The sequence below is a fragment of the Rhinolophus hipposideros genome (assembly GCF_964194185.1).
Source record: "Rhinolophus hipposideros genome assembly, chromosome: 20".
NCBI lineage: Eukaryota > Metazoa > Chordata > Mammalia > Chiroptera > Rhinolophidae > Rhinolophus > Rhinolophus hipposideros.
This window is the reverse complement of record NC_138066.1, coordinates 19,684,628-19,736,697: the sequence shown is the minus strand read 5'-3', so window position 1 is coordinate 19,736,697 and position 52,070 is coordinate 19,684,628. Positions and strand designations below refer to the sequence as shown.

Here is a 52,070-nt window from a genome sequence, read left to right as displayed (position 1 = left end):
GACCCTGCTCGCTGCGCCATTTGTCGTGCAGGGTCTCAGCTCCCACTCCCCGCCCAAGAACGCAGGACACGGTAAGGCCAAACAGGAACACCCACGGAGCCATAGATAGGGGAGTCAAACCAATATATTCTCGCTGGAGGCTTGGCTGGAGACACAGGAAGCAGGATCTACATAATCTGCCTAACAGCAGTCCGCGCTTGCCAGCCACCATCTTCTTGCTAGCCCCCATTCCTTTTCTGCTAGCGTAGCCACAGCCGTTATATTAGTGGCCAATGGCCTACGGGTTACAGCTGACGGCCAACTAGCCACAGCTGCTGGCATCTGATCACAGTTGATGGCCATTTACTACCCGAGCCAGCACCTTTCTATGTGAGGCCGAGAGCCTGGAAACTGTTTTTTGGGGTTTTGTCCCCACACTCCACCCCTACAGGGTCTCGCCTCACAATCTACGCGACAAGCGTCTTCTGCGAGGGGCCCTATGCAAGGAGCCTGGAGGTGAATGCACTATCCTGAACACAGCCAGGCTCTCTGGGCACAGCCAGGGTTTCTCAGGGCACCACCAGTACTTCTGGGCACAGCCAGACATCCTGGGCTTCTTAGGGTACCACCTGTTTCCCTGGGCACAGCCAGGTTTTCTCAGGGGACCACCACAGTACTTCTGGTCACAGCCAGACTTCCTGGGCTTCTTAGGGTACCACCTGTCTCCCCGGGCACAGCCAGCTTTTCTCAGGGCACCACCACAGTACTTCTGGTCACAGCCAGACTTCCTGGGCTTCTTAGGGTACCACCTGTCTCCCCGGGCACAGCCAGAGTTTCTCAGGGCACGGCCACTCTCTCTGGACGCAGCCAGACTTCCTGGACTCAGCCAGGGCCTCTCAGGGCATTGCCACTCTCTCTGGACACAGCCAGACTTCCTGGACACAGCCAGGGCTCACAGGGCACTGCCACTCTCTCTGGGCACAGCCAACTTCCTGGACACAGCCAGGGCCTCAGGGCACTGCCACTCTCTCTGGACACAGCCAGACTTCCTGGACACAGCCAGGGCTCTCAGGGCACTGCCACTCTCTCTCTGGGCCTCTCGGGGTACTGTGCTGGAACAACAGCGGCTCACATCAAGGTGCTTACATATTATCAATGGCGGCCAGTCAAGACACAAAAGCAAACATCAAACCAGTCCCACTACATGGTGGTATGTTCCCAAACAGTCAAGCGTCCAATAAATTAGGGATGGAAGGCAATTCCCCATAGTCCATAGTCATTCGCCAGGGCTGTCCTGGGGGTGAGGGATAACCTTGACCTCACCCTCATCTCCCACGGAGGACTCAGCAAGCGTTTCCTCCTGGGACAAATCCCGCATCTGGGCTTCCTCAGCAAGCAGTTCCCAGCCCACAGGGCGGCAACAACCTTCGCTTTCTCCGCTTTCTCCGGCCTCTGCTGGTTGGGGAACCATCCACATTTTTCCACCCCTCCACGGGGATCGAGCTCTCCGGCAGCTGCACCTCCTGGTCTTCCTCAGACTGAGCTTTCATACGCACAAACTGCTCCACTGCCCTTCGGAGAGCTTTGGCTGGCACTGTATCCTGCCGACTACGCCATGTGTCACGCAGGGGACCCTGCTCGCTGCGCCATTTGTCGTGCAGGGTCTCAGCTCCCACTCCCCGCCCAAGAACGCAGGACACGGTAAGGCCAAACAGGAACACCCACGGAGCCATAGATAGGGGAGTCAAACCAATATATTCTCGCTGGAGGCTTGGCTGGAGACACAGGAAGCAGGATCTACATAATCTGCCTAACAGCAGTCCGCGCTTGCCAGCCACCATCTTCTTGCTAGCCCCCATTCCTTTTCTGCTAGCGTAGCCACAGCCGTTATATTAGTGGCCAATGGCCTACGGGTTACAGCTGACGGCCAACTAGCCACAGCTGCTGGCATCTGATCACAGTTGATGGCCATTTACTACCCGAGCCAGCACCTTTCTATGTGAGGCCGAGAGCCTGGAAACTGTTTTTTGGGGTTTTGTCCCCACAGTACTCGATGCCAGTAAACTATACACTTAAAACAGTTGAAGGGTTCAATTTTATGCTATGTAGGTCTTCCTGCAATTTTTAACATTTAAATTAAAAACGGAAAAAAAGAAAGAATGTAAGACCATTATAATTCGCAGCCTCATATAAAGACAGGTGGCGGCCAGATTTGACCTATGGGCCATAATTACTAACCCGGCTCTAATGAACCTTTCTCACATGTGCCCTCAGGAGGTAAGTACCGGAGTTCATCACACCACTGCCTGGGTAATAAGAAAGAAAAAAAGGAAATAACCTAAATATTCATTAAGAGGAAGGTGGAGAAATACATTGTGGTAGAATTATTCAGTGGGCTACCCAATGATAAGTGGAGTATGCTACAATTTATATTTAAAATGTAAAACCCTACTGAATAATGCCATATTGTATTAATGGATACATAAATATGTAATAAAAGCGTACACACACACATAAGGAATGATAACCACTGGATTCATGGTAATAGTTACCTCTGAGGAGGAGGGAGAAGAATGGGGATGGGAGTGAAATACACGGGGAGCTTCAGTCTTATCAGCAGTGCTTTATGTCTTTAAATGAGATCTGGTGCATATATGACATAATGTTAAGATTGGATAAAGCTTATGGTGGGTACATAGGTATTCATTATGCTCCTTTCTATTCTTCTCTCATCTTTGAAATATTTCACGATGAAAAATTAATTTAAAAGGGGGAGAAAGCAAAGGGAGGGACACATTTTTGAAGAAAAACAATAAGTCATCAATTTCAAAACATGCCAGTAGCGGAAGCAAGAATAGCAGAAGAGCTAATCAGTCCATCTCACCGATCCTCTGCACTTTCTCAGGCTTCTTCAGCTCACTGGCTTAGAACTCAGAGGGCAACCTGATGCAGAGACCCGCGTTCAGAACCAAAGAATGGCTCTGAGCGTGGGTTGGTTCCCCTGTGGCTGGAGAAGGAAGGGTGACAGCGCCCAGACCGCCATACCCGAGAACCAAGTTCCAGCCACAACCCACCTTCCAGAGGCAAGCCTGCCTACACCCATAGGCACAAAAAGTCATTTCAGGACTTCAAGATGTTTTGTGAAAACTCCAGGTTCTTTCATCAAGACCTGGAGAGAGGAAAAAAAGACAAGCCAGGCTTCTCTTGGGGACTCACTGTCAATTCAACAAATATTTATTGACCTTAGTTCTAGTCCGTATTTAATGCTGTCAATTAGGATTAGATTAGACTGAAAGTAACAGGAAACCCAAATAAGAGCGGCTTAAACAAGACAGAAGTTTATTTCTGTCTCATGTGAAATAAATCCAGAAGTAGATAACTCAGGGGAAAACGAAGGCTCTGTCATTCCTAGGATGTGACTTATTCTCCTGTACCAAGATGACAGCTGAAGCACCAGTTATCAGATCTGCCTTCTAAGCAGCAAGATAGAAGAAAGGTAGAAGGAGGACCAGATTCCTCTCTTTTAAAAAAAGCATCCCATGATTTTCACTGGCATAGGCCAGAACACATAGTCAAATGCCGACACTTACTCCAAGGAAAGCTAGGAAATGCCGTCCTTTTTTGAGAAGCCCGAACTTAGCTAAGAAAAAACAGGGATTCTATTACTAAGGAAGAAGGGGAGAAGAGCTATTACAGAAGGCAACTTGCAAACTGTTACAGTCACCCATGTACTGTGTCACCTTGAGCAGGTGATGTCACTTCCTCACCCTTCAGTCAATGCATTGCCCTAAGTCATAGCTAAGCTCTTTCCCAGACCTGACATCCTATTCTACGCTAAAGTTTTATATTTATGTAATTCCTTCACTCCAATGTGCACAGGAACCGGTATTTAGTCCTTAGTCATGAACGAGCAACACTTTCACTGTTTATCGCTTTTAAACCTCAGAAGCCACTATATGATGTTGGATGTGTACACCCTTTTCAAGAGGAGAAAATTGAGGCTCCGATAGGCTAAACCACCTCCCAGGCTCACACAACTTGAAGCGGTGAGACCAGGATTTGAACCCAATCCGTGCTCCTTCCCTCTACCAAGCTGCCAATTTCTGTATCTGGAAATAGACCCAAATGCAATCCCAGGCTTCCGCTTACTAGCAGTGTAACCTTAGACACGTTACTCAACCTCTCTGTGCCTCATTTTACTCATCTGCAAAATGTGACTAATAATGACACCTGTGTTATAGGGTTGTTGAGAAGATAAAAGGAATGAATAAACATAAAATACTTGAAACAGTGCCTGGCAGGTAAATTCCTAAGCATGGAAAGACTATGAGACATGAATCTCGAATTTTACCTAGAAGGGAAGGGAAAACTGACACATCCTAACTCCCAACTGCAAGCCCTCCACGGCACTAGGAGCGTCAAAAAGGAGGCAGCCTAACATCCAGAGGGAAGTACACGAACTTGGCTCCTGGCTCGATCCTAGCCTTTATCACGCCATGTTCCCGGTGTTCTAGGGTGTTATTCCCAGCTGGCAACCCGCCAGTGCTGCAGCACCCAGCCCCACCTGCTGAACTTTATCCCCAATCAGGAAAACTTTCTCCTCTGTGTACTTAAGAAAGGGACAACGACACAGGGTCACACCCAAGGGTCCATCTGGCCAGGGCGCTGCCGCCAACAGGAGGCCTAAGGGACAGGGTGTCCTCCCTAATGCCAACCCCTCCCAGGGACAATGTGCAGATTCAACCTTAATACAACTGTGCAAATCATGATATGGAGGCAAGCACCACAAAAACGGGACTTGGAGGCCAGCGTTTTCCTCCCAAATCTGCCGTTAAAGTCATTCCGCGACCTTCAGCCAGTGCCTCGACCTCTCTGAGCCTTGGGTTGGTGGGAATAGACATATCCATCTCATAAGGTTGTTGTTTGCTGTGAAGAGGAAATGAAATAATGCATGTAAGGTGTTAAAACAGCTTCCAACATGCAGTAGGACCCCAGTCCGTGCGAGGTTCCTTGTATCTTAAGGTTCTCTCAGCGTTCGCATTCTCCAGAGCTGTGATAAGAGTCCCATAGCTGGTTAGATGACTTTTCTCTTTCTATTTTAATCCTAAGCATATCTTGTGCTTCTGAACTGACTGAGTTTACCTTTGACCTTTTCCCTACTATTTGTGCTTTTATGACTTTTTAAAGATTTTTATTAAAATATAGCTAACGTACACTATTGTATTAGTTTCAGGGGTATACAAGATTTAACATTTCCATACCTAAAGCAGTGATCGCCATAAGTCCAGCACCCATCTGACACTGTACCATGCTATCACAATATTATTGACTATATTCCCCATGCTGGGCATTACATCCCCATGACTTATTTGTTTGTTTTTTTGTGTGTGTTTTTATTTTAAGATTTTTTTTATTGGGAAAGGAGAACAGGACTTTATTGGGGAAGAGTGTGTATTTCCAGGACATTTTTTTTCCTAGTCAAGTTGTTGTCCTTTCAATCTTAGTTGTGGAGGGTGCCGTTCAACTTCAAGTTGTTGTTCTTTCGGTCTTAGTTGTGGAGGGCGCAGCTCAGCTCCAGGTCCAGTTGCCGTTGCTAGTTGCAGGGGGCACAGCCCACCATCCCTTGCGGGAGTCGAGGAATTGAACTGGCAACCTTGTGGTTGAGAGACTGTGCTCCAACCAACTGAGCCATCCAGGAGACAGCTCAGCTCAAGGTGCCGTGTTCAATCTTAGTTGCAGGGGGCAGAGCCCACCATCCCTTGTGGGATTCAAGGAGTTGAACTGGCAACCTTGTGGTTGAGAGCCCACTGGCCCATGTGGGAATGGAACCGGCAGCCTTCGGCGTTAGAAGCACAGAGCTCCAACTGCTGAACCACCGGGGCCGGCCCACTTATTTGTTTTATACCTAGAAATTTGGACCTCTTTTTCCCCTTCACCCTTTTCTCCCCCTTTTTAATTTTTCAATTACAGTTGGCATTCAATATTTTTCATATTAATTTCAGGTGTACAGCATAGTGGTCAAGTGGCTAGACATTTATAAATTTACAAAGGGATCCCCCTGATTAGTCTAGTACCCACCTGGCACTACATATAGTCATTACCATATCATTGACTGTATTCCCTATGCTGTACTTTACAACCCCATGACTACTTTGTAATTACCAATCTGTATTTCTTAATCCCTTCACCTTTTTCATTCTGCCTCCAACCCCCTCCCATCTATCACCCCAATAAATCTAGTACCCATCTCACACCACACATAGTTATTACGATATTATTGACTATATTCCTTATGCTATACCCTACATCCCCATGAGTACTTTGTAACAACCAATTTGTACTTCTTAATCCCTTCCTCTTTTACACCCATCCCCCCAAACCCCCGTCCTAACTAGCAACCATGAAAATGTTCTCTGTATCTATGAGTTTGTTTCTGTTTTGTTTGTTTGGCTTCTGTCCCCAGCACTGGAACCCTGAGCTAGGGAGCCTGGTGTGGGCCTGGGACCTGTAGTTCCTCTGGGGGAAACCTCTGCAGCCAAGATATCCCTTCCAAATTTTAACGGTCACACGTGACAGTGGGACCAGCCTGTTCCACATCTCTGTCCCTCCTACCAGTCTCCAGGTAGCTTCTGTATGTCCTCAGTTGTAGGACTTCAGTTAAGCTAGATGTCAGGCTACTCTCAGTGATGGTTGTTCTGCAACTTAGTTGTAATTTTGATGTGGTTGTGGGAGGAGGCACGCACAACAACTTTCACATGATGAGAAAGTTCGGGGCCCCAGGTGCCATGCTCCCCTTCTCTCCTCTAAGCTCCAATGAAATCAAATTAATGACATGGGTACACAAAGATCATAAGCCAAATAGCAAGTTTGTTCATCTACTCTGGTACATTCCAGCTCTCGAACCACAGGCTTTCCTATAATTTGTGTTGGAGAATTCAGATCAAGGCCAAGGGTATAAGTGGGACTCCCTAACTCATAAATCTAGATATTAGAACACATACCCAGAAGCTCCCCAAAGCTTGCCTGCAGAGGTGTGACCAGGCCTACCGAGGCAGCTCAGTCCCACTATACAGACAAGGAAGCAAGCCTTCTAGAACGTGGCCCTGAGCCTGAGCTAAATGTGCTCCACACCGAGACAGTAAGAGAAGGAGGGTTCTCCGGGGAAGGTGGAAAGTCAGAGAGGAAGTGGCTGACCTGGTTCCTGGTTCTAAGTCACAGCAGCCCTACACACTCCTAAAAGATGGTTCGGTGAATATCAACCTCTGTCCAGTCAGTCTAGACATTCCTCTTCCTGAGCAAGAGCGAAGAAGCATACAGAGAGATACTACACATGCGCTAACTCACCTCCCTCATGGGAAGAGAAAGTTTGAGTGGAATTTCTAAAGAAAGGTAAGAAAGAGGAGAAACGGTGCTTCTTGCCCAACAACATAGACCTCCTCATTTTAATCTTGGCTTAAGCAACAGGAAACCCTACCCCCGAACATGCATAATACACACACACACATACACACACACACACACACAGACACACACACCACCTAATGCAACCTGTGCAGAAAGCACAGGGTTGAAGTTGAGAGGAATGATGGAGTTTGGCCTCATAGCTGGACTTCTCATCCATTTGACTAAAGGCAAGTCTGAACCAGAAAACCATTGGAAAGAGACAGCATGCCTTGTATCCAGTGTACTAGGGACAATGCTGCTGAGTCTTGTTCCCAGAGACCCTGTGGCTGACACCTTAAAAATAAATAGAAACATGATGCATCTGCCATTCTGGGACGTTAACCCACCAGACCAGTGGATCGGGTCCTAGGCTGACTCCAAAAGAGGTTTGAGGTAAGTTAAGTTCCTGAGAGCAGGATCCAGAGCTCACCCGTACACTAGCAGACTGACAAGTGTCACTTGCAGGGTGGAGCACTGGGTGAGCAATGACCTGGGAATTCCTTGGCATGCATTCTCTTCCCAGTTCTTCCTTTGAGCTTGGACAGTCAGTGCCCCTTTTTAGGTCTCAGTTTCCTCCATGCTAAGTCTCGCTTTCCTGATTTCAAAACAGGAATAATAGTCATTACCCTTACGGATGTCCTGGGCATATTTTGAGGAGCCCATGGGCTCCAGCAAGGTGGGTGTCGGATGTGCTCTCCTGGGGAGAGGGCATGGGGGTACACGAAGTCCCATCAAGTCAGCAGGAAATTACCAGTCCAGCAACAACAATGATCAAGGCAAAGGAAGTCTGGCTCAGGTTCACCTTTCACAAACCAAATGGGGCTGGGTCATCTGGAAAGACAATCTGAGAAAACCTCTCATAGGAAAGAATAAAGCCAGAAGTGGAAAGGAGCAAAATTCCACTTGTAGAAGTGAATGATGAAGAGCAGAGAGAGAAATGATGAAGGTAATGGATTGGAACAGAAGTCACTAAAAACAAAAAATTCAAAGAACCAAGGTGAGAAGTCGGTATAAACAGGATTTTGGTAATCAGGAGAGAAGGACAGAGTAGCAGGCAAGAGTAGGAGGTAAGAGTAGGGGACATTCCTCAGAAACACAAGGAGATCAAAAGGCTACTGTGTGGCTGGAAGAAAAGAGACAGAGAAAGGTGGTGCCCAGTGCGAAAGTATCAACAACAGAGCAGTATTTAGAGTTCTGTTTCAGGAGCACAGGACGGCTCAGAGAGAGTAGGGGTCAGGCCGTGGAGGGAGAATGCAGTTTCTCAGCTAACATAATTCCACACCTGGCCAAGCTATAAAACCAAGAGAGTGCCCCCAGGGGCCTGAGGTCTGGCTATCGAGTTTTCTGAAGGACCTCAAGACTGAGCCGACCTTGGACTGCTGTCCCAGGGAAAGAAAGGACAGGGCTAGCCAAGGAAACAACAGTACATTTCGAAAGAGCAGTGGGCAGCTCTGACGAGCTGGAGCCCACTCCTGTGGCTACATCCCACCGCAAGTAACATCTCGCCTTCTGTGCTAAGGCTGGCAGGAGGGAGGCGCACGAGCAGGCAAGGCTGGGGGGCCACACTGGATGCTAGCGAACCATCCGGCCCTCCTAAGGGAAAGCACAGCGGGGCCAACACAGGACAGTGTGGGGGAGTCACCATGTTCAGATCCACAATAAGCTTAAGACCAGGAGAAATGTTGGCAGGAACTTTGGAGGTGACGAAAACGCCAAGCAAGTGGGGAAGTAGAAAGAAAGAACCTGGAGAGGAGAGTGTACATGGGGGCTGAGGTTCAGCTATCAGCCTTTGGAAACACAAGGTGGACCAAGTAAAGTGTGTCCCTCTCCAGCAGGAGTAGACGAGTAGGGCAAACGTGGACCGTCCTTTGAGTACTTGCTGCTGGAAGAGGAATCACTGAGCCTCATCAGTGCCTGTAGGGTACTTCAGAGTGTACACCCCTACAATTTTCTGAGCACCTACTGGGTGTAAGGCAGTGGGCTAGGCATTAGCTCCCTCGATTCACACAGATGCAGCCACACGTAATTGACAAGAACAGGAAGATTTAAGAATGGTTAGGCAGTTTGCCTCAGGTGACACAGTTAGTCCGTGGCAGAGCTGGGATTTGGATCCAGTTCCACCTAACCCCGAGGCCCAGGCTCAGAACTGCTCTTCTGTTCTTTAAAAAGACAAAAGGCCAGGCTACTTTAAGAGAGGTGTTCGTTTCTCCTGTCTTACTGGAAATGGAAGGATGTTGGTGCTCTGAGAAAAGGTTCTCTAGAATGGATGGGGTGGGGCCCTGAGTCCTCCGCTGAGCTGAATGAGGGGCTTTTCTTTCCCCTCCAGGACCCATGCTTACTTCTGCCTTCATATTCTATTAAAATTATTTGTGTACACATAAGCCTCCTTCATTCGACCAATGAATCAGTGGTTCTTATCCCTGGCTGCACATTAGAATCTTTTTTTAAAAACTAACAATGCCTGGGTTCCACCCAAGACCAAATAAATCAGAATCTCAAAAGCTAGGACTTCAGCGTTCTTCTTCTTCTTTTTTTTTTTTTAACTCCTCTGATGATGATTCAAATGTGCCATCAGGTTTGAGACCCACTGTTGCAGACTGTGGGTACGTCAAGGTCAGAACGAGGTCGTAGCTGTTGGGATCCCCAGAGCCCAGAAGTTTCTGGTTCATATTAGGTGCTTGACACATTTCCTGCGAGGATGAACACGGACAGCGGAAGGTGAAGATGGAGAATATAGAAAGGAAAATCAGGGAACTATCATGCTGAGGGGATGGGAGGAAGGCGTGATTTGAGACTGAGGAGAGACTCTCACAGCCGCCAGGGACCAAGGAAGAACCTGGATGAGTCTGCAGGATCGCGAGGTTGCCTTGCATAACAAATCTCTAGTTAAAGCTAATATGACGCTTCAATGCAGCACCTGCTGCCGAGAGAAATGAGGTGAAGAGGGGTCAAAAACGTGAGTGTTTGAATGTGCCGGAGCAATCAATGGCCTTTGGGGACCAGAACCCTCGGTGTTGATGAGAGAAGATGAAGAGGGCAAGTGCCAAAAAGGAAGAGAAAGAACAGAATTGTGATCCTGAGAATCACTGAAACGTGGGGGGGAAAAGATGACCAGGAAGATAAAATTCATGATTTAAAAATAAAATGGGAAAACAAGAGAAAGCAAGCTTAAGAATAAGAGTGGAGTGAATTCGTAAGTCATCCATATGCATGTTTGCTCAGAATGCTGCTGTTTTAGCAGTGGGGAAAAAGATTAGAGGTAAATAAAATATGCAAATGCATTTCATAATGAAAAAAAATCCTGTGATGAACAACTGAGATAATCATTGTGAAAATTCTCTGAAAAAATACAAAATGTTCTAGAAATGCGAGGTGGCATGATTATCATTCTAAGGTAGAAGTTGCCATGCATGCTAAGAAAATTAGCTCTTCAACTGTTCGTCATTGGCCCAAAGTAGCCTTAGTTTAGTTTCAGAAAGCCCTCAAAAGTTAGGCTCTCGAGGGCTGGGATGTGGAGGAGAGTAGTGCTTGCCTGGTATTTATACTAGGTACCCTGGGGCCATCTCAAGTTGGAAAAATTGGGTTTAAGTCTCTGGCTGCAATACAGAGAGCCAGAAAATAGAGAGGAATGATATAAAAGAGGCAAGTAGTTAAAAGGAGAGAAGGGAGATGTATCTAGCATTTGCTGACTGCCTACTACGTGCCAGGCACTGGACATAGGATATTTCATTTAACCATCCAAATAACTCTACGAGAGCCGTAGACTGGTCCAAGACCATATTAGATGATAGAGTTCCTTATGACCCTCTTGTATTTTCACTCCATACTCTTTGCCTAGCATCACACCCATAGCCATTACCGTAATAAAAATGAGCCATGAAAAATCTGCAGCCTAGTCTACTCTGAACTTCAACCATTAGATCTAACTCAACACAGATACTTCAAACGCACCTGAAACTCTTCAAGTCCCCAAACATCATCTTTTCTGGTGTTTCCTGCACCAGTGATCTCTATCCCTAAACTGTCATCTCCACATACGTACGCAAACCTGAAACCTAGAAGTCTTTCTTGACACCCCATTATCGTACATCACTGTACCATATCCAGCCTACCCCCAGTCTTATTTATTTTACTTTCTAAATATCTCTCAAAAGTATCCACTCTGCTAACTTTCCATCTCCCTCTCCCCACCCAGGCCAAGGGATTATCTTCCCTTGCCTAGACTTGTGCGGTAGCACTGGGTCTTCCCCATCTAGTCTGGGCCCCTCTGATTGGTTCTCCACATAGAAGCCAAAAGGATCTTTTCAAAATACAAATCTGATTGTGTCACTACCTCCAACCCACCAGTTTTAAATAAACCATTTGAATGGATTCAAATCATTCTTCAGCTCAAAGCCAAAGTCCTTAACACAGCCTACAAGGTTTGGCATGATTTGACCTCCTGTCTCATCATCACCTTCGTCCTCCTCCCTGTCTACTCTCCAGTCACACTGGCCTTCTCTCAGTTCCTGTCCTCCTGCCACAGGCCCTTTGCACGGACTTCCCCTTGTGTCCCCACTCCTGCACCTCTGCACTCCTACTTATCCTCCAGATAATAGACCCATTTTAATGGAAGTCTTCCTTGACATCTTGATAGACAAGTCCTCCTAATAACCTTACATAAGGTTCTATCTCTCTTCTTAAAATACTTTTAAAACTTCTTTTTAATTTAACACCTATTTAAACAATCATTTGCTTAATATCTGTCTTCCCTCACTAGTCTGTAATCCCATGAGAGCAGAAATTGTGTAGTTGATCTCTACCCTGTGTCCCCAGCATTTAGACAAGCCTGGCACAGAACCGATGTCCAATGGAAATAGCAGGGAAAAAAGGGAGGCAAGCAGGTGGGGAAGGAGAGGTTCAGGGAGTAGCAGAGTCAGGATCCAAACCCAGGTCTGTCTCCCTCCAAAGTCCAGGCTCTTCCCCAGAACCAAGGAAGAGAAGGAAAGAGAAAGATGAGAGAAGACCAGAGATAACGGTCCAGATGAAGAGAGGCTATTCTCTAAGAGACGGCAGACCGCTGCCATTGTCAGTGGGATTTTATTTTTGGTCTTTGTTTCTTGTTACTTCTGCTAGACTGTGCCTCTTCAAAGGAAACTCTATGCAGAGACCAGTTCCGTGAGATGCCAAGAATTATTTGGGCTATTTCTTCAATGGTTCACCATTGCTCTCAGAATAAAGGTCTTCACGTGATTTATGAGCCCTACTTGGCTTTCCTGATTCTCTTTCCAATCCTCTCTCCCATCACTGCTTCTTCTCACCTAAGATTCTAACCCAGCGTACTGAGCTCCTTCACATCCTACCTGGAGGTTGGGAGCTTCCCATGCCCCACACCCATGCACTGCCTCTCACTCTGTCGGCCGGACCACCTCCTACTAGTCCGTCAACACTCACCCTGCCTCTCCTGGTCTTCCTGTCCATCTCTTGGATCCCTAACTGTTTCCACCTTTAACCTTAGACTGGGTTTGGGGTGGATGAAGGAAGGTTTGATTTCTTCTACTCTGGTTGTGGCTGTTTGTGTGTGTTTTTTCTGCCACTGTATCTAACCTGTGACTATTATTATTACCCACCCACCCATGGCACTCTGCTGCTTCAAACATTTCCATGCTATTGGATCTCTGGACGAGAGAGGATTTTCTAAGCATAAAAGCAATGGAAGAAATCACTAAGAAAGAAAATCAATACATTTGACTACACCCAAATTAAAACTTCCAAATACCAGACACATTCGAAACAAAACTAAACAGCAAATGACAAGGCTGGAGAAAAAATACACAATAAATATAACAAAGGCTTGTTATCCTTAATATATAAAGAGCTCATATAAATCGATAAGAAGAATATTAAAATCCTAGGTTAAAAAAAAAGGGGAAAGAACATGAATAAGTACAAATTGCTAATAAACGTACAAAAACATGTTTAACTGCCCCAGTAATCAGGGGAACGCAAATTAACATAACGCCAAACCATTGTTCACCTAGACAATTGGGATCACCTGAAAAGCTGGGGAGGGTGCAGAGATCATTTGATAGTTTTCCAAGAAAAAGTAAGAGCCTTTTCAACTTTCAAGGGCTCCCTACCACCTGGAGGAAAGGTCGGGGGTCTCGGCCTGGCCTTCCTGTCCCTTCCATGCCTCTCCCACCCCATATCCACTCCCATGTGGACACTTGCAGCGGGAATTCCGTGAGCACAGTAAGGCACGTCACACTGCACAATGCCCTCCGGGAGCCTGTCTGCCTTCACCTCACCCTTTTCCTGTGCCACTCAGTCTTCTCCCGGCTCGCTCCTCCACCTCCTTGACATCACCACTCTCAGGAAACTCTACAGAGCTGGCTTGGATGCCTCTGCCCCCGAGTTCTCCATACACACAAATTCCCTTACTTAGCACTTACCACATTGTCTTGCAAATGACTCTTTATGGGTTTCTTTCCACCTCAGGTTCGAAGAAGCGCCTCAAGAGAGGCATTATAGTTTTATTCATTCCAATATCCCAGGGCTTAACCCAGTGTAGATATGCAACAGATGACTCTGGAACTAATCAATCATGTAATAAATTAATTATTCCATTTTCGCACCATAAATTTTTGCCACTATTCTGGTAAATGCACATTTTACTTAACATGGAACAAATGAAGGCAGTTTGGATGGAGAGAGAATACCTCACCCATGCCCCAACCCTCATTTTAGTGCCCATGGTCTAGCAATCTATGGGTTGTAACTGACTATTGACTATGAAATTAATTTATGGGTCAGGACCACTATTTTTTTAATGAAAAAATATTAGAACTAGAAGAGAATGAAATGACTCTCACACCTGTTGTTTCCTTCCCATTGTGGATTTCCCCACCCACCACCCGATGCTCTGATTCTTAGTAACTCCAGGAAAGCTGTTGATCTTTCTAGCTTTTGGTTTCCTTATGTGTAGAACGGGAGTGCCAAAAGTACAGGTGGAATGAAATAGAATGGACTCAGTCATGCCTCAAATCCTCAAAGCTCCGCTCATCAGCATGTCTGGTACAGAGACCCTGTGAGGCAGAAAAAGACCAGCACAGCCACGTGACTTCCCCCGGCTCTGTCTGTTCCGATGCCTAGCCCCTCTCTTCCTTCCCACCAGGTGCCCACCCTGACTTTCTACTGGGACTGAGTCCTGAGCCTCTCAGACTTAGGGAGGAAAGGTTCTCAGTGACAACGGGCAAATTTATGGATCCTGGAGCCTAACATCATAGGGTATGAAGTAGATGAGTCTCCAAATTGCATTTCTGACCAAGTCACTCCCCTGGTACAAGCCTTCCTATGATCCCCATTCTGCTCAGGATAAAGCTCCAACTCCCTCATATAACCTATGAGGTCCTCCGTGATCTGATGCCCTCCCAACCTGTCCAGCCCTCACACCCGACACTCCAGCCCTCTCCCGTCACCTGCATTTCTCAAAGGAGCCATGCTCTTTTAGCCCTTGACCTTTCCCATGTTGTCTGGTTTGCCCAGAACACCTCTCTGTCCCTCTTCAAGTCTCGACTCAGGCGTCAGCTTCTCCCAGGTGTCTTCCCTGACTACCTCGGACCACCCACTCCAGTCCTGCTCTGTCCCCAAGGCCCACCACTATGTACCCCCCTCACTGGGCTGGCCCCAGCTGCGGTTCAATCAGATGCTCACTTGTCTCTTTTGCTTGGTGAGGACAGGGCTTGTGCCTTTTGTTCCATATCCCCAGCACCTTGCACAACACTTCCCCCCAGAGTAAGCAAACAGTACATATTTGTGGAAGGGAGGGGTAGAGGGAGGGAGGGAGGAGTTGAGAAGGAGGGGAGAGGAGGGGAGAGGAGAGGAGAGGAGGATAGAGAAAGCGGAGGAAGTAGATGGGAATTCTCCACTTGACACTGGCCCCAAATGGTCAAAGTCACAAAGCAACTTCCGGGGCTCTGAACTGCAGGTCATTTTCTAACAATCAGGCTCACATGGGCCCCCAGTCTCTAAAGAGGAGCTCCTGGCGTGAGACAGGTTAGGGTACGCACCAGGATAAGCTGGATGCCAGGAACATGTGTTCCATCTGGGAGGTTTCACAAGCTGGTGGAGGCTCCCTGGGCCCTGCCCCGAAGGAATGTGGGCTGGAGCAGTCAGCCCAGAAAACACTGATAAGGGGCTAAGAGCTTTGATTGCCTTCTGTCCTGCACATACTTGGGGTGGCGCAGGGACAAGGCTGGACCAGTCTCCCTACTGCAGTGATTCCAGATGCTCGGCTACTCAGGTCCAAAGTTCATGACCAGAAGCCCCTGCATGGGCAGAGCCGCAGTAACTGAGGTGATACCACCTGGGTCAACTACATCAGGGCACGGGGGGCCTTGGGGAGAAAGGGGTAATGTTGGTGAATCAGTACCAGGCACATGATTTCACATACACCATTTCACTGGATTCACAAACCAACCCAATGAGGCAGTCGCCTTGATCTTACAGGTGAGAGAGCTAAGGACCTGAGAGGTTAAGTAATTTGTTCGAGCTCACACAGTAAACGACTGAGGCCACACTGGAACCTAATTCTGTCTGACTTCAAAGATCTTGCTCGTCTCACACTCAATTCCTATCCCTAATTCCTTCTTCATTCAGAATTGGAGTCTGATGCTCCTTCTCCAGGGTAGGAGGGGGTAAGGATCATGGAAGAAAAGATCTTTCACCATACACCCCGACACTAGTGACCTAGGGACAGAGGATATGTCCATCGCCTGGGAAGCCATTTCTGGCTGGGTCCTGGGTGCTTGCCAACCAACCCCTCCCAAGGGAGGAGGTAACTTCAGCCACCTCCCAAAGAGCCCAGAGGCGAAGGGTCGCCTCCTGTCAAAAGATGGTGCTTCCACTTCAACCATCAGCCACCAACACCAACCTTATCCAGAGACATCTCATTTGTCCTACCCTGGAGGAGAAGAAAAACTACACAGCAGCAGCAGCAGACATCCTGCCATCTAGCAGACACCTCCATGTCTTCGGCCAGCTGTCCTTGCAAGTCTAAGGGCAACATCTCAGGGCTTCAGGAAGCACGTGTGCCCGGACTTGCCAGGGCTCAGAGAAGGTCAGTGACAGTCACTTCAGGGAAAACGTCTCCACCCCCAACCCACCTGGGGGATGGTATCTGAGAGGTCAACTCAGGGTTGCTTCTCTGTGGTTTCGGGCTCTGGTCCAGATTAAAATGCAGGGGACTGTGTGGACATTTCCCACTCACAGCCGATCAACAGGACAGGAAAGTTAACTACCGAGCATATGTTAGGATTGATAGAAATGGACAATCCAACAAGGTGTCCCCTGTAATCAGGAATCCATCCTTCAGTCCACGAGAGTTGGGCTCCAGCTTCTCTCTCCTGATTTCATCTCCCCAGGGAGGAATTGGTGTCCATTGTACCGATTAGAAGCATCCCACTTCCCAGGAGAAAATAAAACATACCCAGTGACACATCTCAATGGAGAGCAAAGCCCCAATCTTAGACTTGGGAATATGGGTTCCTGGTTCACTAGATTCAGGCTGAGGGATTTCCTGACTAGAGTCAGGGCAGACAAAATGAAATGAGAACAGATACAGAGCTCCAAACATGCGTAACAATATCAGATATGAGCCAAGGCAGCCTCAAGTCAGGGCCCTCTCCCAAGATCAAAGTTGGCTCTGAGAACATGGGAAGAAGTGAAGTACTTCAGGCGTTCCTACATGTATGATGGAAATTATGCAATTTGGATGCGTGTCTGGATTATGCCATTGTGATTCTAGGTGCCACAAAGGTCTCAAGTCATAAAAATGCCTCTCATCTTTCAATATTTGCAAAACGAACCAATGTCGAAAGAAAGGGGAACACATCCTTCATGGGTGTCATTGCTGATGTGGAAAGTACTTTATGGTGGTATCTTCACCTCTGCCTGAACTCAGCGGTCTTTAACTATTTCCTTCTGAGTCATACGCACAAGGCATCCTCAGGAAACCTAGACTCTCTCTTCCATCCTCAGTTCTCAAACAAATACGTCCCACGTGCATTTGAATTTGACTCAATAACCACACACTTGAGAGAAACCTAAGTATACGTTTACTATCCACCTAGTGGTAGCTAGGTAAAATTGCAGGCATAACGATGAAAAGGGAATAATAAACTGCAGTGCCTACCTTCAAACCCATACCTGTGAAGGGGAGGAAGGGGGATTCAGATACCTCAGGGTCCAGGCAGATAATACAAATAAATGAAACAGGCCAAGTGAGAGCGTACAAGTCTTGTCAAAGGAGGCAATTCCTACTTAGTTCCCATTGATTGCCCTCTTTTGAAAATGCAGATCAGAGTTGCCTCACCTTCCGATTGTTTCAGAGAAGCCAGAAATTCTGATTGTAGTGTAAAACCTCCTGATTCTTAGATGGTGGCTCAATTTTCTTGAAAGCACTAGAGGAGCTAAATAAAGCTTACGGTCCACCAGTCTGCAAAGGTCTGCTGCACAGATGGTGAATGCCATCTCCCCTAACTGTGGTATTAGACTGCCACTCACCAGCCACCATTTGCAACTGCAACAGGGCCCATCGAATGACAGGGGTTCTCCTGCTTTAGTACGTACACACAGCTGGACTCCCGAACCATGGAGAACAACTAACTACAGGGAAAGGGGGAAGGCTCAGCTGAACCGCCCAGAGACAGCCACAGGCTGGCCCGTGAGGTCAGCTGCTGGTCGGCAAGCACTAAATGGCCGACTGCTCCTGCAGGAAACCTTCAGGGCCTGGGAGGCCTTTATCCGGCTCGGAAGCCAAGGCTGCTTCTCGAAGGACTTCCAAGTGCTCCTCAGCAGCTGACAGGGACTGGTCAATCCAATCCAGGCCCCCAGTCAGGTGGCAGGCATTCCTGGTCACCAGCACCAGATGACTGACAGCCAGGAGTAAGGCAGTTGTCCTAGAAAACAAAACAACAGGATCAGGTTTCCTAGGAAATAAGGGACTTGGTGCTAAAGTCCAAATGGATAGACTCTAGGCTAATATTCTCCACACTGGAGTCCCTTCCCTAGGAAGGTGGTGAGTGTGTAATTTAAAGATGGTTCCGTGCTCAAATAAATTTGGGAATGGCTTATTTAAACAAGGTTAACGGAAGCCCTTCTCAGAGCCTTTCATGTGCACGATAAAAAGCTCTAAGGAGAGAATATAATATGTGGTGTCTCGCTAGCTAATTTAAGACTGTGGAGCCCACTTTCTGCAGCACACCTATTAACATCTCTCAGAAGAGAGCTCTGTGGCACTGTTTGGATCTAATCAATTAGATGAGCACATCCAACTGCTACCCACTTAAACGTAGGATATACAGACCCCTACCTTGAGCATTCTTTATTGATTCTGAATCAATAAGGCCCCCAGCTGGTTTACCTTACTCCAAACGAAAAAATTGAATTGAAAACCCAAATGAGGAGGAGGGGTTTTTAAAATCAGCATGAAAAGATTCACTATAGAATAATACCTTTTACACAGTGAGTGTGCAGGATGCATTTGGGAATGTATTACAGACTTCTAACCCACGGACACAGCTGTGCAGCCACAGGAGTGGGGCAGAGAAACCCACTGAAGCACGGGACCCACTGCCTAGCTGGCAATCATCACACAACGGGTCTACAAAATAGTCAAATACATCCGAGAGGCAGGAAATCTGGTTTTTACACATGGGTTTACCTCCGGCACAGGAAAACTACAATTTCATAAAGGCTCTGCGTATTAGGGGAGGATCATAGTGAGCGGTTCCTGGGGATGTCCTGTGGAAGGTGAGCACAGCTATAGTTGACTTGTCACTTCCATTCTCATTGCTCTGCTCTCCAACTGCCCCCCTGACCCACTGGGTGGCTGCCAGCTAAGGCATGTCTGCTTCTGGGGTCCATGGAGCAGAGAGAGCAATGGAGGGGAGGGAAGGTGCAGATAGGACTTAGCGTGGCCAGATGTGTAATCCTAAAAATTCAAAATTTAAGCTAGCTCATCCTTCTCCTGGGTTTCAGGAATAAGACTGGCTGGCTTCTATCACGCAGCCAGGCTCGGCGCACTCGTTGGCTGACCATTCACACTGCAATGAAGGGTACTCAAGGCCTAAGATAGCCCAGGAATCCAGCAAAACAGCCCTCTCCTCAAAAACCCAAACAGCTGACCTCCTCACTGATCTGATCAAATGGTGAGCTTCCAGCTTGGAGAGAAGAAGGACCACACCACCCGCTCACCGTGCGTCCAGGAGTTTCGGGTCCAGCGGAGGGTACATGGATTTCACAACATCGTCCACTCTGAGGGGAGGCAAAGGGTTTTGAGTACGTTGCTCTCCTTCTCTCCTTCACTCCTTTCTTCCTTTCCACCTTTTTTTTTAGCCCAACTCTTCTCTTTTGATGTTCAAGCCCTAGTCTCTAGTGGTTCTTTCTCTAACTGCTTTCACATTTCCAACAAAGACTTAGAAAGACTTAGGTTCCGTGTAGGGACTATTTTGTTTTCTGGTTTGGTTCTAGCTCCAATAGTTTAAAAAGTACACATTCAAACATCTGAGATGACGTTTCAGATATACTACTGAAGTAAAAAGGCAAACTGCTAAACAATAGATAAAGTTTGATCCATTCCGTTTGCGTAAAAATAAACAAAAGCTATGAAATGCAGTGGGGAGAAGTCTGGGGGAATACTCACTATTCAATAGTGGTTACCTACAGGAATTGGGAGGGAGTGGAAAGAGGGGGCTCCTTCTTTCCAGACAATCGGTTTCTGCAATTTTTTAATTTTTACAAGTATTTATTATTTTTGTGTTTAAAAAGAAATGGTTAAAGGTAATTATATAGAACATTTTAAAAAACCCTGCAAATTTGAGTTCAAACTACTCCACTGTATTTCTTTTAACACATAGTGTAGTTTGTGGTTGTTTTTTTTTTTTTAATCTAGTTCAGAAAGGAGCAACTATTCATTCTGATTTGCATGATACAAGGTCTTGCTCCAAACTTTTGCTCTTGGACCACTTGATAATCAGGAATCAAAAATAATGATGTCGTGTTTGATTTTTCAATGCACTTGGACATAGGTATCCTTAAATGTTCTTGTCTCAGGGATGAGGGGCTGGAGAGGAAATCCAGAGAAACGGTCACTCTCAGCCTGTCTTAGCTGGACCCTTTCTCATAGTGCCCTGGAGCTGAAGCCACTCTCCTTGAAACTAATATGATATCAACACACTCTGTGGAATAAATGGAGCAAGAAAAACAATAGGGACAAAAATGGCCAGAAGGAAAAAGAAGTGTAAGAGCAAAAGGACAAAGCAAGGACCTGGAGTGAATTGCAAGTGTGTCAGGGAACGTGGTGGAAGTAGTCCGAGGTACGCTGTAGGCTGGGCCAGCGAGCACCAGGTCAGGCCCGCCCGCTGGACAACGCCACCCCCTCACTCTAGCACCCCTGCTAATCCTGCTCACCCAGGACTTCACTGGGCCTCAGGAATGTCAGTCTCTTTCCTCCTCTGACCCCTCCCGGCAATGCTGCCTTATAACCTGGTATCACAGGAATTTGTGTGCCCCCCTGGGGGCCACAGGAAGTCACAGGAAGCATGATGAAGGGCCAACAGGTATGAGCAAAGCAGACAGAGTCTCTGCCAATAAGGAGTGCCAGAGGAAGGTCTGGTGCTTGTCCAGAGCCTGGGTTGGAGGGTCTGTCAGGCCAGAGGCCGACCTAGGCTGACAGAAGTCATGCAGCTACACCCACCTGGGGACAGCGCCAGAGAAAGTCAAGAACTGTTCTGGGCTGAGCTTCTCCCACTTTCTAAGCTCACTTTCCTCCCTGGACAGAGTTCCAGTGCACCAACTCTTTCAAATTTCCTCTGAGGGCTGGTTCCTCATGAGTTACCTGAGACTACGACAACCAGGAAAGTGAAGGCTCCTGGATCTCAAAGGGGGTGCCACCATTCACCCCAGAGATATGGAGGCACCCTCGCAGCAGTAAGGCCCTGGGGCTGATTAAAAAAACATCCTGGACTGGGACACCCCACTCAGGCACATCACATACCAGCCACCAGATGGCAGCACACACTTAGCACAGCCTTTCTCTCTAAGAAAAGGGCTTTATTTTTCTTCACCAAATTTAGCCCACGAGGGGGTGTAGCTGTTGACCAATCTGCTGGTTGCCTCCCACATGGGATTTTGCAGATGCCTGGAATTTGGGAGATCTGAATGATGTATGGCTTCCCCCACCCCCCAAACACAGACACACACACACACACACACACACACACACGCACACAGACACACACACACGCACACACACACGCACACACACACACACTCCCCTAGTCCTGGAGGCTGCTCGCTGGGCCAAGGATGGGGCAGTGGGTGACAGTCGCTCCCAAACTAGTCTCCAATACAGAAGTGGGTGGGGGACAGGACATGGCCAGGAGGTCATTGCAGATGAGGGTGTGGGCACCAGTAGGAAATATGCTTCCTGGCCCAGAGCCTGGGAGAAAGGAGTGGCAAAAGGAAGGAAAGCAGCCCCAGCTGGTATGGGACTGAGCAAGAGGGAGCAGCTGCAGTGGGATCTGTGGAATGGAAGAGTCAGCACTAGTCATGCTGGAATTTCCCAAAACATTTACTGGAGGGGGGATGCTAGAGATGGGGGCAACTGTGTAAGAACATCTTAGTTTGAGAGTCTCCCAATTGCTAAACCCTCCTGAATGCTCTGTAAGTGTTTAGGACATAAATCACTGAAGTTGCCTGTGTAGTTTCTTAGAAGAGCCTGGCCCTGCCCTCCACCTCATCTTCTGGCCCTCCCTTCCCCCACAGAGTATGGGAACCTCATGGCCCTCCCTGCTCACCTAGGGCTGATCCGCTTGGCCACCACGATGATGTCACTGACACTGGCTGAAGTCTTCATCTTGGCCCCTGAGCCCATTGTCATGGCAACAAGTTTTTCTGTCAGAGTGTGACAGATCTAAGGCAATAGGGAGGAGAGAGATGATGAGAGGTGACCTAGCTCCCCCAAGGGCTTCTGCCACCCCCCAAAAGACAAATGTGACCCCCACCTTGGGTCCTATCTCACAGCTAGGCTCCCTACCCTAATGGATAAATTGAATTGAAAACTACAGAGATGAGAGGAAATGACGTGGAAGAGGCAAAAGCTGAGAACATATCTGGGTGAGGGGGGAGAAGTAGGAGCCTCAGATCAGGGGCAGGGTTGTGGCTCAGAGAAGTCTAAGCTAAAATAGTCTGACTAGGAAAAATCATGTGCTCTAATTTCACCATCTTGCTTACGGGAAAAAACATTTTTCTTTCTATTTCTTCCCCTGTTGGTTTAGTCTTCCATCTCCAACGGGTACCCTCAAAAACATGGCTGGACAAAGGATAACTGTTCCCTTTAAGCACATCCTCCAAAAGTGGCACTATTTCAATAACTTTCTAGGGTAATGTATTAGCATATTTGTCAAGATGATGATGAAACAGATTTGGGGAGGAAAAAACGTAAAAGGCAAGGCTAAGACATGTGGCCTTTCTCATTATCCACCCCCAGTGCTGACCACCCCCAAAGCTGTGTTCCCCTCTCCCGCACCTCTCGTATTAGAACCTGGATGTGCTTCTGTCCCTGGCAAAGAAGGTCCATTACCTGCTTTCTACTTAGGGATGGAAAAGAGAAGGCAGAAAGAAACCCAAGAGCCCAACTAGGAGAGAGCCCAGTTTCCTCCCTAGGAGCCCCCACCACAGGGACTCAAGGGCAGGTGGCCAAGCAGAAGAGTCTTAGGTCTTGATAGGAAGGTAAGAGCCTCTCCTTTGAGCTGAGATCCCCAGGATGGACCACTGATTCCAATCCAATAAGATTCTTTCCAGCTGATTTCATCCCCTACCTCAGATGCCACTTCTCTTCCTTCTCTAACAGGCAAGGGCAGGGGGAAAAACCCAGTGCCAGGATACATCCTGGCAGGGAGGAGGGAGATGTAATAAGCCGTTATTGCTCTAGACAGTATACCTGTCTCTATCTACAACCATGTCTATCCCCAAAGAGGTTCTTAGAATAAGGTAATAAGCCTGGACTCTGTGACAATGATTTCCTACCAGGCATTTCTTTGTCCCCTGAGAGGAAGCTAAAGAAAAGGTGGGATGAAAGACTTTGGAATATCTTGTACTGAATAACACCGAAGAAAAGATAAAGCTGTCTTTTTTTGAATTCTTGAATAATTACTAGGCAAAGAGATAAAGGTGTGGTTTCCTAGGTTACTGAAATGAAGAAACCAATAATATTTGCAATTGGCCAAATATTTCAATATTACTATATAATTCTATTAGGTAGAATAGTATCCAGCAAGAATTGAAAAAAAATATTGCTGAAACTATAAGAATTACCCAAAATGCAAATTGGATGCAATTTTCCACCTAGTCCTAGAAGCTGCAGGCGTTAAAAGAAAAAGAAAAAATTTGTCTTCAAGTTAAAGTACTCACGGTTTGGATTTTTTAACACTGATTGTCCCATTTGGCTGACTATCGTTGCAGCCAAAGAGGGTTAGGGAAAGACTTTTTAGTAATTGGAGAAGTCCAGATACAGCACCCAACTAGCTGTAGGGGGCTGAGCTTTCTGTTAATAAAAGAAAGTGCCCAGGGAGGAGGTAGGAAGCCCCATGTCCCCCTCAGCAGCTACAGTCTCTTCAAAGGCTGAAATAAAGCCTTTTTGAAAGGGCCTTGAGAATTCTGAAGTATAACAGACCATCCAGGTAGGGAGTGGAGGTAAACAGAAGAAACTCAAAGTTTCAGGCACGTTTAAAAAAAGGCCTCTTGCAAGGGTTCCGTGCCCTTCCTAAGACCCCTTTCTCCTCTTAACAGCCCATGCACAGGGGTGCTTTGGTGACCACCCCCATTTTATCTTGGGGACATCAAAGAGTATTACCTTCAAGATGGCTATGCAGTGGGACATGAGACCCCTGGGGAGACAACAAGAATTTGTCAATGCTTATTTTTACAGGCCCACCTCCCTCCAGCCGCCACCTCCACTCCTCATCCAGCCCCGACACACCTGGACACCGCCCGAGAGCAGGAATGCCTCAGTGGTAAAATGAACAAGTCTCCTTTTAGAAGATGCTCAATGAGGAAGCATCTTCTTTCCTTTCCTTTCCCCTCCCTGTCCCCACCCAATCGACTCTTCCAGTTAGCGGTGCTCTCCACAGATCAAGTCATGCTCTGAGCTTCTGATACCATGCCTTCCGTCCTGTGCAGTCTTCCTTTTATGCTCAGCTTGGTGAACTCCTCATGTTTCAAGACCCAACTCAAAAGGCACCTGCTCCGTGATATCCTTCCTGAAAGTCACCCCCACCTCCCCACCCTAGGCACTTCTAGACATTGCATCTTCCGAGGGCCCACTGCACTGTGCACAAAGACCCCATACTGTTTCTGAGAGGACCGCATTTAGTCAAATTCTGTCCCCACCACCAGTTTCCTTTCTGCAGTGCCTGGCCTAATGCCCTGCACACGATGCCCCGGGAATATCCGCCTGGTGAACGTACAACTCGATGCTGAGGGAATGGAATGGCATATGCTTCTCCATATGCAGATGCTCCTGGGAGGTCCCTGAGGGTACTGAAGACAGAGGCACCATCTCTGGAGCCTGAGGGACAAATTCATGGGCACCCCAAAGATAACTCAGCACAGCACAGTGACTTAGAACAACTTTTGGACACATCTATGGGCCTTAGCCTCCGGGTCTACAAAAGTGGGGCCCGGGACACAGACGGTCATGTCATTTTCTGCTCTCTTCCTTCGGGAGGCAGGGGAAAGAGCAGAAAGCGACACCGTGCTGGTGGATACCCAGTCAAGTGCTCTGGCAAAAGAAGCCCGAAAAGGCACCAGAAGCCCTGTTTGCCCACCCCAGGGGGCTGCAGGAAAGCAAACGTCCCCAAAGCCTTACGAGGCGTCTTCAATCCAGTCTTCATTCTCCAGAATGGCCTCGATGTGGGGGTTGGTGATGACAACATCATCCAGTTCTAACTCAGAGGGCTCAGACTGGGTCTCCATGGCTCCGATGAGGTCCACGATGGGCCTGGAAGGAAAAGCCCAGGGAAGTGGTTTCACAATAGATGACTGCTGCTGACCCTCTCCTCATGGAGACCCACATACCCCCCAAAAGGATGAAGGCAGTGAATAAGTTCAAGCAGGGACCACTCATCCTGGATCCCAACCTAACCCTGTAGGTACGAGCAGGGCACATGGCTAGACAGTGAGTCGAGGAAGCAGGCGGGAGCACTAAAACAAAAGAGAAGTGACACAGAATGAGATGAGCCACTGACAAGAGTAGGGCTGCAACCACAATAATTACAAAGATGTGTTAGACAGAGCTGCTCCTTCAGGACAAATAATATCCTCCTGGAACTCATTTTCCCTTCAAGCCTTCCTTTTACAGAGAATCTGAAGTTCCTATTACCCAAATCTACCTGTACCCCCAACTCAGCCTGTAGAATCACTCTTGGGAACCACCTTAATTCACTCATAACCCCAACCTCTCCTAGTTATACTGGAGAAGTGTGAGAGTCACACCCCCTGCTACTTTACAACAGGAGGCGGCCATAGCACGTTTTTCAATAGTGGAGCTTTTCTGAGCCAGAAAAATGGGCCTTTACTAATTATCAACCACTCGCTCACAGAGATGCTGATAAGATTCAGACAGAAGGGTAAAAGAAATGAAGGATTAGAGGCCCTGGTCCCTTAAAGGGGGACTGTCAACGAAAACATCCCTAAACTGAAAATAGAATCTTGCTTACAAACTATATTTCCCATGAAGTGCATCATGGGGAAGAGACAGCCCTGTGTTGGGCTTTCATGACACCGCGTGTCTGTTGCTTAGATGTGTGGCTGGAGTGTGAGCAGCGGATTTCTGTTCCTATGAGTGTTTTGGTTGGAAAGGGATTTGGTTCGTCCAAATGCTAAATGAGATAGACGGTTTGGGAGGGACGGCTACCCCTTTCTGCTCGGGGAACACATTTGTTCACTTTCTCATTAGTTCAGAGTTAGAGGCAGCTCAGGATGTTGGGGGGGATGGGCTTCAGGAACATTCTTAAGTTCTGAGGTCTTCATTGGGAAGGACAGGCTTCAGGTACCATTTTAGAGACAAAAAGCTGCGCCCGAGTTGCCCAGCACCACACTTCTTTGTCTTTTGTTGGAGGCCCTCCTTCCCATCTCCGGGCCCACTCACTTGGAATCATAGCGCTGCAGCAGGTCTCGAGGCCGGCAGTAGCGCTGCCTGCAAACCACAACCAAGGCTGCAAACGAGGCCAGAAAGATAGTGGCGAGCACGCCGATGGCAACAATCACCACGGTCTCCATGCTTCTGGTGGCTCCCTCGGTCCCGGTCACATCCCCAGCGTGGGCTGAAGATTGAAAGACACAAGAGCAGAGCGAGCCAGGTTTAGAAGCAACAAAAGAGAGGGGAGCAATGGGGCCTTACCTGCTGCGGGGAGAAAGGGGAAAGGGGGTTGGGAGCGGGGAATTAGGTTGCCCCAAATCACCTGCAGAGACCCAAAGGCCTAGACAGAATCGAGAAGCATCTTATGGCATCCCCAAAGTTATCTTTTCCTTTACTAAAATAGTTTGCTCCTCAGTTGGACCAAGGTAGACTTTTGTCCTGGGACAAAAAGAATCATTTTCACTAGGACTGTTGTCTTCACATCTACACCAAGGGCATGAAAGGATACAGATCTCAGAAGGACCAGGGCGGGATTGTAGCCACTGAGCGTCTCCTCCGTGCCAGTCACTTTGTGCGTTAACTCGTCGAACCGGCAACCTTGCGGTTGAGAGGATGCGCTCCAACCAACTGAGCCATCCGGGAGCTCAGCGGCAGCTCAGCTCAAAGTGCCGTGTTCAATCTTAGTTGCAGGGGGAGGAGCCCACCATCCCTTGCGGGACTCGAGGAGTCAAACTGGCAACCTTGTGGTTGAGAGCCCACTGGCCCATGTGGGAATCGAACCGGCAGCCTTCGGAGTTAGGAGCATGGAGCTCCAACCGCCTGAGCCACGGGGCCAGCCTAGTATCCCATCTTACAGTTCAGAAAACAGGTGCGGGGAGGGTAAGTAATTTATCCAAGTTTATGTAGTCAGGAAGCAGAAAGCCAGTCACTGAAACTGAGACGGACATTCACCTCCCTTTTCCTTTCTTAGGAGAAAAGAGAACTCTAAAAATTCTGGGGATCATTGTGTCAGTTTCCGTGTTGGAAGCTTACAACTGGTTATTTCAGTGTCTGTTGCCTGTTTTCATTCAGGAGGTTCTTTCACACCTATTTTAAATTCATAGGGCTGGGTGAAAAGGTGAAGGTATTAAGAAGTACAAGATGATAGCTACAAAATAATCACAGGGATGTCAAGTACAGCATAGAGAATATTGTCAATAATACGGTAATAACTATGGATGGTACCAGGTAGATACTAGACTAGTCAGGGGATCACTTCATAAATTATATAAAGGTCTAACCACCATGCTGTATACCTGAAACAAATATAAAATAATATTGAGTGTCAACTGAAGTTGACAAATAAAAAAAATAAAATGTCATTTTTAATGGTAAAATAAATAAATAAGAAAGAAAGCCGGAGACACAAGGGCATCTCAGAGAAGTATGTATTCACAATGTTGTTTCACTGCAGGTGTCCCATTGGTGTCCCTTTGAGGAAGTCTCCTCCCCTCTCTGGGCTTTAATTTCTCCATCTACAAAAAAAGGGTGTGCCCCCCCCCCCAAGTCACCTACCTGAAGAGAATTAAAATGTATTTTATGTCAGGACCCAAATTTGCCTTTTCCTTTATTACAGGAATGACCACAGCTCAGTGTATCTCCTTTATTTGTATTTAATTCTATGTTCCACGTCTTAGAGAGTCCAAATCCTCCCAGTGTCCATCAACAAGTAATTACTTATCATCTACTATGCACCAAAAACCAGGATGGATTCTGGAGATCGGAGATAATTAAGATACGGGCCCCAGACCTTGAGGAGCTGGGGAAAAGGTAGATACACAGACAGCTGTTTGCTGTTGGTCTGCTTGTCTACCTCTTCCCCAGCTCCTCAACTCCAGGTGTCTATGCCACATGCAGAGGTACACAGAAAGGAGAATACTGAGCTTGCATGGCATTTTCTGGGAAAGCATTCTTCATGGGGCAGATGCTTGAGCTGGGTTTTGAAGGATGAGTAGGAGTTTGTCAAGTGGACAACGTGGGGACTTGGCTGGCTCATAGAGCCAAGGAGGCCTTTCTCAGAGGTCACACACAGCTGGTGTCCCACGTGAAACTCACTTGCCCACAAGGGGGAGCAGGCTGGGGTGTCTTTCATCTCTGTATCTCTGTGTAGGGGGCAGGGCGAGTTCTCAGGGTCTGCCTCAGCTTCCCTAGTTGTGTGCTTATACTGGCCCTCCTAAAGGGCTGTCTCCTTTAGCCCTTTTTCTTTCGTCCTCCCACTTCTGTCTCTCATTTCCCCCCACCTCTCTTCCCCCTCCCTAGGTCTCTCCCCTTCTCAGTATTCCCTCTCTCCTCCCCCATCCCATGGCCTCCAAGACCACCGCTTTGTTTCCTCTCCCTATTCGTCTGAGTGTGTTTCTCTGAGTGTGTATGGGCTTTCTCTAAGTTTTTGCTGTCTTTCTCCGTAATCTGTCTGTAGGCTGTGTTTCTTTCTGTTTTTTCCTTTCTGTATGTTCTCTGTGTGTTTCAAGATGAGTCTCTTTCTGTGTGTGTCTTTGTATAAGTTTGGGTCGGTCTCTCTCGGTCTCTGTCCGTCTCTTTCCCTCTCTCCCTCCCATCCGCAAGGATAAAACAGACCCAAGCCTACCTCCTTCCCCCTGCCGGGCCACCCAGAATACCCACCCCAACACCCAGGACCGAGGGAGGGTCCCCCATCGCCCCCGTGCGCGCCGCTCCAACTGTCCCCAACTTGTGGGTGCCAGGGCTGCGCCTGCTCTGGTACCACGGCCCCAGCAAAGCCACGGCGGGGCCGGGGCCCCCTCCCCTTAGGCGGCTGCGGAGCTGGCGCCCCGACCCCCCACCCCCACCCCTGCCCGCCCGGCCCGGCGCGTCCCCTCCCCATGGGGCTGCGCTGCGGGGCTCGCCTGGGGCCCCTCTCTCGCAGCTCCGAGGCGGCGGGGCTCACCCACCTCAGGCTGCGGCTGCAGGACGCATTCCGGGGTGCTCCCGCGGCCGGCCCCCCGCCGCTGGCAAAGTCCGGGAGCGGGACTCTCGGGCGGCCCCGGGGAGCGGGGCATGCTGGGAAGGAGCGGGGCTGGCCAAAGGAATCAGATAAGTCCCCCGGCGCGGCCACAGCCCTGGCGGTGGGGCGGGTGGGGGAGACGCCCGCCGAGCATCCAAATCCCCAGCTGCCAGGCGCCGCCGTCCCCGCCAGGCCCGCAGGCGAGCCGGGGGTGGGGGCCGCGGGAGCTCTGGGCAGCTGGGAGGCAGTCCCTCCGGACCCCACAGGCGGTCCTCGCGCCCGCCCCCGCGGAGGCCAGCCCCGGCCGGCGGAGCGGAGGGAGGTGCGAAGGGTCCCTGCCGTTCCCCAGCCCCCACCCATGCGGGCCATCCCGTGGGGGGCGCGGAGCCTGAGCAGTTTCCAGGGTGTGACTGGTCCTTGAGCGTGCTGTTCTGCTACACACTGTGCGGTTTAAATCCTGGCTCTGCCACTCGCTACTTGTGGGCAACTTATTTCACTGCTCTGGGCCTTGGTTTCTTAATCTGTAAAATGAGGCTACTACTCTGAGCATCCTCGGAGTTAATAGAAGGGTCAAATGGCATGCTGCAGGCAGTGCATTTCCCAGTGTCTGGCCCAGGGTGGATGCGGATCAGTGATAGCTCTTACCATAGTCTTAACCCTGCTGGGCAGACAGGCCCACCCCTAGTAACTGCCCAGCCAGGGGCCAGAGTAGAAATGCACGTCTTTGGCCGACAGTCCTACCCTCTCTGTTCACACTTGACTCCCTGCCATACCAAAGGGGGACTCTTGTGCATTCATGGGGACACAGCCATCCCTAAAGATGCCCATGCCAGGCTGTGCTGGCTGACTTGGAAGGATGGAGGTCCATGTGGGCCCTGGAAGCAGGCTGGGGGCTTCTTGGGCAGAGATTTTGAGTCCAGCATACCAGCAGCACGGTCTAGAAGCAGGCATGTGCTCTAGATGGTCCTTGAACTCCTAGCCCTGTGAGGAAGAGGCAGGACCAGAGTGGGGCCAGCTAAAGCCTGGGGCCCAGGGCAGGGGCCCACTTAACCAGTCTAAGGCCAGTATTGGTGACAAGTACAAAGGACGCAGACTAGCTCCTGGGCAGCTTAATGCAGGCCTCAAACTGGTAGCCCCCAAGGCCACGTCCAGCCCACAGAGGTGTTTGGCGGTTTTTCGGCTTACAGTTTTTTAAAAATAGAGTTGAAAACCTTTTAAAAGATCAGGAGTTTCACTTGTACCTCTAGATTTCTAGCTTCTCTGGAAAATTCATAAGATCTCTGAAAATGCAACCCACATTCCGTCGGTGGCACAGGCAATGGGAGAGGGGAGGATGCTGTCTCTAGCTTGCTGTCCTGGCTCCCCACCTTCCCCACTGCTTACAACATAGCACACGCACTCACACCTCGCTCTTTTTGCTGAATGCCTGTCCGTGTGGGCAGCTGTGGGTTCCCACCATGATCACGCAGGTCGGAGAAGGCGGAGCCATGATTTTATTACCCTCTAAAGTGCTTTCATGGAGAAACTACAATCTGTAAGGGAAATGAGCCCACAGCAAAGCAGCAAACATCAGAAGGGGACACTGGGCACAATAAGTGTCTCCATTTCTTGGAGAAACTTTGAGAAGAATGGAGCACGCTAGTTTTGCCTTGGGTGGTTTAGACATTTATGACTTTATAGGAGAGATGTAAAAGAAAGTTTTAACCTTGGGGCGTTTATAACACAAGTAGAAAGGACTTACCAAAACAAACTAACTAACTAACTGACTGACCGACTGACTGACTGACTAACTAACTAACTAAAAGAAAGAAAAACAAAGCTCATTGCTGAGTGGATCTAACTGGGTAACTGCTCCAATTAACCACCCACTACCCAGCTGCAGGGGGGACAGAGGGTGGACCAGTGCCTCCCCAGCCAGCTGTCTCCTGTAGTTCTGCAATTCCTGCTATCCCAATGTCCCTGAAATCTCTCTGGATTGATCTGAGAAGACCTTGTATGACACTCAGTGTTCTTACTTACTAGCAGTGGAAACTGACAGATTGTCCCACGCGGAAAGGCGACTTGTGGAAAGGGCAATGGGGTGCCCACAGAATCATCGGGAGACTGAGACCCAGATTAGGAAATGGACAGGCACCACAGGGGCTCCAGGGGCCGGGTGCCACTGCCCTGAAGTGCTTGTGGCTCTGCTTTCAGCTTTCTCCCTTATTCCAGGTTCATAGTCCTGAGTAGGACCTCGCCCTGTCTGCTTCCACAGGTGAGGCACAGCCATTATCCAGTGTCTCTGTGTCACGGGGTTTCCCACCCCCCACCTCCAGCACAGCTAGGAGAGATGGTTGCTCAGCTGCTCCACCAAATTCCAACACCCCTACATATGGCCTCTCCCCAGTCCGTCTGAACATCAAACTGTGTAGCAAAGGTCCCCAGATCAAGGGCGGAACCCCATGATTAGAGAGGAGAAACCAGCAGGTCAGAAATAGTGCTGACTGTGCTAAAGAGGGAAGAGGCTGGTGCCTGGCTAGTGGGTAAAGCCCATGGTCTGCCTAGGCAAGGAGTGAACCTTTGTTGAGCACCTACTATGTACCAGACACTGATTAGGCATCTTACATGCCTTATCTCATTTGATCTTCTCACCAACCCTAAAAAGTTAGCACGACCATGTATGTAAGGGAGGAAATAGACTCAGAGGGCTAAAGCAACTTCCCCAAGCTCTTTCATCTTGTAAGTGGTAGGGCAGGGAGTAGACTCAAGACATCCTGGCACCAAAGCCCATACCATGCACACCAGGGAACTGCAAGCTGCCCCTCAATCCATGTCTCTGGGCAGCAACCCCTTCCTTCCAGACAGTTAGAACCAGTCAGTGCAACAAACCACTCCAGCTCCGGCAAGAAAATCTTCTCGCACTGCTTATAACCCCTCAATAAACCCTCCCAGCCCACCTCTGGGCAGTCAGAGGGGCAGCGGAGTGGCATATTTCACCCCCACCGGGGAGGTGGTTATGAGTAGGAGCTTAAGCCCGGGAAACTGCCATTGGAGGTCTGCGTCCTCTATATAGTAGCTGTGTGATCTCCCACTGTTCACTTATAGTCTGAGTTTCCCCATCTGTAGAATGGGCGTAGCAGTAAAACCTATGGCTTCCAGCTGTTTTGAGGATTAAATGAGATGGTGCATTTAAAGTACTCATCACATAGAAAGTAGTATAGTGGCTGCCGGGGCTGGGGGTGTGGGTGGGGCAGGGAGGGCAATGGGGAGCTATTGTTTAATAGGTACAGAGTTTCGGTTTGGGAAGATGAAAAAACTGCTGGAGATGGATGGTGGTGATGGTTGCACAACAGTGTGAATGTACGTAATGCAGGTGAGCTGTAGTCTTTAAAATGGCTAAAACGGTAAAGTTTACATTATATATATTTCATCACAACTTTTTAAAAAAGTGTTCATCGGGGCCGGCCTGGTGGCTCAGGCGGTTAGAGCTCCATGCTCCTAACTTCGAAGGCTGACGGTTCGATTTCCACATGGGCCAGTGGGCTCTCAACCATAAGGTTGGTGGTTCAATTCCTTGAGTCCCGCAAGGGATGGTGGGCCCCGCCCCCTGCAACTAAAGTTGAACACAGCACCTTGAGCTAAGCTGCCTCCCAGATGGCTCAGTTGGTTGGAGCACGTCCTCTCAACCACAAGGTTGCCGGTTCGACTCCTGCAAGGGATGGTAGGCTGTGCCCCCTGTAACTAACAACGGCAACTGGACCTGGAGCTGAGCTGCGCCCTCCACAACTAAAACTGAAAGGACAACAACTTGACTTGGAAAAAAGTCCTGAAAGTACACACTGTTCCCCAAAAAAGTCCTGTTAAAAAAAATAAAAAAACTTAAAAAAAACTTTAAAAAAAAGTGTTCATCAGAGTATGAAAGAAAAAAATGGGGCCTCCTTGACATTCCTCAAACATGCCCAACTTACCCTACCTCAGGGCACTGCTGTGCCCTGTGCCCTCTGCCTGGAATCCTTACCGCCGTTACTCCCGTGACTCACTCCCTCCCCTAGCTCAGGTGTCTGCTTAAGAGTCATCTCCACAGAGACGTCTTCCCAGATCACCCTGTGTCAGGTAGCACCGCCTGTCATCCACATCCCCCTGGCCCCCAAGTGTTTGTTTTTTTTTTTTTTACCAGCACTTATCACTACCAGACAGTGCACTAAGTATTCGTTTATTGCTTCTCCCCTTCTTGAACGTAAGTTCCATGAAGACAGTTCTCTGTTGACCCCCAGAATCTAGAACACAGCCTGGCACTTAGTAGGTACTCAATAAACACTTGTGGGAAAAGTGAAAATAAAGTTTTTTGTCACCTCATTCTACAGTGGGGATAGGACCTCTAGACCCATTCCCAGCATCCAGAAACCTGCTAGAGTGTGGCAGCCACTGGGAGCTTTCAGAAAGGAGAGTGAAGCCCGCAGAAACGCTCACAGAGAGCAAGGCATGTGCGTTGGAAAGAAAGACAGATTGACCTGAATTAAAGAGTTACAATTTTAAATCCCCAATTTGACTGTGAGTCCATGCATGCTTTAAGTGTCCAGGCCCTTTTATGGGCTAGTGAACAGTTTTCCAAAGATAGAGGCCAGGTGGCAGGGGTTTGTGCACAGGCAGGTCAGGCCTTCTGTGAGCTGTGGGCAGGGACAGAGACCACCATGAAGCTGGTCCCCTTGGCAGGAGCAAAAGCCAGCAAACTCTCAGGATTGCCTCGGCTGGCCTGAACGAGGAAGAAGGCTGGAGGAGGGCTGCAGGTAGCAGCTCAGGGATGGGCCAGGATTCCTACTGGGGACAAAGGCCAGGTTTGCTTTTCCTCCAAGTCAAGGCAACTGGTTTGGTGGACATAAAGACAATAAACAGGGATTTTCCCAGGGGACATTAGGGCATGTGCACCTGAGTTATGGGAGGCAAAGAGGAGCAAACGACTTTACTGAAAGCTCTGAAGACAGACCGCACAGCCTCCCTCTCTTGCCCATTCTGTTAACAGTATTTTACCACCTCTATTGTGTCAATGGAACTCTCTCTTGCTTTAAGTATTTCGGGAGTAATGGGCAGGTGAGTATAAGGGAAAAATAATATCCCACATTTTCTTCAATGCAGGTGAAGTTGGTTCAAGAATGGATTTAACGCTATCAATAAGGAAAAGTTATTTGGGTCTCCCGCGTTACATTCAATCAGCATCCCCATCTTGTAAAATTTCAGCATAACTGTATTAAACACAATTGCTGCCCCTTCAAGCTTTTTTAGTGAGTTAAGTACTTTCCACGGAGTCCACAGCTATTACAATCATCCTTAACATAAGCATTCTTCTCCCTCACTTTACACATGAAGAAACTGGGTCATAAAGAAGTGAAATATGTTTCTCCAGCTAGTAAGTGGTAAAGCTGTGCTGTGAACTAGAATTCTGTGTCTGAAAGCTGTGTAGTGTCACCCAGCACCTAGCACGGTGCCTCGCCCATAACATATACCCCCAACATTTGGTTTTGAAGGACCTAAATGAATGAGTTCTCAAGATCCCATTCCCTGAGTGCCTACGCTGTTCCAGGTGCTTCATAGGTGGCACCTCATCTAATTGTCTCACCAGCTCCAGGAGGTGGGAATTATCTCCACTTCACATACAAGACACTGAAATCTGGGAGGTTCAATGACCTGTCTGAGGAGCCACAGCTCGTTACTGGGAGGGCTGGGTGTGAAGCTAAGTCTGTCTGACTCCAAGTCCCATCTGGGTGCTACTCCTTAGACCCTCCTCCATCTTGCTTTCTCAGTCTTGGAAGGGACATCAGCCATCACCTAGCCTCTGATGGATCCCCCAGTGACTGGGAGTTCCCACTCCTAATGGAATTTCATTGCCCTTCAAGCTTTTTTCTTCGTCTTAACATTTGTGAAATCTACCTTCATAATGCCTTAAACCAAAGCACCATAAGAAACACTCTCATGTACATTATTAATTTTCACATACATTAATTTGACTCTCCCACAACCGTATGCACTGGGCATTACCATCACCACTCTGCAAAGGCGGAAACAGACATGGTCACGTGGTAACCTGACTACAACTTCAGTGCAGACTCTTTCCACTACACCAGGCTCCTCCTAATTTCAAAGTCGAGTTCAAATGGGGGATTATGAAAATAGGGAGGAGACGAAGCTTAGAGGTAAGTCAGACAGTCTTCCATTTCTTGACCACCTTGGAAACCATCTTCCTTACCTGCCTCACTCCAAGATTCTGCTTCAGTGACGCACCCTCATTTTATCCTCCTGTACTTTAATGTAAAGCCTGATTTGCTAACCACTGGAAGTGAAAGATAAACAACAGGTCATGGTAAAAGGTAACGAGAACAGTAAAAGCACTTTTGGACATTGCAAAGGGGGTTAGGTATCCTATCTCAGTCTCTTTGTATTTTCCTGTGGGTGGGACAGCCCTTAATCAAGGAACACCCGACTCCTTGGCCCACGAATCAAGCTCAGTACCTATGATGGGCGATGGGACTCAGGGAGGAACCCGGGTTGCCCTCTAGACTAAGCCAGATCCCAGTACTTGGGTCAGGAAGCACCCAGGTGGAGCCAGAGACATTAGGACCCTCACATCCTGAGGACAGTCACCTCTCGGGAGGAGGTGGAGTTCTCACTCAACTCTTTAGTCAACTGGGAAGATAGTTCCCCAGGACAACTGTGGGCTGGAAGAGGCTTGTGTCTACACCCTAGCAGGGTTTTGGGAATGCCCAAAGCCATCCTAGGATGCTTGTCCTGGATCCCCAGGAAAGCAGGGACCTAGCAGAGCTCAGGTCCAAACTGACAGCTCCCAGATAGCCTTCAGTACCCGTTTCTAGTTACTCCCCTGAGCTGCAGCCTCTTCCTCGCCACAGAGACTGCAGGGTCAATGGTACAGAATCCTATGCAACAAACTGTGGAGGGCATTGAGGCCGGCTGAGTGCCTCCCTAGGGGAGCAGAACACCCCCGGATTATTTCATACAAGGTTGCTTCAGGGTACACTTCAAAGAATGGTCACTGGGTGTCACCGCTGCTTCTTGGGCAAGTGCCCTTATGGTTTAGCTAAAGCTCAAGGGTGCTGGAGAGAGAAAACACCTTCTCTGAGACTCATTTAACCGGCCTGACATCATCCATGTCTTCTATGAACATCATGACGTGCTCACTCACATCCCCCGCCCTCCTGACTGGCCTGGAGTGCACGGTCCAGCCTGGAGTTGTTCCCTTCCCCTCTCTCCTTCCTAACCCACTCAGCTAAACTCAAGCTCTGCGCTCTCCCCATGGCACTGGAGCAGATAAGTGGGCTGGAGAAGGTTACACAGAAATACTGGCTTTGCTTTTGATGCATAATTACAGATCTTCAATAGGTGCTCATTTCTAGAAAGCACTCTGTCCATAGGCATCCAAGTCTCACCCTCTGACTCCCTTAGACAATGCTTCATATCTTATCTTTAAACCTCCCAGGCCCCTCCTTCACTGTCACTTGTGTCATTCGAAAAGAAAAAAAGAAATAGGTACTAACTTCCTCATCTTTTCATCACCGTATCTCTAAGCTCACCCACGTCTAGCATACACATCTTCTCCTCTTTCACGTCTACTACGAGTCCGATCCCCCTTCACATTCTCAAGGTCTTAGATCCTTTCCCTTTTTCTACCTTCTTCCGAATTAATCTCTCTATCCCGGAGAATGTCCATCAGCAAACAATTAAGCTCTAATATCTTTCATCTTCAAAATGTCTCTCTTTATACTATGACTTTCGGGCTCCCGGCCTGTGTCTCTGTTATCTTTCAGTCCTAAATTGCTCCTTCAACACCACCCAAAAAGCTGTCTCCACTTACTACTTCCCATTCACTCTTCAACCTGCTCAAATCTGTCAGATACCCACCCTGCTCCAGCGAAATGACTTCTCAAGGTCACTATGGTCTCCACGTCATCAAATGCAATGGCCATTATATCTCCATGTACCATTCTCCTTAAGATTGTGCCCAGCCGACCAGACCACCTTCTCCCCTCTTGACTTTCACAACACCACCCCCTTCTAATTTCTCAGATTTCTACTCCTTAGTTTTTTTGTTGGTTCTCCACTATCTAATTCTAAATATTAGAATTTCTTTGGTCTTGGTTTTGGATCATCCTCTCTTTTCCTTTTCCCCCCCATCTTTCTAGGTAATCCCCCCCATTCCTGCTGATTTGTATATCACCTCTTTATGCTAATGATGCCCAAATGTGTATCTGAGGTCCAGACCTACCTATTAGACCTATCTCTATTCACATAACTCACAGGTATTTAAAACTTCACACGTCCATAATGGATTTCTCATGTCCAGAATTGAATCTTCTCCCCAAACCTCTGCCTTCCTTTCCTTAGTCTTCTCGATCTCTGGAACTGACACTAGTGTCCACTACACTGCTCAAGCTCAAAATCTGGGAATCCTCACTTTTCCCTTCACTCCACATATCCATTCCATTAGCAAATACTATGAATGATTCTGTCTCAAATTCATTTGGATTCTGTTCACTTCTTTCCATCTTGACTGCTACCCACACTCCCGCGGGCCACTAAACTGCATCTCTCCACTCAGCTGGTACAAAATACTTCTAACTAATCTTCCCCTTTCCACACTCTCTTCAATCTGTTCTCGACAGAACAGTCGAGTGACGGAGATGTTCTGTATCTTCATGTAAAACTTGGAGACATACTTAAGATTTGTACACTTTACTGTAGGCTACATGTCAACTAAAACAACTAAATAAGATGTCAATTCCCGAGTTAGACTCCTTCAGTGGCTTCCTACTGTCCTGGGAATGGAAACGAAGCCCTGCATGACTTGGCCCCAGGCTTTTTCTCCAACCTCATCCTCTATTGTACTTCTCCCTTGCTTGTTAAAACCAAGCTGCCCTTACTTATTTTGTTCTCTAACAAGCTAAAAGCTTTCCTGGCTGCCTCAGGACCTTTGTTCAGACTGTCGTTCCCTGAGTCCACACTCCCCATGCTTAGCACCTTCTCTTCCTTCATGTGACCTACCCAGGCTTTCCCAGACATCATCCTGTTTATTCTTTCTGCCCATAAGTGATTGTATTTTTATAATACTATTATAACTGTTTTTTCCACCGTTGGGAGCAGCATATACATTTGACAGACATGTATTACATACAAGCTATTACGCTAAGTGCTACACAGATAACCAACATCATGAGACTTATACTCAAAGAGCAAATGGAACCCTTCTCACTTTATTTTTTAGTTCCTATAAATAAGGTAGGGGTGCTTACATTTAAAAAAAAAAAAAATCATCAGTTTATTCCAGTGCAACAGCCTCTACCGTTGGGCTGAAGGGGGGAGAGATGTTGAGCAGACCGTGTTACAGATTGAATTGTGTCCCCTAAAAAGACAACAGTTAGGCTCAAAGCAGGGGAGAAGCATGCCTAAGAAAAATATAAAAGCCACAGACGAGAAGCATCACACACACACAACAAGAGAAAATGCCTTTTCTTTATTATTATTATTTTTTCCATAAATTAAGTCAGAGGCTAAAAATCCAGGAGCCAGGGTCCAGGTGGATTCATCAAGACTCCTGGTGCAGCAGGCAGTTCTCAGAGACCTTGTTTTCCAACACAGCCCATTGACATGTTTTATTTATTTATTTTTTTTGACAAGTCCAATCATCTCAACAACAGGGCCACTCAGAACCACTTCATTTATTCAAAAGCTCTTCCGAGAGGATCTCTGCTTGACTGCTTCAAGGATCTCCCTGCTGGTGACGGCCCTTCTGTGGTTGTAGAAGGACAGCCTAACCGCCGCCAGGCTCACCCATTCTAGTCGCCAATCTTCCTGAGAGCCCAGTGCATCTAAGACCCAGGAACATCCACTGAAGTCTGGGTGGGTCTGGGGGAGAAATGACAGAAGGGTGAGATAGGGAAGTGAAGGCTTCCCATAGTGAGTAATTTTGGGTGTAAACCAGCACCCACGGTTTCCATGGATTCATGCACCCATGGAACCACACGAACCACCCAAAGGGACAATGGTAGGGATGTGATGAAAGAAATGAACCCATTTTATCTATCAACTGTCAGGGGTTGGGGAGCGGGGAATGTAGCTGGTGAGAAAGATAGCCCTTGTCCGGATAATACAGACTAATTCTCGTTGCTTCAACTTTTGTGCCTCAGTTTCTTCTAACAGAATCAGAGTTAACATCCAACACCTTCTGAGGATAGGCAATATAACTTTAGTTTAGAGTGTACTGTCACACTCTGTACTTCATGTCAGTAAGCCTTTTACTTTAACCCTTCTCAGTTTCCAGCTTTACTGCCTTGTGCCAACAGTGATCTCCAGCCAAGCTGAGAAAACTTGCTCTTCCTTTGATGGATGTGTCCCTGTGTTTTCTGGTCTCCATGCCACTGTGTATCTGTCACCTCTACCTACCATGCCCACACCCAGCCCCAACGTTCAAATCCTCTCTTTCCTTTAAGGCTCCTCCGGCTTATCTACATTCCACACACCCTTTCTGAGTCCCTCCTGCCACCCAGGATCAGAGCTCGGTGTTCTCAGACCCGTTATCACTCGCTGCTATGTCATTAGCGTTCTTGTCTCAAGTGAGAGAGGCAGCTTGAGTAGTCAAAAAACAACACTGCCCTGAGAGTCACCCACCCAGGGCTCTAATCCTAACTCCATCTGGACGTGAAACGTCAGGTAAGCAAGTCAGAGTCTCACACTAGGCCTGTTTCTTTTCCGTGAAAGGAAAGGCTTGCAGCGGGATTCGAAAAGCTCCTCCTGGTTCTTAATAATGCCAAGTATTTCCTTCTTATCCCCACCAGGATTGTGAGCCCGTTTACACTAGAGACCACATCTGAACCCCCGCAGCAGAACTGGCTTCACACTACATGCATGTATCCAACCAACATCTTGTTTTATTCTCACAGCGGCCTGAGAGGCAAACCCCAGGCACTGACCCAACCATTTGGAAACTTGAAGCAGCAGCGTGGCCTGCCAGACCCGCGCAGCTGAGGACAGGTCAAGTTAAGACTAAAGATTAGAGGACTGCTTAGTGCAAGCACTCCCACAGAAGGCCCTTCCAGCCAAATGTGGGATCTCCAGCCCTGGTTCTCAACCGGGGATGAGTTTCCCCTCCGGGGGATATTAGGCAACGTCTGTGGACATTTTTGGTCGTTACAACTGGGAGAGAGGGTGCTACCGGCGTTGAGTGGGCAGAGGCCAGAGGTGCTGGGTACCATCCTACAATGCATAGGACGGTCCCCCACAGCAAAGAAGTACCCAGCCCCATCTTGTCCTATGCTGTGATTGAGAAACCCTGCTCTGTTACATATCTTCTCTCCTCTTATCTTTCCTTAATCCCCTTTTCCCTTTTCCCAGGATAAGCAACAGGCTCCAGTGATGCTATGGGAATACAGGGAGCTTTGGTACAATTACACACATGAACACTCAGCCTTGTTTCATTGTCATAAAGAAGTAAAATCCAAAATCAAGCCTTAGCACATCTTTCACAGAATCTCCTTACTCTCTTCCCCATCGTTTCTTGTGAATGGGAAGACTTTCCCAATTTTGTTTTCTACAACATGTATGCGACAGGGTGAGAATGGGTGAGCAGGAAGGAGGCAAAAAGGTGTCTTCTCACTTTAGGTACATGCTAAGTACAAAGGACCATTATATAAAAACCTCATATATGCAACTCTTCAAAGTGAAAAAATAGACTCCGTGGTGAATCCCCCGTCTATAAGAAAAGGGGAGGGCATTTAAGAATCAGTTTACAGATTGCCTGTCAACAGATACAAGAAAGAGAGACACTAAGAGCTCAGGTGTTCAGAGCTGCTGCCAACAAAAAGAAAGCCAAGGGGAGAAGATAGCAGCCGTCAGCAGATCCAGTTAACAGAAGTTGTTTGCACACAACTCTTTAGGAACTCAAATGTGTGAAGAAGGACTCCCGTGTCAGAATAAGTTGAAATCAAGAACTCACCCAAGGCCATTAGCATGATACCTATCTTGGTCATTCTAAACTTCTACGAAGAGAGTCCCAACTCACTTGCTTTAGGATTTTCCCCCATGTAACCAAAATAGGCCTCCTTCTTCTTTCTCCTCTTCATCCCAAGGGCTGAGCTGGCCCAACCATACTTCTTTCTGGCTGGGATGTAAGTTTTCATCTTCTTCGGGAATCTCAGGCCACGTGAGCCAATGAAGTACATGTGAAAGCCTTAATCCTTACACTTCCAGCTCAGAGTGCTAGTTGCAGACAAGTGTATGCTCCGAAGAGGTTTTATAAGAAGAGCTGGAAGGCAGTCCTTCCTAAGAGAATGAGTGATTAGTGAATGCACCTGCGACGGATGGATGGTCTCAGAATCCTTAAGCGACATTAGGTGTAGAGTCGAAAGCAAAATTGCATTCAGTTCCTGAAAAGTGCATGAGGCAGGAAACTCAAAATTTTAAGCTTTCTTCTGCTCTATCCCAGGTAAAAGAGAAAGAGGCCACTCTGAGGTAATGGCCATCACTGTTCCAGGCAACACTCATCTCGGAAGTTATTCTTTTTAGGTGTCTAATTTCAGGTGTTCTTATTACAGTGGTTTTTAGCCACAAATTTTTCAATTCAGGAGGATGGGGAGTGGCACCCCGGAAGGTGCATTTTCCTAAAGCATCCCAGGTGAAATCTAATGACCAGCCAGATTTGGGATTCACTGGTCTATAAAACCTTCCCAAAGCAACTACACATGATTTGAGGTTGGGACAACTCTTCATGGACATTACGCTTATGTATGCCCTGTGTGTTTGTATTTGCATTGGGAAAGAAATGTATCTCCTGAAAGGCAGGTCCATACCTGGTTATGCAATCGCAATCAGTAACTCAGGTGATAAAAACACGCATAGAAAAGCCAGGAAGTCATTGTACCTTAGACTGAATGTTGAGAAATCGTAGATAGAGAGGCTGTGCACTCCCTGTAATTAGTATATCAGTTCAGCAACCAGGAAGTGACCAGTCTGACAGAAACCAACAGATAAGACGTTACCAGAGAGCCAGGGTGTCAAAAGAAAAGAAGAACCAGCCCAGAGCAGATACCCTTTCCTCCCCCCATCTGGTTATGAGCCCACCAAAGCCTGGGGGGTGAGGGGGACTGGTGGATAATAGTACTGTCAGCTTATATTCATTGAGACCTAACTATGTCCCAGACCCCACGCTAAGTGCTTAACATACTTTATCTCATTTAATTATCATAGCAACATTGTGAGGTAAGATATTAATATTACGCTAACTTTGCAGAAGAGAAAACTAAGTCTCACAGGGCATACGTGACTTGCCCGGGTCACTGACAGGGCATACGTGGCAGAACTCGCCCCTGAGCCTTTGCTTCTCACACTCCGCCACCTTCCAAACCTGAACACCAGAGCCCGCCATTCTTGTAGTTACACATGCACACTCTGCACAGTTGCTATGTACATGTGTGTATTTACTGATGGAGAACTTTGATTGTAACTTATCCATAGTGCAGGCCCCATTAATTCTTCTGAATTGATCATTGGATAACAACAACAACAGAAACTACACCGAACGCTTCTATGAAAGGAAAAAGTGGTTCCCCATGACCCGGGTGTCAAAGCCATGTCCCACCCACCACCCCACTCCTATTCTCCTTTCACCCGCTCCATTTCTCTTACTGCTCTATTTAAAAACGTAATGGACGCATAGAGTATATATTATAGGATGAAGTGAATTAGAAGTTCTAATGCAAAGAAGTAAATACAAACTGGCAGGTGTCATCAAGTCTCCGAGGGATGGTGCAATGGTCAGGCCAGGAGGGAACTGTACCAGGACTGTCCTCCACCAGGAGGAGAACATTTGGGAAAGGGGAAGACTAGATGTGGTGTTGCGGTTGGGCGTGTAGCATGGACATCCTGGCCAGATGGCATTCACTCATTCAAAAATATTCTGCAAGTTTTGATCCCTTCCTAAGGGAAAGTCCATGGCCATATACGGAAATGGTAATAAATTCCCAACAGGAATCACAAAAGTCACACTGAAGAAAATCATAGCGTGATCAGAAGACTCTCAGGCAGATATTAGAAATCTTAGTCTGCTAAAAAGGACAGGCAATAAATTATTACCTGCTGCTCATTTCCTTATCCTGGAGACGAAGGAAACAATTTCACAAATAGCAATGCTAGCATGTATTTACGGAGTGCTTACTGCCTGCCTTGAATTATATGAAGTCCTTTATAGTCGTCATTTCATGATTTTAATACTCAGAGAGGCGTTTTATCATCTCTTTAATACACATAAGGAAACTGAGGTTTATACAGATGAGCTAATTTGTTCAAGGTCACACAAGTAGTAAGTTGCAGAGCTAGGGATTAAACTCTGGTGTGTCTGATACCACAATTCCCATCAATATTTCTCCAGGTTAGGCCCCCTGCCCACCTGCAGCAGAATCTCCTGGGCTGCTAATTAACACGAAGATCCTCAACCCCCATCCTAAGCCTCTGGTACAGAACCCTGAAGTTTTGGTGCCACTGCACTCCCACTACCTCCTGACTATGGAGAAAATGCTGCCTTGAATCGAATCCTGTTCAGATCAGAAGAGCTAATTAGAGACTTGGAAAGAATGGGAACACTCGGAGAAAGTGACTGTGACATGGCTAAGAGATAAGCACAGTCAGACACAGACCTTAGAAATGGAGAAGGCGGAGTTCAAAGAGATCAGAGAAAAGACAGTTAGGATTCTGTGGATAGAAATTCCAAAGGCAGATCAACTCAAGAAAAACAGGAGGCTCTTCCTTAATGGGCTATGACCGTGGCTCCCCTCCTGGATTACAGTTCCCTTCAACCTGGTCCTCTCTTGGTGGAATATCAGATCTAAAGGATAAACCAAGCTCAGAAACAGGAATAATGAGTAACAAGAGCAGAAGATGGGACCGTTGGAAGCTGGTTGGCATACAGGACATGGAGTGAGTCTGGGCAGTGATTCAGGAGTAAGACTGAGTGAAAAGGAGTTGGAATCTGTTTTTATGTGGAGATGTCTGCAGGGGGTTGGGGAGACCTAATGAGTCAAATGGCCCAGGCAGGTCTAGGCATCTTAGCATATTGCAGAGGGGATTCAGGCATTGGGTGGGATATTGGATTACATGACCTCTGAGGTTCTGTGGAGTCTACTTTTAAATCATTGAAACTTTCCCCCTGTATCATTTCTTTAGGCTTAGGTTGTCAGAATTTGGATGGAAGTACTGCTCATATTATTTCTACCTCTAGATAGTCTGAAGAATTAATCCAATGGATTGGAAAAAGTCAGAGGGTCACACTGTGCATTTTAATGTCAACTTATTCCAAGATCTTAACTCTAGAGGATGAGTGTTGCTGCAGCTCACCAGCTGAGAAACTCTGGGTGAATGGCAGGAGGAGAGCGGATTTGGGAAGCAAATTCTTCCTGGAATGTCAGTTCATAGATACTAACCAAATGTATTGGTGAGTGATTAGTATAATACTAACTGCTCACTACTTTGTCAAGGTGGAGGGAAGAAAGCAATTGGAACTTTTCCCAACTCCAGCAGTATCTTTAACCACTACCCTTAGCTTTTGGAAGAGGAGAAAAAGGGCATGTGGAAAAGGAGGACATCAGCCCCCCACTTAGGAATGGAGTAGAGTAGCACTAGGGTTACTCAGAGGAAATCAGGGTGCTGTCCTCCCTACTTCTCTTTACTCCTTCTCATGCGCAATGTCTCACAAATGGATGTCCACGTTGGGTAGTACAAACGACCCGCTACCCAGATCAGAAGTTTTAAGTCTGGTCTCAGTTCTACCAGTGCCTCACTCTGGCCTAGTTACTCAGCTGCTCTTGTTGGTACTCCGGTTCCCCATCTGTAGAGGGGGTGTTTGTTTGATTATAGGAGCACTAAGATTCCTTGGACTCTTACTATTCAAAGTTTGGTCTGCAAACTGGCAAGCAGCCGCCTCGCTTAGGGAACTTGCCAAAACACAGATCTTGATCCACTAGGTCTAGGATGGGCCCTGACTCTGCATTGCTAACAAGTTCCCAAGTGATTCTTCTTTTGTTTCTTTTTAAGGAAAGAAACAAATAAAGCTGCCTGCACTGATCCAGGTGATTCCTATACACTTTCAAGTTTGTGACCTTCTGCCTTAAGACATCCCCAATCCATGCACTGACTGTGGATGTGCCTTTTTGTTTTCCCTATCACACTCCCAAATTTCCTAGCTCTAGGATTGCTTCCAATGGCCAAAATAGTTTGAGACTTAGTGGTTTCCTAGCTTTGGCCTTAGAGAAATGCCACATGCCTCTTGAAATATACTACTACTACATCTATGTTCACACATCTACTACTAAATTAACCCACAATTAATTCACCTGTTTTATTCCAGAAATACCTAAGGGACACCACCTCGCAGCTTAAGGGCTCAAAATAAAAGGATGGGATAGTGCCTGGCACCTGCCCTAGAAAGGTGAGGGACATGTCTACACTGCCAACTCCAACTCAGCGTGATCAGCACTTACATAATGAGCAAAACGATGCATTCCAGTGAAACGTTTATACTCGGAACCTCTGTTGTCCTAGGCAGAACAAATTCCGGAGGCAGTCCCAGGCTGTGTCCGCCTCCACCACCTGCCTGTCTTTTTTGCGGCCTGAAATCTGCGCAGCCTCTAACCACAGGGGAGGATGTGCTCCTGGGACAGTCCCTGTCGAGGGAGTCACTGCCAGAGATGACTTGCTTAAATTCTTCTCCATTCCCCAACGATGAGGACCTATATGATGGGACCCTTCCCTTCGCTCAGGAGTTCTTACCTCGGGATCCATAGACAGGTTATTTTGGGCAGGGGTGTCGGACAGGGCACCACGTGCAAACTGTCTTGTGTATGTGCTTAAATACGTTTGCCTTGGGAGAGAAAGTCCACACGTTTTCATCAAAGGATGATGAAACCTAAAACTTGAGAACCAGTGTCTTGCTACTGTCCCCCTGCTGCCCCAAGACCCTGGCAGTGGCAGCCCCTTCCTTCTCCTTTTTGTCCTCCACCACCTCCCCCTCTTGAGCTGGTATCTCCAGACTTCCTCGGTGCTTAGCTGGATTGCGCTACAAGGAGCTCTGTCTGCTTTATCAGCCATTGCAAAGAGCTAAGGAAAGCTACTTGTCCCCAACCCAACACCGTCACAGCTAAGCACAGCTGGGCCACAGGGACAGTGGGGAAAGAAATTCCTGGAACCCATAACCAGGTCTGTAGTAACTGGCTGTCTGATCCTCTGTCTTTAATCGCTAGAGGTGAGAAGATGAAAGATTTCAGTCCCTGTCTGGGCTTTTGGGGTGGTTTATGACCGTGATCTCTGCATGCAAACTCCCTTTCCTTTGTCCTGTGAGATGTCTGTACAGTGAAAGACAAGGGTGAGGAAATGGGGGGATGGATCTGCAGGTGGGCGAGTAATCAATGACCCCAGGCAAGCAAGCGTGGGGTCTGTTTCTACGTTAACAAATGTAGGCTTTCAGAAACCATAGAGAGCACGTATGCTGTGTTTGATGTATCATTCTTAGTCCAATCCAGCCTTATGCATGCAAGAGGAAGAAGCATGTTTTGAACAATATCTAAGGCAGAGAGTTCCACAGCATCTCTGTATGGCTGTGAGTGCCTTATGAAGTTATTTTGCGACATAAATTTGCCTTTCTACTTCTGCTCTCGAATGACGGGGATTTAGAAGATAAATTCATAACATGCCCTTTGAGTATGCTGCGTGACTGTCTTCCCTAGCCTTTCTGCTTGTGTCTTGCAGGACTCCTGCTGAAATGCAGAGCACCTGGTAAAGAAAGGGAGGGTGGGGCAGCCCCGAAGCATTCTGGGAAAGTAGGATGGGAGCAAATATTTGCCGCGGAAAATCCAGAGTTGATTTTCATGGATAACCTAGAGCAGATGGTCTACAACAGCTGTCAACTGCAGAAGAGTTTTCAGAACAGCAGCTTTTGTTCAGTGTGAACACAGAGTGTGTAGGTTTGGCCCCAGGGGAGAAGTGAACACAGCCCTGAGAGCCGCTTCCAGGGGCAGGAGATGAGAATGCGATAGGTGCTGCACAAAGACTGATTTTAAGGCAGAAAGTCTACCAAGGGGGTAGATTTACAAACTCACATTACATAAGCCGTAGATTCACAGACCATTCCATATTCACGTATCGAGCAAGTGTTTCTTCAGAGCTTCACGCCCCACGCACTGGGCTACTGGGTGCCAGAGTTATATCCAAGAACGGAACAGACACAGCTTCCAGCCCTCATGGCCCTTATAGGCTAGTAAGAGAGGTGGACAATAGGCTCAAGGGCATTCAGTGCTGTAACAGAGATGACACGTCCAGGATCTGTGGGAGCACAGAGGAGGGTCAGCCAAGCCCGACGTAGGAGACCACGGAAGCCTTCTTAGAGGAAATGATGTTGAGGCTGAGATCTAAGGGAGGAGCTGGGCCATAGAGGTGAGGAGTGACAACAGGGAAGAGAATTCCAGGCAGAGAACAGGAAGTACGCTCTCTGGGGCACATGGTCCTATTGAATGACTAGGGTCAACTTTAAATTATTTTGTTTTTAAAACTGTCTGTTCAGCGTGTATAAGCCCCTACCACATCTATGGCAACCAGAGCTAACAGATATTCTGTAGCAGAGTTTTCAAAGTGTGTGCTGGTTTCTTTCAGTTCTGGCAGGTGGGCAAATGTCTGATGTGACTTTCTAAAAAGGGTTATTTGATTTCTTAAAAAGAAACTTTTAAAAAAATTTTGAACAGTTTTAAATCGCTATATGACTTTTAACTTTGTATTTTGAAATAATCTCAAACTTACAGAAAAGTTACAAGAATAGTACTTTTAAAAAGCTTCCAATTATATCCGATGGACACGTGTCTCATTAGGGAGACCACCTCAGGGATGGTGTAGATGCCTGACCACTGCACTGTACACCTGAAGCTGAAGCTGAACAATAATGAATGTCAACTATAATTTTGTATATATATATGTGTATATATATATATGTATATATATATATATATATAAATAGTTACAAGAAGCAGAGTACAGCATTAGGAATAGAGACAGTGGAAATGTAATGGCTGTGTGCGATGTCAGAGGGTTGTCACTGTGAGAGGGATATAAACGATAAATGTCTAACTATTACATTGTGTTGTGCACCTAAAACCAATAAAAAAATGGAAAAAAAGGCTCCCAATTAACATTTTAACACTTAACATTTTGTTCTATTTGCTTTATTCTTTTATATCTATCTATATACATCCAAATTATTATTATTATTATATCATATTATCTTTGCCAAACAATTTGAGAAGTCACACCCTTTACCCTTTTAGAAGGTATCTCCTAAGAACAAGGACATTCTCTAATAGGACCACAGTATAATTATCAAATTCAGGAAAACTGTGATACTAGCTATACTACTATCTAATATAGAGTCTATATTCAAATTTCACCAATTGTCCCAACAATGTCTTTTACATTTTTTCAGTTTGAGATCCAGTCCAGGTCACACATTGCCTTTAGCTGTGGTGTCTCTTTGGGGTCATTTAACGTGGCCTGGTGCCTCAGCTTTTCTCTGTCTTTCATGCCAGCCATTGATATTTTTGAAGAGTGCTGATTGGTTGTTTTATAGAATGCCCCATAATGTGGGTTTATTCATGCTTCTCCACGGTTAGATTTAGTCGATGCATTTTTAGGAGGTGAGGGATGTTACGTCTTTTTTAGGAGCTCACATCACTTGCGATATCAGTGGGTCTCATGACTGGTGATGTAAACTTTTACTTTTTGGTTTTTGGTGTATTTTAAATTGTAACACATACATATCCAACTGTGTTTATATTCACATTTTATCACAATGGAGATGAATAATGCGCTAATCTGCTCAGCATATCCAATCTGCTCAGCATTGGAACTTCCTGTAAATGTGTCATTGATTAATAAGATTGTAGCTGTGTGTTGGTCTTTACAAAGGCTGGATGTAAAATTGTAGGAGTAACGAATTTCTGCTTAGCCATGTAAATCAGCATTTTCTTGACACTGTAAAACCAAAACAACATACAAAAAGTAAACTGGAATCCGGAGGCTGGTTTAAGGGGATGGAGAGCCCCATTGGACAGATCCCGGTTCATGAAAAGAGCTTCATTGGTCTCAGTCCTGATTTTATACTAATTTGGCCTATTAAAATAAATTCATAAATTACCCTTTGCATATGATGTGTATATATTATATACATTGGGCTCCTGTACAAGATATTGATTAAAACAAGAGGTCCCTTGTTTTGGCCATTTGAAAAACCATAGCTGAATACCACTCTAGATCATAACCACTATACAATCTTCTAACAATCCCAGGAAATACACATGTATCCATTTACTAATGGGTTATTGAGCATGGTTCCTGGTTGTTCCAAATTGCACAAAATTTGAGGTTTTTTTCTTTGCTTTTTGAAAATAGGTTCTACTTGTGTCAACACATACCAATACGAACATTTTAGGAATGTACCACACTCTATGTAATCACCTGCTTAGCCACTGACCAGCCCCCACAAATGACCCAAGCAAAGGACAGTCCTACCTTGGAAAGTATCTAGCCCAGAGGTCTTATTCCACAAATGAGGACACTGAGATCCAGAGAGGTGTCTTTGGAACAAGGAGAGCTGCTAATGGTAGTCAGACTGCAGTTCTGCCTATGCCAGGGGATGGGGCAGTTTTCTGATGACAGACATGCTCCCTTGGGCGGTGCTCAAGCTGCCTTCCTCTCGCTCTTGGCCAGGGTGGGTTGTTGGCAGCTGAAGCAGGCCTTGAGCAGGGTCCCTAGGGCTGGTTTACTCATCTCAAATTCAGCCACAGAGATGGAGCCCATCTAGATTTCCTAGTAGATTTTGGAATAAAAGATGGTACAAAAGGAAACAGTGCTGAAGAGGAGCTGCCTTAGAAAGCCATTTACAATACACTTTCATTGGGAAAATGCGGTCTAAGTTCCAAAAGAATTTTCCAAGCTCAAGCAACGTGTCCATGTGTTGGAGACCAGTTAAACTCATTCCATTGCATTGAGCCATTGTGAATTTCATATGCCCATGTGCAAGGCAGTACAATAGCTACTTGGTGGGTGCCAAGGGAGACATGGGGAAGTTTAGGACATGTCCCCCTGTTCAGGAAACCTACAATAATCCCAGAGAATTGACACATACATATATTAAAAACTTAACAATATACGTGGATGTCGGATGACATGCACAGATGAGTGGAAGAGAAAAATGGATCACGGAACATTGGAGAAGGAAAGCAGTCTGCCATGGAGCTAAAAGGTAGAGCTTGTAAGTCAAATGACCTGAATGAACCTGAAGCTTTCCCACTTCCTCGCAGTGTGGCAAGTTACTGAAATTCTCTAAGGCACTTAAGACAGCTCGGGTCATTTTTTTCTCCCCAATATGTCAGCTATTATCTCAGTCTGAGCGTGAACCATTATTTCAAGGATGGAGAGGACGTGAGCAGAGGAGCAAGAGTGGGCTTCGCGGCAGGGAGATGAAATCATAATGAATTATCCTCGCGAAAAGCGCCACGGGCCACTTTCACAACTTTGTTGGCATTTACCAAGCCCTGGCGGGAGGCGGCAATCTGGAAACTCGATTCCACCCACCCTCCTACGTCCTCGGCCCTTGGCACCGCCCTCCCGAGGTCCCAGCACCGATCCCCAGGAGGCGCTGCCGCCACGCCGCTGAGCACGGTCCCCGCGCGTCCCCGCCGCCCGCCCCGCGCGTGCGCGCCGCCCAGGTGAGGAGGCGGAGGCCTGCGCCCCCGCGGGGCGGGGGACTCGGGGGGCGGGACAGGGCGGAGCCCGGCGGGCCGGGGCGGAGCGGCGCGGGAGGCCGCGGAGCCGGGGCCAGACCCAGGCCAGAGGCGGGACCAGCCGCCGCCGTCTCCGTCTCGGTGCCCCGTCCCCCCCAGCGCCGGGCAGCCGCCGCGGGAGAAGCGGAAACTGCCGGGGGCGCCGCGCCGCCGGAGAGCGCGCCAGCAGCAGCGGGGCGGCCTCCGTCCCGCCCAGACCCGCCGAGCGGCGCGCGGAGCCCCCTCCCCGGCAGCCCCTGTCCCGCGCCGCGGCCCCGCCCCGGTCCCGCCCGAGCTCCCCGCGCGTCCCCGGAGCGGCCCCCGCGGCCCGATCGCGCCCACCTGAGCCCGTGCGCCGGCACCATGGCGGAGCAGGAGAGCCTGGAGTTCGGCAAGGCGGACTTCGTGCTGATGGACACCGTCTCCATGCCCGAGTTCATGGCCAACCTCCGGCTCAGGTGAGGGCGGAGCGGCCGTGCTCCGTGGCGCGAGCCTGCGCTTTCCCGAAAGGGGGCGCCCCTGCGGTGCGGCCGGATTGGGGGTGTCAGGGGCGCGCCGCGCCCGGGGGATGGAGTGCGGCCGGAACCGGGTATCCCGGGCTCCTGAGAAGGGACGCCCCGGGGCGCGGCCGTTTTGGGGG

The 52,070-nt window shown here is 47.8% G+C and overlaps 3 protein-coding genes across 4 annotated transcripts in view; 1 reads left to right on the top strand and 2 right to left on the bottom strand.

The window, feature by feature from the left end:
- Positions 1–13,234: 13,234 nt before the first annotated feature.
- TMEM98 (transmembrane protein 98) lies at positions 13,235–29,796 on the bottom strand. Its single transcript, XM_081027843.1, has 7 exons — positions 29,548–29,796; positions 26,612–26,786; positions 25,331–25,462; positions 24,317–24,350; positions 22,260–22,375; positions 19,657–19,716; positions 13,235–18,359 (listed from the first exon to the last, which is right to left on the bottom strand). Exons 2-7 carry the CDS (start codon positions 26,740–26,742, stop codon positions 18,152–18,154), a joined length of 681 nt encoding a protein of 226 aa, XP_080883969.1. The 5' UTR covers positions 26,743–26,786; positions 29,548–29,796; the 3' UTR covers positions 13,235–18,151.
- A 9,509-nt stretch (positions 29,797–39,305) lies between these two features.
- On the bottom strand, positions 39,306–41,701 carry H2BN1 (H2B.N variant histone 1; the record flags this gene model as incomplete). Its single annotated transcript, XM_081028006.1, is given in 3 exon segments — positions 39,306–39,488; positions 41,641–41,658; positions 41,660–41,701. Coding segments are annotated over 3 exon segments (243 nt in total).
- Positions 41,702–51,471: 9,770 nt separating this feature from the next.
- Positions 51,472–52,070, top strand: part of MYO1D (myosin ID) — a 285,823-nt gene continuing 285,224 nt past the window's right edge. Inside the window, exon 1 of one of the 2 annotated variants that reach the window (XM_081027840.1) lies at positions 51,472–51,888. In XM_081027840.1, coding sequence (XP_080883966.1) covers positions 51,794–51,888 — 95 coding nt within the window. In that variant the 5' untranslated portion in view covers positions 51,472–51,793. The remainder of the gene's footprint in view (positions 51,889–52,070) is intronic. The other variant, XM_081027841.1, reaches the window with a different exon arrangement.

Excerpts from the sequence above, each read along its gene's own strand:
- TMEM98 (XM_081027843.1), bottom strand. The coding sequence starts at position 26,742 with ATGGAGACCGTGGTGATTGTTGCCATCGGCGTGCTCGCCACTATCTTT. Across the intron at positions 25,463-26,611 it reads CTGCAGCGCTATGATTCCAA|GCCCATCGTGGACCTCATCG; the intron begins GTGAGTGGGCCC and ends TTTTCCTTCCAG. Across the intron at positions 19,717-22,259 it reads GCCAAGCGGATCAGCCCTAG|AGTGGACGATGTTGTGAAAT; the intron begins GTGAGCAGGGAG and ends GCCTCCCCTCAG.